The following is a 72089-nucleotide window of genomic DNA, read 5'->3' as shown; positions in this document are numbered from 1 at the left end:
TATCTGATACTGTTCCATGAACATGAGACAGTTGTTTTTTACCCATCATCATACTTGAAATTCATAAAGGAAGAAGGGGTGAGAAAAAGGCAAATCTGTGAGCCATCTAAGGTAGCCTACTCTTTGAGTACCTTCCCCAGAAGTCCTGTCCCGTGACTGTCACTTACTTCCCACTGACCCAAACTGGGTTACTTGGCTATTCCAGCAGCAAAGAAAGCCAGGAAACACAGTTCCTAGACAGGCATGTTGCCTCCCAGAGTGTAAGTACATTCTGTCGTTCTAAAAAGGGGAGGATAACTATTAGGTGGGCAAATAGTGTCTGGTACAACACGTGTTCAATTCAGACTGAACCATATTATTGAACCTTATTGAACCACGGACATCAGCTAAAGTGAGTCACACCACAGATATTGACAGCCAAAGTAGTTTTTTTTAGAACATAATTAATCTATTGTCATTTCATTAATGGAACATGGAAATTACTGTTCTTTTCTGTTGTTCAAATGAAATAATTGGCTCCATTACAGGTTTAGAAGGTGGGTCTTTGGAATGCTTTGAATTGACAAGTTTTAAATTAATTCTGCTTTAGTAGCATTTCACAAAAATGAATATAAATCAGAACAAAACCTGTAGGATATAGCAAGTCTCAAAGTTTCTTTACAGAAATAGCAATGCACCAGTAACCACAGAGCAATAAAGAAAAATTAGAGAGGCATATTTTAAGGGAAGAAATAATGGAAATCATTAGAGACTCAAAGAGTGCAAATGTGCCAAGACAAGATGGATGGCTCTAAGATTTTTATCACAGTTTCCAAAAAATATTACAATAATCTACCAGGTACTGAAGCCATTTAGTGAAATTATTGGTATAGACCAATTATGCCCCCAAAGAAACGACATGGTCATTTCCCTCTTACTGGATTCAAAGACAGTTGTAGAACATAGACACATCCTGCTAGTGAAAACTTTGAATGGTGATTGTAAAATGTTCTTCAGAATGAAATATGAGCTCGATTGAGACTCAATCAATTGAGGTTATACACAATGAAACAAACTTTTTTGACATTGCAGCTGTAGGAAGCTCTGCGGTCACTGTGACACCGGACGTTCTCTGTGCTGTGTTTAAGCAAAAATGGTTGACAGACTGGTGAATTTCTTCTTCCAGATTCTCATGGTTAGGTTTAGGGGCAGAAGAACAGTGCTGCCAAGATTCTGGAGATACGACTGGACAAATTCATGGGATATAATAAAAAGCCCTCATGGTAAAGGAAAGAATGGAGACCAGATGGACTTCTGGGCATGATTGCCTGTTTCTGTATTTATAGTAAAATAACCCAAACAAAGCCCTAATCAGTGGGCCCAATCTGGGGATGAAAAGTGTTGGTGACCTTAGATGGGTGCCCAGGAAAGAGCAGCTCCAAAGCTCTTTCCCTGCGGACAGAGCGTACTTCTGCCCTTCCATCAGGCCAGGCGATTCTCCTACTCTATCCCCATGCCTGGAGCATGGCCCCCTCCACATGAGCCTAAGGAACTTACATGATTCGAAATGTGAGCCAAAATGACATGTGTTGATATGTTGCTCCTGAGAGGAAATATTTCATGACCAGTGAAGCCGACACTATTCTCTTGCTGAGTTGATGTTGGAGTTTAGAGATGGTGTCTCTCTAAGGCTCTCCCACAATAGTACCATGAGCCAGACTCCCTGTGAACAAAGAGGGAGCTGGTTTGTTACTGTAGCATAACCTCCTAGCCTGTCCTGACTGACACACTTCATAGCAAATTAAATTGTTTGTTTACAGTGTAGTTCATAATTTGTAATCTCTTTATGGATTTTTTGCTCTTGAAATGTAACTTCTATGTGGATAGGGACCTCATCTCTCTTATTCATTGATATTTTCATAGAACCTAAGATATTATCTGAAAAACAGTGAAAGGTCAGTAAATATTTGTTCAATTAATAAACATAGTCTTTAAATAAGAAATAAGGATCCCTTTAGCCAAGGAACTAACATTTAATTTTTTTTCCCTAGATGCATCCCTGGGTCAACATTTCTAACAAATTCAGCTGCACGACCTTGGGGAAATTACTTCACTTTTTGTATTTGATGTCTAAGCTCACCTATTAAAGTGGAACTACTCATATAACTATCTCGCAAGGTTGTTGTGAGTATTAAATGTGTTATGAAATAAAACAATGCAGCATACTGTACATTTTCTACTTAAAATGATACAAAATAGGCATTCAGGGCAATGCGCCATGTGCCAGAATGACTAAGTCTAATTTCTATCTTATCACTGAATATAGTTAGGTTATTATGATCTGGCTAATAAGATATAAGTTGAAATATTGAGTGGGATGTTTGGAAGGATGCTTTCAAAGGGAAGATGCAAACTCTTTCTTTTCTTCTTGTCAACTTAAAAAAGACACACGACATCAGAGTCACAAGTTAAGTTTTATCTGGGGCAAAATGTGGACCATGACTCAGGAGATAGCATTTCACATAGCTCTGAGATACTGCTCCAAAGAGTTAGGGAGGGAAGATCAATATATGTAATTTTGGTGAAAGAGGAGTTCATGCAACTAAGCATTTATCTTTACAAAGTTTTCTGCTAATCGTGAAGAGTTAATGTCACCATGAAGTGATTTAGCACCATCTGGGGAGCCCAGACTTTTCTTACTGTATTGTTGTTGAATTAGTTAATTATATAAATTGTGACTGAGAAATTATTAAATACTAGGCTCTCACTGAGCACTAGGGATCAAAACTGAAAATGTTTCCTCATCCTTAAGGATATTAGAACCTAAAGACAAAGACAAGAATAACTGGTTGTTAGTTGTGTATGTAACTAATGTGACCAATGAACTATAATAGCTACTGTGATAATACATAGGAAGAATTTGCCCTAAAGGGTTAAAGATTGGAGTGTATTGTAAAGGATATTATAAAGAAGATGGCATTTTTAAACATTCAATCAAAGGTTGAGAAATGTCAAGGACACAGAGTGAAGAGAGAAGACAGAGTATTCAGAGAGGTGTAAGAAGTTCAGTGGAGCTAGAACATGACATGCAAATTTTCAAGAGATGAAACCAGAGGGGTGAGAAAGTATTAGTAAGGACAATTAAGTATAATCATTTCAGATTTTGTTGTGATGAACCCACTGAAATATTATACAGAGGGAAGGGGAAGAAGTGATTTGATCAAATTTTCACTCTAGAAAGATCAGTTTAATTGCAATGTAGAGGAAATACCAGAAGCAGATAAGGTTAGGGGCAGGGAGATCAGTTTGGAAATAACTGCAAAAATCTACGTCCCTGAGGAAGAGAGTGGGCCTGAAGGAAAGAAATAGAAGTAGGTGATGACAGTGTTGCCAGAGCTGCCCCATCCTTGCTCAGAATCCATCAACCCCACCGTTAGCAGGAGTGTCCTTGCTGAAAACCTGCCAACTCCCAGTTTTCACTTTCATGCATTGGAGAAGGAAATGGCAACCCACTCCAGTATTCTTGCCTGGAGAATCCCAGGGACAGGGGAGCTTGGTGGGCCTCCATTTATGGGGTTGCACAGAGTCGGACACAACTGAGGCGACTTAGCAGCAGCAGCAGCATAAGTCTTAGGGCTTCCCTAGTAGCTCAGATGGTAAACAATCTGCCTGTAATGCAGGAGACCTGGGTTCAGTCCCTGGGTCAGGAAGATCCCCTGGAGAAGGAAATGGCAACCCACTCCAGTATTGTGGCCTGGGAATTCCATGGACAGAGGAGCCTGGTAGGCTACAGTCCATGGGATCACTAAGATTTAGACACTACTGGAGTGACTAACACTTACACTTCAATTTTTCAGCATAAATCTTTAAGTTAAAGAGTCCAGAGACAAGAAAGGAAGCTGTAAACAAAAAGTTCAAATACAGCCAGCTAGGACCAAGATGACAATGACTCTGACCTCCAACCGACCCTGAGTTATACACTGATTTTTACTATCTGCAGCCAGGGCTCAGCCATGTCCGACTCTTATCAACCCCATGGACTGTAGCCCACTAGGATCCTCTGCCCATGGGGTTTTCTGGGCAAGATTATTGGAGTGAGTTGCCATTTCCTCCTCCAGGGGAATCTTCCTGACCCAGGAATCTAGCCCGCGTCTCCTGCATTTCAGATAGATTCTTTACCACTGAACCACCAGGGAAGCCCGTCAGCATATTAAATGACACACCTGCCAGCCTAGACCAGGCATTGAGAATCAAAAATGGATAGAAAGCTGTATCGCTGATCACGCTCAGAGCACCAACTGTCTCGCTGTATCTCCTGGTGCACACTGTTTACTGAACCCACAGTAGACAAGTCACGAGCTAAGAGGCTGGAAGAAAATGCGAGAAGCCATATGAACTGCACATGAGTTTATTCTCTCCTGGCTGGTGTGGCAGCCATAACACAGCATAACCACGCGCAACCCTTCTGGGCTTTTCCAGGTGGAACTTACACGGATGTACTGCACAAAGTAGCCCGTGACCAAGTACCTCATGATGCACACACGCAGTGTTATAAATGGTCTCAGCTGTTACATAGTCATTTTTTAGAAAATGTGGGGCGAGAGAGCCTGAACACGCCATCTTGGCTAACTTGCTCTCCCCACACTCCACCCCTGCAGGGTCTCTCACCTCACATCCTGTGTGCAGTCCTTTTTCTGCGATATTCCCTTGGTGAGTAACACTGACCCATGGATTTACATCTTGCAACAGCAATAGCTATAACACTCACATCCCCAACACATAGCAAAACCCAACACCAGTTATCACCTGGAACTCATGTTGTGGTCCTCGTCTTCATGGGGCTAGAACGGCCGCCCACTGCATGTGGAGTGCCTTTATCTGCCTTGACCAAGTCCACTCTCTGTCCTTGTGAGATTGCAGAAAAGCCTCCACAGAGGCAACTCTACTCCTGCGTGGTTTTATTCAGCACCCGCAAAAGCGCCCAGAGGTGTCAAGTCCACCCCTTCCAGGAGGGGATTTTTGCAGCCTTCACAGCCCACCCACATGGTCACACTTTTCTAAATCTGAGGGCACAGCCTTTACAGGACACTGTTCCAAACCTACACCATAGGACACAGCCTGCATCTACATCCTTTGGCCGCCATAGCCATCAGAGCACGCACTAGGACTGGGAAACGGCTCTGGCTTCCGTAAACAAGGCTGCATCCAGCGCTGGTGTCAGCCAGGGCCCTTCCTCTCTGTGTATCAGCAAGTGACTAGTGAAATGCAGGTTCCGCATGGGCCTCCTGTCCCTGCTTGGGCTCTTCAGGAGGACACCTTGGCCTGCTGCTGCTGCTGCTGCTAAGTCGCTTCGTGTCCGACTCTGTGCGACCCCATAGACGGCAGCCCATCAGGCGCCCCCGTCCCTGGGATTCTCCAGGCAAGAACACTGGAGTGGGTTGCCATTTCCTTCTCCAATGCATGAAGGTGAAAAGTGAAAGTGCGGTCGCTCAGTCATGTCTGACTCCCAGCGACCCCATAGACTGCAGCCTACCAGGCTCCTCCATCCATGGGATTTTCCAGGCAAGAGTACTGGAGTGGGGTGCCATCGCCTTCTCCGCACCTTGGCCTGAGCCCCATTCAAAGCAGAAAAGGGCATCATCTAAAGGAACATCCTTGGGCACCGTGCAATCTTCTCACTGAATCACCCGTACCTCTTGCTGTGGGTGCTTCCCAAGCTTGGTAAACTGCTGCTCTGGTCCCAGTTGCCTCCACCGCTCTAGGAGCAGAGCATTGGGCTGTCTATCAGCTTTATTTCTGCCTACTCTCGCTGCCAGCAAACCAGCCCACATTTGCATTCTCATCACCCAGATGCAGCCTTTACCAGCTCAGGCGCCCTTCAGGGTCTTCACCCTTCTAATGCCTGCCAGCATCCCTCTATTTCTCCCAAGCTAGCCACCATTGAGGTCACCTCATAGATGGGGCGCCCCACATAGGGTGCAAGAATATAAGTCCAGGATCCGAAAGTGGTAGATGGGGCATTGTTCAAACTGGCATCTCAAATGCTGCTAGTAAAACGCTCATCATCTGGGCCTCAGGTATTTGGGTTAAACATGGACGGCTTCATACCCAGTTCCTCACCATGTGGGTCAACTCGGCATAGGCATACCATTTACTCACAGTATCCAGGAGTTCTCCTGTGTTCGCCCACACAGTGCAGATGGCAGAGTTAATCCATTCCGTGAGGGTGTGTGCTTGGTTGGGCGCCCCCTGCAGGAGTCACCTAGCATTCTGCACATTTGTCTCAATGACAAAGGGCTTCCCTGGTGGCTCAGATGATAAAGCATCTGCCTGTAATGCAGGAGACCTGAGTTTGATCCCTGGAGAAGGAAACGGCAACCTACTCCAGTACTCTTGTCTGGAAAATTCCATGGATGAAGGAGCTTGGTAGGCTACAGTCCATGGGATGGCAAAGAGTTGGACACGACTGAGCAACTTCACTGGTTCACTGGTGTCCTAATGAGGGGTAAGTGGTTATCGATGCCAGCCATTCCACCTCTCCCAGCACACAGGATACTGTCTACCCCTGGGTACCAAAGTTGCAAGAGGCATGCTGCCAAGCATTCGCCTTGCTTTTGCTGAAATTGCCTACACAAGTTGACCAACTCTGCTTGAATATATGGTTGATATATCATCAACTCAGTCACATTGGGGGCCCCTTGAAGATGTCCCCCACTGGGCCATAGGCTGGTCATGCTTAACTTTCCACTTCACAACAGGCCTCTCTGCCAAGCGGGGACCCGCAGTCTCATAATGTTCACCACCATCATCTTTGGTCTCATAATGTTCATCATCACCGTCACTTACCGCCTCACTGTCTGAGATGCTGGGTTCTCCAGGGCCATGGGGTTCTTACCCTAATACCAATATATGCTGCTCTAGTTCTTCCAAGCGTCTCTGCGTACTGTGCCCTGGTGCATCGTGTAGGGCACTATCCATATTCGCTTTCAGGGCAATCAGGAAAACCCACCCCATGGTGCCAGAGACAGACCGTGCTGCCTTGTTCGGCAAATGGGAACTCACCACCTGTAATACCTTTTTGGTGCCATCCCGGGATGTGTCCACTGCCTCCCAGTCTTCCACTGGAGCACACACCAAGAGGATCATGGCCGCATGGTACCACATGCTATGAGGTGGCCACTGGCTCCCTCCATCCAGCGGAGCCTCAGGCTCCCCTACCTGCTGGGTATCCTAACGACTCTGCCAATAGTATCGCCGGTCCTGTTCATGATGCCAGGTGTCTCCCCGTGTCTCCCTGTGCGCACTGCTTGCTGAACGCATGGTAGGCAAGGCATGAGCAAAGAGGCTGGGAGAGAACTTGACCAGTCACAGGAACTGCAGACGCGTTTATTCTCTCCTGGTGGGCACAGCAGGCACAATATAACACAACATAACCACATACAACCCTTCCGGGCTTTTCCAGGTGAAGCTTACACAGGTGTACCACACAAAGCAGCCCCTGGCCAAGTGAGTGCCTCGTGAAGCGCATGCTTGCAGTGCTACAAGTGACCTCAGCTATTACATGATCATTATTCACAAAACGTGGGCAGAGAGCCTGGACAGGCCATCTTGGCTAGTTTACTCTCTTCACAAAGCGCTGGAACAAGCCCTGCTCCTTCTCCGGTACATTAATGTGCATGCCTCCCCATCACTAACCCCATTCCTCTTCCCTTTGTCTTTAGTCTTAAAAATAAAGTCCCTCGTGCAAGGTGAGTGAGAAGTTTATCTATAAACTTAGTTACAGCTTCTCCACTCTTTGGCCACTGAATAAAGCTTGTGCTGTGCCAGTTACAGCTTTATTGTTCAGCTGCTTAAATGGAAAGGAAAAAGAACTCTTCCCCACTAAGGCAGAGAGCCTTGGCTGGGTTAGGCTTCGAGAGCAGGGTCCATATGGCTTAATTCAGTTAACAAGAGGAGGCAAAGTATTTAGTGCTCTGCAGAATGTGGCATATACAGGCCTTGGTGGAAGATTTAGTGTGTGGCAGAGATGGCTAGAATAATAGCTTGATTACTTGCTAGGAATAAATGGTGCTATTTACCAAGATGGAGAACGCAAGAAAAGTCCAAATTTATGTGGTTGGGGTAGGATATGAAATTGAGTCTGTTGCTGCAAAAGAAGAATTGCAGCAAAAAATCTATTATCATATCTTCCTTCCCTCTTTCCTTATTTATCGCTCGTGTATTTATTTAGTGATCTAAAATGCAAAACTCAGGCCAAGTCCAAGGACAGGTTAATATCCTCTGCAGGGAACAACGATAAACACATTTACAAACTGTTGTTTACAAGTCAAACTAGGCAATTGTCAGCGGAAGAGATTATGAGCTTATTTTAGGCCACTAGTGTCTATTACTCAGTTAAATTATGTTTATATTCTGTAAATCTTTAATTTTACCAGAGGAAAGAAATTCAGCCTACATTTTCTATCAGAAACTCCCTCAGAAGACAGAGAATGACTTAAAAATTGGAAATAAGAATAAGCAGTGGATTAAGGGATTTATTATTGGCCATTTAAAACTTTGATTATTACCAAGAATTCAGTATTGAGTACGGTAATGGGCTGCCTGATTTGATAGACTTTTTACAATTTAAAAAAAAAAAAAAATAAAGCTTCTATGCAAAAGTTGCCAGCTGCATCATTATCTGGGTGCTGTTTCTAGAGTCCTGGTCAGGGCCCTCTTGTTGAGGCAAATGTGAGATAAATAGGCTCTTGTGTTCCTCACATTCATAAATTCTTAGGCAAATTGATACAGGTCCTGGAAACTTCCTGCCAGAAGTACATTTGAGACTCCCAAGTTCTTTATCTCTGAAATGCTTGAAATCAATGCTATAAGAGAATCTTTTGAGTTTAGAAGCTCCTGGTGAGGTTGAAAGACTGAAAAAAAGGAGCCCCAAGAGGAAACTCTCCCTGGCCTCAGTATCTTGGCTGGGTTGCTAACCAGAAAGGCTTACTTTTAGTATCGGTGACTGGGCTCAGCAGGCCCAGCCATCCTGGAACTGGGGTTCCTTTTGTGAGTTGTATCTGAATATGTAACAGTAAGGATAGAATTTTTGAAGGTTCAATGATCCAGTTTTCACAGAGACAACATGCAAAAGTGGCAGAAGTAAAAGCAGGTGGAAAGAGGCGGCTTAGATCTACATTCTAGCTCCCTGAAGCATTTGCAGATAGAACAGCCTCCTAATAAAGGCAAAATAAAAATTAAGAGGCCAGAGATGAAACACTTAATGGGAAAAATTTTACTGTTGAAGAGTAACTCCAATTCAACACAAAGTCTAGGCGACGGAAGATGAGGTTGGCAGGGTGGAGGGGATTGGGTAGGTCTTCTAAAGTCGAGTCGCCTACCACCTGCCAGGGTTGGTTTGCCCAGGAAGCAGTCTGAGATGGAGATTTGTGTTCAGGGCCATAGAGCAACACAAGCCAACAGGAATGAACAGAGGAAGGTGAACTGTGATGCAGTTCATGCTATCAGGGACTTGAAAACTGAGCTGCCCCTCACAGGTGTCCTGAATTTGGCCCTGAGGGGCTGGATCTTTGCCTATCCTTGCCTAGTCAAAGACTCTTCGAGTGCAAGTTTACTGGAGGGGAAAGTGCCTACGCTAAGAAAGAAGACACGCTTCTCCTGGGCAGGGACTCAGTTGAGAGCCCTCAGCAGACAGCACTCTGGGTAGCAGGAGAAATCGGGGAATTTGGTCAGAATAGGGACATCTAGGCTACACGATAGGCCAGCCACTGCATTCTGTGTCTGATCTTAGAGTACTGATGTCTATGTGGCTGACTGTGTGCTGATAGTTGGGCTTGGACATTAAGTGTTGGGCAGGGGTGGGTGGGGGTCGCTCTGCCCCAGGGGAGGAACACTCAGCTTGGGAACGGGGTCCAGTCACCTTGTCAGCATCCAGGTGTCTAGTGGGTGCTCTGACCTCCAGACCGCCTGTGTTGCTGTCAGCAGGCCAGGTGCCAGGTCAGGGTCTGTCATTCCTGAGGACCAGGTTCCCCTGTGCTGTGCTCAGTCACTCAGTTGTGTCTGATTCTTTGTGACCCCATGGACTGCAGCCCACCAGGCTCCTCTGTCCATGGGGATTCTCCAGGCAAGAATACTGGAGTAGGTTGCTATGCTCTCCTTCAGGGGCTTTTCCCAATGCATGGATTAAACCCAGGTCTCCCACATTGCAGGCAGATTCTTTACTGTCTGAGCCACTAAGGAAGCCTAAGAATATTGGAGTGGGTAGCCTATCCCCTCTGCAGGGAATCTTCCTGACTCAGGAATCGAACTGGGGTCTCATGCATTGCAGACAGATTCTTTACCAGCTGAGCTACCAGGGAAGCCCATCAGTTTCCCATAGTCCTTGCATAATTGCTAAGGGAGATCCTGGATTTTCTGCCAATTTGACCTATGAGGCTTTGATTAGTTGGAATTTGATTAAAAATAATGAAAGATAAGTAAGGTTGAGGGATACCCAAGTTATTCAGTTTTGTGCAACTTATAAATGGCCATAATGCTGACAAAAATAGGGAAATTGAGAGAGCAAGCTGGTTTTAATAGGAAGGAATAGATGATGGATAAAATAAAAATTTGGAAGTGGTTATGAGGCTGTAGGCAGGCTGATGGGTAAAATAAGTGTTGTCCTTGGCTGGACATGAAGTGGGAGAGGGACTGTTCTTTCCTTTGCATCTCCATCACACTTGGATGCATTACCTTTTGTCGTTGGTGTGCTTGACTCTTCTTACTAAACAGTGAACAGCTTAAGGTCAGGTGCGAGGCATTTTTTACACTTGGAACCTGACATCATGGTCAATGTATGGAATAGAGTATGTTCCCACTATTTGTTGAATGAAAATGGAAATGAAAGAATGAGCAAAAGTGAAGGAGAATTGTGTGTATGTGTGCATGAGTGTGTGTGTGTGTGTATTTGTGTGGTGAGTGGGACTGATACAAGCTTTACATATTTGTAACATGTATTTCTAAAAGCTTAAAATGAGTGTTAAGCAGCAGTTCAGCTACTTAACTGATTTAGCAGTTCAAACCCAAATCCTGCTGGGTTTGAAAAGCCTCCAAGTCAGAGTCCTGTCAACATATTCTCATGCTTTTTCCAGGCACAGGGGAACACTGGAGTAGAGAAGCAGAAGAGACTGGCCCATGATATTCTACCGCCCTTTGACTCGTGGCTCCATTGGTAAATTGAAAGGAGGCTAAATATTTGGCATATCCCTCCTTTCCTGCCATGTGGGGATGCTGGGAGGCTTGTTGTGCCATAGTGTCAAGGTGATCCAAAAAGACTCACTGAACTGAGGAGATGTCTGTAAATTAATGTTTGCTTCTTAAAGAATAACCCTAAGCACACCATATAATTTATATTACTATTTGATGTGACTGTGTTAATTCCCTGAGATATTTACTATTTCCTTTTCGATTCCATTATCTTCCCAGGCACTGAAGTCTAATTTACATATTAATAGTTTTACCTAATCACCAGCTTATAGAAACTTCTGAGTATGCGTCCTGTGTTCCAACCTCTTGAAACTTTCAGAGCTTCTTTACTCACCCCACACTCCTACATGTCTCAAACTAAGTAGTTCACAGTTGACAAGATGAATTTATAAATTTTTCTGATTGTAAATTTACATAGCACATTCAAATATGCAGAGAAAGTATAGCTTCTGTACTTTTCATAATTCATCTAATCATCTCAAAAGAGGCCCTTCCTTATTTGGTAGCAGGTGCAAGAGGATACTAAATTTAGTCCAATTCAGTAAACTCAGTTGCTAATTTAAATAACGTCTGATATATAATTTAGTCTCTTTTGGATAAATTTGTTTTTATGTTTCCCCAGTTTCTGCTTCTCTCCAATATGGATCTTGGAATATGAAGGAGGGAGATTAGGTGACCACATCGGGGCAGGGAAGGGGAGAAGTCCCAGAGCTAAGTGCCTAGGTCCTTGGAGCATCTTTGTGGCTCCTCTAGACCCAGGCAATGCCATGTTTCCTCTGTTCAGTGGTGCCTTGTTGGCATCTGATGGTTAAGTTTTCAGCTCAAAAACTTGGGAAATTTTCTTTCTTGGTTGAGTCAGATCCTGGTGAAGTCAGAGACTAAGGATTCAGTTCCCTAGCTTGGTCCTGGATTAAGCTGAGTATCTCATTGGTATTAATATTTTGCTGTAGTTCTCACCTTGGGACCCCTTGTTCCCAGTGTAGTCACATTTCCGTATAAGTTCACCATCCAGCATGATCAACTACTTTCCTTACAGGTTCACCAATCAGCATCATCAATTACTCTCTTTACAGGTTCACTAACCAGCATCATCAGCTACTCTCCAAGTCTGCCCTAAAGCATGCAGAAATTCTGGAAGCCCTTCTACATCACATAGGATTTAAAGATTTTCTAATTATGTCAGACTTCTGTTTCATTCTTCTTTGGCTACTTAACAAAATTTGAGTTCTCAAATTTCTTCTCTTGCCATCCTGTATTCACTCCTTTGGAGATCTTCAGTTCAGTTGAGTTCAGTCGCTCAGTCGTGTCTGACTTTTTGCAACCCCATGAATTGCAGCATGCCAAGCCTCCCCTGTCCATCCCCAACTTCCAGATCTTACTTAGCAACAAAACTGTAAATACCATCTGTGAGCTAATGGTTCCCAAATATGTGTCTACATCCCAGACCTTCTGCTAGATTCTAGATTTGAATAACCAGTTACCTACTCAACATCTCCACTTAGCAGTCTAATAGGTCTTTTAAACTTACATGTCTGAGATGGAACTATTTCTCTTCCTTCCAAACTTACTCCTTTATCAGTCTTCCTCAACTCAGTAAGTAGCATCCTCTCTCTTTCAGATACTCAGCATATTACGTTAGCATTATCCATGATTTTCTCACAACCATACCCAATCCATTGGGACATTCTTTGACTTTCTCTTTAAAATAAACCCAGGCTATCACATCAAAAACTAATAAAATACCCAGGAATAAGCTTAACCAAGGAAATGAAAGAGCTATACTCTGAAAACTATAAGACATTGATTAAAGATTTGAAAATGATACAAAGAAATGAAAATATATCCTGTTTTCTTAGATTTGGAAGAATTAACATTGTTAAAATGTCCATAGCACTCAAAGCAATCTTTGAGCAACTACAGATTTAATGCAATCCCTATCAAAATACCCGAGACATTCTTCATAAAACTAGAACAGCTAGTTTGGTTTTAGAAAACTAAAATTCATGTGAAACCACAAAAAACCCCAAATTGCCAAAGTGATTGTGAGATAAAAAATAAAGCTGGAGGTATCACATGCCCTGGCTTTGATACTACAAAGCTACAGTAATCAAAATAGCATAGTGTTGGCATGAAAGCAGACACACAGAACAGAACAGAGAGCTCGGAGATGAACCCACATGTATATGGGCTGTGAATCTGCAACAAAGGAGACAACAATATACAATGAAGGAAGACAGCTTCTTCAATAAGTGCTGCTGGGAAAACTGGATAGCTACATGTAAAAGAATGAGATTAAAACATTTTCTCATACCAAATACAAAAATAAACTCAAAATGGATTAAAGACCTAAGTGAAAGATCTGAAATCATAAACTCCTAGAGGACAACCTAGGCATAACACTCTTTGACATAAATTTTAGTAATATTTTCTTGGATCAGCTTTCTGAGGCAAAATAAATAAAAGCAAAAATAAGCAAATAGGGTTTAATTAAACTTAAAAGCCTTTGTACAGCAAAGGAAACCAATGGCAAAATGAAAAGACAACCTACAGAATGGGAGAAAATATTTGCAAATGATATGACTGATAAGGGATTAATATCCAAAATATATAAACAATGTATACAATTCAACGTGAAAAAGCAACAGACAACCTAAGTTGGCAGAAGATCTGAATAGACATTTTTCCACATAAGACATACAGATGGCCAACAGTGACATAAAAAGATGTTTAACATTGTTAATAACAGACAAATCAAGTCAAAATCACAATAAGATATTACCTCACACCTGTCAGAATGGCTATCATCAAAAAGAACACAAATAACAGATGTTGGAGGGAGTATGGAGAAAAATAAACCATAACACACTGTTGGTGGGAATGTAAATTGGTGCAATCATTATGGATAAAAGTATTGAATTTTCTCAAAAAGCAGTATATTGATTCGAAAAGATACATGCAGCCCAAAGTTCATAGCAGAATTATTTACAATAAAAACATGGAAGCATCCTATGTTTCCATTGATGGATGAATGAATAAGAGATTATAGATATGCAGTGGAATATTACTCAACTATTAAAATGAATGAAATGCTACAATTTGCAACAATGTGTATGGACCTAGAGGGTCTTATGCTTAGTGAAATAAGTCAAAGACAATTACTGTATGATGTTACTTACACGTAGAATCTAAAAAATTAAACAAAAGAATGTATCTAATAAAATGTAAGCAAACTCACAAATATAGAGAAAAGACTGGTGGTTACATTGGGGAATGGAAAAGTGGGAGGGGAAAGATAGGGGGAGGCAATTAAGACGTACAAACCCCTGTATATCAAATATGAGCAACAAGGATATATTGTACAGCAGAGGAAAATATAGCTAATGTTTTATAATAACTTTAAGTGGTGTATAATCTATAAAAATACTGAATCAGCATATGTACAACTGAAACTAATAATATTGTAAATCAATACTTCAATTAAAAAATGATTACAGACTGTGTACATCTTAACATCTTTCCCACTACTACCTTGGGCCATGATACTGTGTCTCTTTTCCCTTGGATTAGCTTCACAATTGGTCTCCCTGTTTCTGACCTTGATATAAACATCTACTCTCAATATAGCATTTAGAGAGATTTTTAAGACATCATCTAGAAAGCTTTTAAAAACATCGTGTCACACCATTTACTCTTCTGTTCAAAATTTTCCAAAAGCATTTGCTATTTTGCCTGGCACCCTCTTCCCCCAGATGGCTGTTGGCTGTTCCCTCACTTTCTTTAGGTCTCTGCTCAAGTATCATCATTTAGTGAGGCTTTCTCCGTCCGTTTTAAAGGTCATTTGGCAAAACTAATACAATTATGTAAAGTTTAAAAATAAAATAAAATTAAAAAAAAAAAGGGAAAAAAAAAATAAAGGTCATCTTAAAACGGCATGCTCCTTGCTTCCCCTGAAGTGTGCTTCAGTTGCTTCAGCCAACAACTGAAATTCCTTGCTCCATTTTACTTCCCTTTGTAGCACTTACCTTTACAGATCTGTGCATTCTTTGCCTCTTTCCTCAACTGAAGGTCAAGATCTACAGTGTCGAGAACTTAATTCTGTTAATTGCTTTATTTCCAGTGCCTAGAATGGCACCTGACGTGGAGACAGCACTCCACACATTTGTTGATATAATGTCTCTACTACGTTGCTTCCATCGTGATGTGAGAGAAGTCCAATAGCTTTTGCAGCCCAGCTTTCGCTCCTGCTCCCTGTCCTGGGTCCCTCTGTTTGATGGCCCTAGCAGGACTGTCCAGCGTCTTCCAGGCAGCTTCCTCTACATTTCAGTCTGTGGGTTTATTTTGCCATCTGAAAGTGTTAAAGTATTAGTTGTTAAGTCATGTCCAACTCCTTGTGACCCCGTGGACTATAGTCCACCAGACTCTTCTGTCCTTGGAATTCTCCAGGCAAGAATACTGGAGTGGATAGCCATTCCCTTCTCCAGGGGATCTTCCAGACTCGAACCCAGGTTTCTCATGTTGTGGGCAGAGTCTTTATCATCTGAGCCACTGGGGAAGCCCTTTTGCCATGTGAGTTGTGAAGAAAACAGTACTTTAATATTGCAAATTCCAAAGTATATGAAATTTGTTATTACTTGAAAGATTTAACTAAAAGTTAAGGTTAGCAGAATTCCCAGAACTGCTTGTTACAAAGAATGTGACAGAGAACCTGGCTTGTTAGATGTAGGTCTAGATTTGAAGAAAGAAAAGAGGTAATAATCATAATAAAACAAACCATGTTCAGAGTTATTACTTACTTTGTGCTGCCTTTGTCCCCAGACCTGCGTATATTACCTTCACAACAGCCCTAGAAAATAGTACCTCTCTTTCCCAGATGAGAAATCTAGGGCCTGAGTCATTGCTAACATGATTAAAAGTCACAGATTTAATAAGCGGCTGAGCTGGGATTGTTAACTAGATTTTTTCTGCTATAGCACGCTGCATTCACAGTTGTCTTCAAAAGGATGTTGGCAGCCTATGCCTTTTGGAAAACTATCTGCAGTGCTGTTTGAAAATTATCTTAAAAGCCTTTCAAAGAACCATAGTGGGATAGCTTCTTATATTGGGAACTAAAAGAGCCCACCATTTTTGTGACTGTGCATGTCATTAAGCTTATTTGTCTGGGATTATGTGCAGGCTAATGATCAGCAATTACCATGATTACAGAACGATCTTTCATCTGGAACAGTGAGGTGGCCTTTGGCAGCACAGAGAGGGGAGAGTGGACAACACAGGGCATCAGAACGAGAAGCGGGTGACCTGTCTCCACCCGGAGCTTCCAAAGAAGCAGCAGGACGAGGAAGCGAGAGGAAGCTAATTGCCTGTGTATGAGTGATGAGTGTTGAAGGCCGTCCTGCCCGCAGCAGCCGGAGCCTGGGTTTGACGGCCTCTGCGTCAGCAGGGCAGGACCCGACTCTGATAGCGTGAGGGGAAAGCCGCATCCTCCGCCTTGGTGCTGCTGCCTCCGCTGCACTGCTCACAGCCCTGCTGAGTTTCTTAAAGGTCCCATAGGTCTCACCCATCACAGGGGACTGATCCTACCCATTCATAACTAGGCCTGTTACCTCGGGTCATATCACATGGCTTCTCTGAAGTCACATAATAACCTTATCTCTTTTACCGGGTGCTGTTCATCTACTTCGTGATTCCACGCACAATGACGCTGTTGTAAAGGTAGCCTGCTCTTTCCTGAGGTTGTAAGCTCATGCTGGCCAAACCATAAACTGGGAAAAAATAAGCTTCACAGGTCACTCTGTGTGGTGATTTTGAAAATAACATAATAGTGTGACACATTAGTATTCACAGGTGGAAAACAGAACCTGTTTTTGTGTTCAGTTATCAAAGCAGTGCAGAGGTCTTCTGTAAAAAAAGGTGGAGGTGGCCTCCAAAATCATTTTCAGGTGCTACATCCTTCCCTAATTACCATCAATTGTACATTCTACCGTCTATTCCCCCAGCATTGTGGTTGCATTTATTATAATCTTGTTTGAGGAGGAGGGCGGTGATTGACACCAATTCTCTTTACAAATCCCATGTGAAGTATGATTTGGTTTTCTAATTGTGCACGTTTGCACAATCTGCTTCCTATCCCTGCTAGATTACTGTGAGATGAAAGGCTCATCAGTGTAGAATTATGTTTTCTCAACAAGGTCTTGGGTCTGCTGCTGTGTCTCTGGTGATGACAGAATTTGAACATTCTCAGCATTATGGATTTCTCACATATCATAACTGTTTCAGTAGCTGTACCAACAGAGGGCAGTGGAAGCCAGGTGGAAGTCGATAGAAGCTTCTCTGACAACACACTTGAGTTGGGTCCTGAAGGGTGAGCAGGAGTTTGACAAGCCAAGAGGAGGGAGAGAGGCACATGTTTTAAACAGCATGAATGGCAGATGGAAAATGCCATATGGCCCAGCAAGCCCTGTTTAGAAAATGGTGATCAGTTTGCTGTGCTACAGCAGTTAAGTTATCTTTATCGTGTTATTCTCTCTCTAGCCGGAGCTCTTTGTTTCTTGAGTTATGTGGAATTTGATGTGTCGCTTACACCCAGATGATAGCTCTACAGTACTTATGGGAAGGTGTGTACTGGGACTGAGGGAGCCTGAGGCTTACAAAGAGCAAGAAGCGACTTCCATGTGGGGTTTGAGACTGGGGATGAATTCTCTTCTTGCTCTGGGACTCATTTTCCCCACTAATAAACCAAAAGCATCCACCACCCTCTGTCTGAAGGTAGTCACTGAGTTAAATGTGATGGACCCACAGTTGGTAGATTAACCCTCTGACCTGGCAGCTTATCAGTGTTTCTGGGGAAAGAGGAGGCGGAGAGGTGACTGGGAGTCGTTACTGCCGTCTCTCTGAGATGTACACACGATCTATGTGCGCTCTAGAGTGTACACTCACATAAGAACCTCAAGGCTCTGGGAAAACAGACTGTACCTTTCCCCAAAGTGTAGGGAACCCATCCATATGGAAAGTGCTTGGAAACCTTTGGAAGTCTAGTGTGTCTATATTATCCTTTTACATGCAGTCACAGGGGATTTGGTGTCACTAATTTTAGGAAAGAAAACCATCAGGAAAATACACCCACACATCTTCACAGTGTCTTACAAACAGATAATCTATGAGTTAGATGGAGTGAATTTTATGTTAAAGAATAAGTGATTCTCTTGAGGTGAGAGAAGAAGAAAAAGAACAAGGAAAGGAAGCTAGAGACCAAGTGAAATCATGAGCCCTTTCTAACGCTTCTTCCTGCATTTTCTGTGACACTGGCTAGAGGCTGATGTTTTGCACTGTGGTTTCTTTGCTGTAAGTAACTGAAGTATCCCAAAAGGTCTGACAAAGTAACTCATGGAAGAATCCAAGGGTCCTGTTCAATGACAGCTGGTGACGTGGGCTGGAAGGGAGCAGAGAGCCGGGGCCCCTCAATCTGGGCTGTAGGCAGGACGCCGCAGCCCTTCCTTCCTGCTGGCTTCCTTCACACTTCATAGTGTAAGCTCTGCATTTCACATGAGCAGAGGACCTTAGACTCAGCCCTCAAACAGAAGGTCCATTTCTCCCTCTGGCCATCCTGTGTATAGCTTTCAACCTGGAATGAGAGACCCTCGAGTTCAGCACAGAAGCAGCCCCTGGGTGAGGCCAGCCCCTTGGTTTCCACCAGCCTTTTCCATGCACAGAGAAGGCTGGGCCCCTTGATGAGAGGCAACATAAATTGATCAGAAAATCATCTAAGAAGAAAAATTGTAAGAAAAAAATAACTAATTTACCTGATTTATGAAGGTCATTATCAACCTACTAGAATGTTCTGATTCACTTGAGACAGTAAATTTTATGTGACAGAGATGACAATTGGGGAAAAATAAGTGGAGAATGCAAAGGAACAAACCTTTTGTTTTCTCCTTGTCCTCACATTACACCTTCCCTGCTTCTTACGGTGGAAACTCCTACCCTTTCCTATGATGTATGCCTTGACTCTTTTCCAGGTTGAAATTGAGTCATGCTGTCTTGCCCTTCATTTGGACTGAGGGGTGTGATTCAGTTCTCTTAATAGTCTTGTAGTTTCAATTTCCTTGCTGTAGCTATTAATAATAGTCTCTATTATATGCTGGTCAAAGAACTGACTTTGATATTAGAGGAAATCTTCCATACTGGGAGATAAAAGTTTACATGGTTCTGGCTCCTCTAACTGAAAAGGAAGTCATAAAGAGATTGAACAGCTAAAGAGTGCTTATTTCATATTATCCTTTGTTTCTTTCTTTTCTTTTCTTTCAGACATAGCTGAAATCTGTGAATTATAAGGAATTTAAGTGGCCACTGGTCTTCCTCAGTGGCTCAGACAGTAAAGAATCTGCCTGGAATGCAAGAGACCCAGGTTCGATCTGTGAGTCTGGAAGATCCCCTGGAGAAGGGAATGGCTACCCACTCTAGTATTCTTCCCTGGAGAATCCCATGGACAGAGGAGCCTGGTGGGCTATAGTCCATGAGGTCACAGAGAGTCAGACATGACTCAACAACTAACTCAGTGGTCATTTAGTCTAATGTTTCCCAAAGAGTATGCAGTATGATTCTAGCTTGTACAAGAAGAAATTGTTTTTAAATTTTTCACAAATTTTGTTTTAATATACACTAATAAAGTTTTAAATATGCACTAATAAAGTGCAAGGAAACCATGATTTCAAGGATACCATTGTATAGGATGAATATGTATATGGATATGTCAATAACTGTAAGGTTCTTGTGGATGACTAAAGTTTGGGGAACACTGACATGTCTTCTATTCTTTCTTTCAATGGCTGGGGAAACTGAGACACTGAAGACAAGTGACTAGTCTAAGGTTGCACAGCTAATTCCTAGTCGACTCGGGTTTTTTAAAAATTGATTTTTGTTGAAGTATAGTTGTTTTACAGCATTGTATTAGTTTCTGCTGCACAGAAAAGTAACTCAACTGTACTTATACATATATGCCCTGTTTTTTGGATTTCCTTCCCATTTAGGTCACCACCGAACACTGAGTTGAGTTCCCCAGGATATATACTAGATTTTCACTACCTGTCTGTTTTTTTTTTTTTTTTTTAAATTTTATTTTATTTTTAAACTTTACATAACTGTATTAGATTTGCCAAATATCAAAATGAATCCGCCACAGGTATACATGTGTGTTTTATACATAGTATCAATAATGTATGTATGTCAATCACAGTCTCTTAGTCCATCCTACCCATTTCTCCCTCTTGGTGTCCCTACACTCATTCTCTATGTCTGTTAGAGTTGGGGGTTAAACCCCGGATGTGAAACTCTTCATCTTTCACCATTCTCTTCAATTTTATAAATGTGTTCTTTGCTATAACCACAAATTCAGTTTTTTTTTGGTATTACTAAAACATGCATCTAATTTCAATGCATCATACATAAAAATATAATTTGCAAAAATGTTCAATGTAGTATCTAATGAATATTGAAAAGTGATTTTAACACCATGGCTGTGAAGCCCAAGGGCCTTTGCTCCCTTCATGTCTTGTAGCACATATAACCCTCTCTAGCATGCTTGTCAGTCTCTTTGGATTGTAGTCCACAGTTAACTGAGGACAGAACTTTTATCAACTAATTTGGATACTACCATTTTCTATGAGACCATACCTGCCATCCACTATTCTGATTCTGTCTTTTTCTTCCATAATTTTGAACCCCATGTCTCTGTTACCATGGACTGTGAACAACAGTAATCATAGCTCATTAAGCTCTCACTCTGTGCCAGGCCGTCTCCTAAGTGTTTTCTACTCAGGAGTAAAATGTTTTTACTCAGCCCAGACACACAAAGATTAAGCAACTTGCCCTGTATTAGAAAGTGAGTAAAGATTGAAGGCAGGAGACGGGGGTGACAGAGGATGAGATGGCTGGATGGCATCACTGACTCAATGGGCATGAGTTTGAGCAAATGCAGGGAAATAGTGAAGGATTGGAAAGTCTGAAAGAGTACAAGTGAAAGTTGCTCAGGTGTGTCTGACAAGATCTTTGTGACCCCATAGACTATACAGTCCATAGAATTCTCCAGGTCAGAGTACTGGAGTGGGTAGCCCTTCCCTTCTCCAGGGGATCTGCCCAATCCAGGGATCGAATCCAGGTCTCCTGCATTGCAGGAGGATTCTTTACCACCTGAGCCGCAAGGGAAGCCCAAGAATACTGCAGTGGGTAGCCTATCCCTTCTCCAGCAGATAGATCTTCCTGACCCAGAAATCAAACCAGAGTCTCCTGTATTGCAGGTGGATTTTTTACCAACTGAGCTATCAGGGAAGCCCATACGGTGCTGCATTCCATAGGGTTGCAAACAGTCAGACATGACTTAAAGACTGAACAACCAAAGAAGTTTTGTCCTGGGTCACCTGTTCCAGTGTCCCCACTCTTGTTCTTGTATTCACAGCAAACGCAGTAATCTTGCCCCAAATCTTTACATTTTCATTAGCTTTTAAACCATACGACATTGAAAAACTCAGTGTAGTCTGTGTATGATTGAATGATAAAAGGTTTTAAAAACAGCTTTGTTTTCAAACTGTCATGTTGTGTGTAAAAATGGTATCACACATGATTTAACAAAATCCCTCAAAGAGTATAGGGGGCTGGAAATTGGTAAGATAATTAAAATGCATTTTATGCAAACTAATTTCAAAATTATACAAAGCAGGATGGAAGAAGTGAGGAAGTGTAATGAGAAGGATGATTCAGAACGAAAACCACAATAACAATGGTGGATAGTAACTACTGCATCTAAAATGTGCTGAGAACTTAATATGGACTAGCATTATGTTGAATACTTATATATTTAAATGCTCACGACAGTCTCTGAGGTATTTGTCATCATTTTAGTTTTACAAATAAGGCAACAGCCTCCGGGAGGTTGCGCTGCTTCGTGTGTCCCTGTGATCGGCGGGTGATAACAGAGCCATGATTGCCACATTTCCCCTCGTTTTATTCCCAGGAGTTCAAAGAGCATCTTTGCTAGGAGACTCCATGTTCTTTTGTTCTGTCTTGGTTTGAGTCATGAAAGAGGAACGTACTGATTTTTTTTTTCCTTCTGAGTAATAGCTGACCCGTTATTCCCCAAGTTAGTCAGCAGGATTCAGGAGACCTTTGGGGGCCTTAGCAAGAATTAATTTCAGAAATATCCTACATGCCTCCATCTCAAATGTTAAAGTACCACTTTGATTTTGAAATTCTGATTCCTCAAAAGTCTCACACCTGCATTGTTCACTTCATTCGTGGGAGAGATAAGGGTCAGAATACCTTTTGACCAATTCAGGAATCAACAGTGGTGGATTGGCCATCACAAAGACATTTCAGGAGAAAATGGTCCACAGTTCAAAGAGGTGTTCTGATTTCTTCCTGGTCAAGGGCAGCCTCTCTGGAATAACTTTGTAAATTTCCAATGTGTGGTGGATTCATTTTGATATTTGGCAAAACTAATACAGTTATGTAAAGCTTAAAAATAAAATAAAATTAAAAAAAAATTAAAAAAATAAAAGCAACTTATTCAAGAGAATGCTTGATTTATTTGGTAAAAAGTCCTCCAAATCTACAAAGTCAATGCTATAAAGCTTTGCATATAACCAGTAAGAAAATTTCAACTTTTGAAGAACAGATTCCTTTTTTTTAAAATTCCACTTTAGATTGGATTGAGACTTGTCTTCTTGTAATTCTGAGATTCTGACTTATGTTTTCAAACATGACCTTGCACAGCAATGAAGTCAAGTTTGTTCCCTCTTCTAAATGACTGTCTTCACTTATTCAAAAATAGCTCTCTTGTTCTCTCTGAATTGTCTCTTCTTCAGGTTAATCAAAGTTTCTTTAGAGCTTCTTTCCTCCGTGAAAGACTAATAAGAGGATATTTCCTCCATAATGGTTTAGTGTCCTAGATAAAAACAGCCTAGTTCATTTTTGGTGTAAAAAAAATAAGAGATGCACAATGATAGAATGCCACTTGGCCTGTTTCCTCTTTGCAAGGCAGGCTTTAGGATGATGATAAATATTTGTCTAAACTGTGCAGCTGAGCCATATGTAAATTTGCATAATGGCACTCTAGGTGATGTGCTGCCTGATAATTACTTGTTACTTGTAACTTGATAAAGCTGGATTTTAGCAACACAGTCCTGACTGAACGCCCTGTCAGCAAATCAGGAGCCCCCCTCTTGTCTCCTTGTCACCTTAGATGACATTCAGGAAGAAGGGAGATGTGGCAAGAGACAGTGGGAGATTCATCCAAGGCCATCAATATGCGTGATTTCAAGCTATTTGTTTATAGTGCAAATGTTTTGATGCAATCAGTCCAAAATTTCAAAATCCTTGCCAACACTGATTCAGCTGGCCAGCTGGGTGAAGAAGAACGTGCATCAAACACATGTCACAGGTCACGTCCTGCAGTGTTGCGTGAAGTAGACATCGAAGCTCTGGAAACACGCTTCCTGCTCTTGTGAGGAGCATCAGTCTCTCTGGAAAAATACTTCCTGTTAGGCAAGGATTCTGTGCTTTTCTGCAGAGATCTAAGGAAGTCGATCAAATCAAATCAACAGATTCAACAATTCCAGGAAAAAGCATCATGTTAGGTTTTGGGAGAAGGAAATGAATAAGACATTCCCTATTACTGCTCCTTTTGAATAGTCATTTGGATTTTGAAATGGTTTATATTATTATAAGTAAAAACTCCTTTTTTAAGGATAATGATATGGCAATGTTATGTCAGGCATCAAAGGAGCAGATTACAAAGATTTGAGAGGCTGTGTAGATCAGTGGAAGAGAAAACACAGCTTTGGAGTCTGAATTCTTACCCCACCACTTATCTTGGCACATTATATAACTTACCTGAACTCCAGTTCTCTTTTTTCAATGAGAAAAAGAATATAAAGTGCTTCAGAGAACACCTGGCCCATAGTTCAACATATATCAACTATTAGCGTGGTATCTGTACAATAGACAATATATAACATTTAAAGTTAGTAAAATCTTGGAATGAAGCCAAAAAGTCCAATGGCAAATAAATAACTGTTTAATTAATATGAAAGGATTGGAAGGTAATCTTTCAATTTATCTTGAAAGAATGTGATAAGTACAGATTATAAAGTAAAAAATAAAATTACTAAATAAAAATAATTTGAAACACCAACCAAAGACACAGTCTCCACCCTCAGGGACCGTATAACCTGGTGGAAGAGACATAATTATGGGAACAAAATGTAAGTGTAGTTAGTAAAAGCCAGAACCAAAGATGGAAGGATGAACCCTGTTGGAGTAGGAAGGAAATGCCCTAGAACCCATAATGTCTGAGATGTAGTCAGGGGAGCAATAATGGTTGTGGGGTTGCAGCTCAGAGGAGGTCATTGGAGGCAGAAAGTCTCCACGTAACTATGTAGTGAAACCCCATGTACAGGGCTGTGAGGTATGTGTGTGACATTCAGCATGATATATGTTGACACTGGATTGTGGAGAGTCTTAAACATCATATCAGAAGTGAGGGCTTTGCTATTTAGTCTGTGAGTTCATTCATCCAAACACTACTTGGAAAATGTATATGCTGTGAGGATGTATTAGGTATCCTGACATTTTCCTCCAATGATTAGATTCTCAGTATATTTTTAAAAATGAGAATGGCAATGTTTTAAATAAGATGACTGTTGAGATAAAATAACAAGCAAAACTATGCTAATCAGGAATGGTGGTGTTTGAGTAACTAAAAACGTGCCTCTTTACCCATTTTAGAAGGACATGTGACCTTCTGCATCATATGGCCAATAGAAGCCTCACATGGAAATTAGCATGACCAGTCAGCTTTCAAATTTCTGGGTAATGCTGAAAAAAATGAATAACATTTTAAGGCACAGTAAAGTTTATCTTGACATTGTACAGGAGGCAGTGATTGAGACCATCCCCAAGAAAAAGAAATACAAAAAGGCAAAATGAATGTCTGAGGAGGCCTTACAAATAGTTGAGAAAAGAAGAGAAGTGAAAGTTAAAGGAGAAAAGGAAAGACATAACCATCTGAATGCAGAATTCCAAAGAATAGCAAGGAGAGATAAGAAAGCCTTCCTCAGTGATCAGTGCAAAGAAATAGATGAAAATAATAGAATGGGAAAGACTATATGGGAAAGCAATAGAATGGGAAAGATCTCTTCAAAAAAAAAAAAATAGAGCTACCAAGGGAATATTTCATGCAAAGATGGGCACAATAAAGGACAGAAACAGTATGAACCTAACAGAAGCAGAAGATATTAAGAAGAGGTGGCAAGAATACACAGAACTATGCAAAAAAGATTTGATGACCCAGATAACCACCACGGTGTGATTATCATGGAACCAGATATCTTGGAGTGTGAAGTCAAGTGGTCCTTAGGAAGCATCACTATGAACAAAGCTAGTGGAGGTGATGGAATTCCAGTTGAGCTATTTCAAATCCTAAAAGATGATGCTGTGAAAGTGCTGCACTCAATATGCCAGCAAATTTGGAAAACTCAGCAGTGGCCACAGGACTGGAAAAGGTCTGTTTTCATTCCAATGCTAAAGAAAGGCAATGCCAAAGAATGCCTGTACTACCACACAATTGCACTCATCTCACACGCTAGCAAAGTAACGCTCAAAATTCTCCAAGCAAGGCTTCAACAGTATGTGAACCGAGAACTTCCAGATGTTCAAGCTGGATTTAGAAAAGGAAGAGGAACAAGAGATCAAATTGCCAGCATCTGTGATACAAAAAGGAAGAGAGTTCTAGAAAAATATCTACTTCTGCTTTATTGACCATGCCAAAGCCTTTGACTGTGTGGATCACAACAAACTGTGGAAAATACTTAAAAAGATAGGGAATACCAGACCACCTTACCTGCCTTCTGAGAAATCTGTATGCAAGTCAAGAAACAACAGTTAGAACCAGACATGGAACAACAGACTGGTTCCAAATTGGGAAAGGAGTATGCCAAGGCTGTATATTGTCACCCTGCTTATTTAACTTATATGCAGAGTGCATCATGGGAAATGCCAGGCTAGATGAAACACAAGCTAGAATCAAGATTGCTGGGAGAAATATCAATAACCTCAGGTATGCAGATGACACCACCCTTATGGCAGAAAGCAAAAAGGCCTTAAGAGCCTCCTGATGAAAGTGAAAGAGGAGAGTTAAAAAGCTGGCTTAAAGCTCAACATTCAAAAAATGAGGATCATGGCCTCATCACTTCATTGCAACTTGATGTGGAAACAATGGAAACAGTGAGAGACTTTATTTTCTTGGGTTCCAAAATGACTGCAGGTGGTGACTGCAGCATGATATTAAAAGACGCTTGCTCCTTGGAAGAAAAGCTATGACCAACCTAGACAGCATATTAAAAAGCAGAGATATTACTTTTCCAACAAAGGTCTGTCTAGTCAAAGCTATGGTTTTTCCAGTAGTCATGTATGGGTGTGAGTTGGACATAAGAAAGCTGAGTGCTGAAGAATTGATGCTTTTGAACTGTGGTGTTGGAGAAGACTCTTGAGAGTCCCTTGGACTGCAAGGAGATCCAACCAGTCCATCCTAAAGGAGATCAGTCCTGAATATTCATTGGAAGGACTGATGCTGAAGCCGAAACTCCATTACTTTGGCCACATGATGCGAAGAACTGACTCATTGGAAAAGACCCTGATGCTGGGAAAGATTGAAGGTGGGAGGAGAAGGGGACGACAGAGGATGAGATGGTTGGATGGCATCACCGACTTAATGGAGACAAGTTTGAGTAAACTCTGGGAGCTGGTGATGGGCAGGGAGGCCTGGCGTGCTGCAGTCCATGGGGTCGCAAAGAGTTGGACATGACTGAGCAACGGAACTGAACCGAAGTGAAAGTTTATCCTCCCCCCAGAAAAATAAATCACTTCACCTTTAATTACTGACATAAAAATGGACTCAGGAACAAATAGCTTAAAGTACCCTGGGGTTCTTCCACTTCAAGTGAACTAGAGTTCCAGGGACACAGAAAGTACCAAACTTGACTTTAATGCCTTGAATTCATTTTATCAGACATTCCATGGAGGTGGTAGGACTTGAGACTGGGAGGTTTGGTGGGACGAACCCTAGCTTTCGGAGGGAGCAGCCGGTCCGTGTCCTGAGTTTGCCTTCACAGGTCTGTGTTACATTAGGTGGAGTCCTAGGGCAGTCCGAGCCTCAGGCTCCACAGATGTAAAAAGAGGATTAAAACGGTGCTTCTTCAACAGGGTGTTCTTAGAGACTGATGGGGAAACTTCCCCCTGCTCCCTGCTTTTAGAAGTTAAAATCAGGGATCATGCAGTGACATGAGACCACTCCACCTATACTACATTACTAGCAGTCTTCTTATGTTGAACATCACTTAGGAAGATTCCTCAGTTATTTGAAGCAAGATATACCCTTTCATTTTCCATGAAGCACCAGTGGTTCTTGGTCCATTTTTCATTTTCTCACTAATAATGGGAAAGTGACTGTATGGTCGTTGTATGACTTATCGCGTCCATGCCCCATTGCTCAGTCGGGTCTTACTCTTTGTGACTCTTTAGCCCTCCAGGCTCCTCTTGCCTATTTTACAGGCAAAAATACTGGGGCAGGTTGCCATTTCCCTTTTCAGGGAAACGTCCCAATCCAGAGATTGAACCTGCATCCCTGTGTCTTCTGCACTGGCAGGCAATTTTTTTTTTTTTTTTTAACCACTGAGCCACCAGGGAAGGCCCTGACCTAATCTTGTCAGCACAAGTTTTCTGATTTTTTCAACAAAAGCTGGAACTCAAAATTTTAAATGTATTCTATTGATTTTCAGATGCTTCAAACTAACTACAAAATTTTAAGAACTCAAAACAAACTACCAGGGATTCACAGAACAAGTTTGTGGTGTTGGTTGAGAGGCGTTAACTGCATTGTGGTTATAAGAACAGTCTCTGCAGCTAGACTTTGAGTTCAAAACTCATCTCGTTTCTCATGAGGGAATAAGTCATTCATTCGCCTCAGTTTCCTTGCCTGTAAAACCAGGCTTATGACATAAATGAGGATATGTGCCTCAACTTGGGCTTCTGCTGCTGCTGCTAAGTCACTTCAGTCGTGTCTGACTCTGTGTGACTCCATAGACGGCAGCCACCAGGCTCCCCCGTCCCTGGGATTCTCCAGGCAAGAACACTGGAGTGGGTTGCCATTTCCTTCTCCAAGGCAGGAAAGTGAAAAGTGAAAGTGAAGTCGCTCAGTCGTGTCCGACTCTTCGCGACCCCATGGACTGTAGCCTACCAGGCTTCTCCATCCATGGGATTTTCCAGGCAAGAGTACTGGAGTGGGGTGCCATTGCCTTCTCCGACTTGGGCTTCTAGGGAATGCTAGTTATAAAGAACCTGACCGCCAATGCAGGAGATGTAAGAGATGTAGGTTTGTTCCCTAGGTCAGGAAGATCCCCTGCAGGAGGGCAGGGCAACCCACTCCAGTATTCTTGCCTGGAGAATCCCATGGACAGAGGTGCCTGGTGGGTTACAGTCCACAGGGTCACAAAGAGACTGAAGCAACTTAGCACGCATGCTGCTGCTGCTGCTGCTGAGTCGCTTCAGTCGTGTCTGACTCTGTGCGACCCCGTAGACGGCAGCCTACCAGGCTCCCCCGTCCCTGGGATTCTCCAGGCAAGAACACTGGAGTGGGTTGCCATTTCCTTCTCCAATGCATGAAAGTGAAAAGTGAAAGTGAAATCGCTCAGTTATGTCCGACCCTCAGCGACCCCATGGACTGCAGCCTACCAGGCTCCTCCGTCCATGGGATTTTCCAGGTAAGAGTACTGGAGTGGGGTGCCATTGCCTTCTCCAAGCACACATGCACGTGCCTCAATTTATTTGAATGAAGATTGAATGAGTTAATATAAATAAAGCTCCTGAACATGTGCTCCCAGGGCATGGTAAGCACTGGTTGGAACTTATTATTAGTTCTTATTATCAGTCTACCCCATGACATGAAACCAACTATCCACAATGGATGAGAAACTTGCACAGATCTGGGTGGTAAGTGAAGTAGGAAATAAGTTACCCTTCCTTGGAGAAGAATGTTCTATGTGGCCATCAAATGACTAATGTTTAAAAATTACCAAGTTTCATGATGTTTTTACCTCTATTTCACTCCCAATCTAGATTCTACCTCAATTTCCATCAAGGGGAGTCCAGAGAAAATTAAAACAAGTAACTGATTTCTCATTTGGATTTCTTTCTTTCTAGTTTTATCTTTGTTTTAATTACATTTCCTCTTTGTGATTTTCAGGGAATAAAATTAGTAGAAGAAGGAATAACACAAATTGAGTTCCCACAGTGCACAGAGAGAAGTGCTTAATTCTATAGGAAATAATGACATAATTAGATGACTCTTTCTGGAAAGAAAAATAGAAAAAAAGAGAAAGAAAAATAAAAGAAGGAAAAGTTCATCAGTTTCTGAATATGACAGTAATTATACTCTGCTAAATAATTACCAAAAATGGTGTTTTGTACAGATGACATTAGGATATGAATTTCCATCAGATGAGGTCCCTAAGATTTTTGCAGTGGCTGTCAGTCTTTAATGTGCCAAAGAATCATCCAAGAGCTTGTTAAAATGCAAGTTCTTAAACTTCACCCTGGAGAGTCTGCTAATTTAGGTCTGAGTGAGGCCCAGGCATGTGTTTGTATTAATCAGAACACTAGATTTCTGGACTGACCTTGAGGAACACAGTTCTCAAATAAGAGTTTAGGCTATTGGAATACATAGTTACCTATCGAACAACTCCCAGCTGCATTTTTAACTCAAAGATTCTTCAGTGTTATAGGCCCTTTCTCAGTTCAAGGGGATGAATGTTGATTTGATCGAATCAGTAACTGTAATTTCATTCCCTTGACAGGTATAGACATGAGATGTCACTCTGGTCAATATGGTAAAATGGTAAGCCTTTTGGGAAAGACTTTCACTTTGATTGAAGACAGAACTACTCCAATGCTTTTATTTTCTTTGCCTGTGGGATGAAGCTGTGTGGGAGATAGTACTTGGAGCCCCTAAAGCTATGTACTAACATAAGGAGAGTAGCCAGCATACTGAGAATGATGGAGAACTATGAGCTCTTGGTAACATTGCTAATGATTACAATAACCTTTGAAATATCTTGTCTCTGGGTTTGTTGAGATAATATGTCTCATATAATTTTAACTACTTTTAATTAGATACCCTGTTATTTAAAGCTTGGAGCAGATATATGACACAAATTTTGTTTTGCAGTGCTATAAGGAACAGACCATAAAATGTAAAACTTGCAGAGTGAAGTAGACAGAACAAGGACAGTGGTGGCTGGAGCTCTCCCATTTGGGAAGTAGGTAATATCTGTTATGCAGTCACAAAATACTTGATCCAACTACTAGTTTTTTCTTGGGTTTCAGACTATATTCTGATCTAATTTAGAAGAAAGAGAAGGAAAAATTCAGTGCATGGAGATTTATTGGCTGTCTATAGACTCCTTCACTAAGGTTCTATAAGAAAGAGACAAAGTGTCTGCATGTGGCCTCTGTGAGAATAAGGAGAAAGAAAACAGGCTTTGCTAAGAGAGGCATTTTTTGAGCATAGGCTGAAAGTTGAGTTGACTGAGAGTCTTTTAATTTGAAGTCTTGCAGTGCTGGAAAAGTCAGTTTCTGCCCTCCAAGATAAAGCTAGTTTATAAAGCAGCAGGGAAACAGGGGATTTATCAGAAGATAAAATTAATAAGCTGGATGCCTCAGGCCACTTGCAGATATCCCCCATTGTTAATTATTTCTAAGTGAAGGAGAGGCAAGGCTGTATGCAAAGATTGGCAACTTCTCCAACAAAGACTATACTTTTCAAAAGTCTTAAGGTAGCGACCATTAAACTAAGGGAGAGGAAAAAGGTCAGAGGGCAGAGGTCAAACGACAGACCTCTGCACTTGTTCAAATGCAAATTTTGAAATGGTGGGGTTAAAAAGTACAGAATTAAAGACCACATTGAATCAGACATTTTACCTGTAGTTACTAAACCATGAGAATGACTGGACAGGTGTGACAAGTTTGTGCAGCACTGTGTTGCCAAGGAAAATATGATCCTGGCCAAGCACAGCTTCTGGCAGACTAAACCCAAAGGGAAACTGCAGGTTTGTACACCTGGACCAACAAGAATGGGGCGGCTAACTCAGTGCGTACTTCAGAAAAGCTGTTTCACATCGTCCATCTTAGGTGTAGTCAGGGAGGATGAATTACCGGAGAGCAGGACCAGTTTTGTGGAGGACAAGAGACAAAGGAGACCCTCTCAGAGGCAGAACCAGATCTGTGGAGGATAGGGGACAAGGCTGGTCCCCAGGAGCAGAAGCAAGTCAGTCCACTGACAGCGAGCAAGGGCATCTTCCCAGGGGTAGAACCCGGACTTCTAGCTGGCTGTCCTGGGGCTGACCGTGCCACTGGAGCGGAGTCTTCACGCTTCTTGCCCAGCTGAGTAAGGAGGAGTTTGCACCTCTCTGCTTTGCCTCCTTCTCCACTCTGCCCACACACATGCTGCCATGGCACTTACCTTCTTCCCTTTCTTCCAGTGCACGTTGTCATGTTATGGGCAGGTAACTGGTCTTTTAACCATACTTTCGCAAACCTGGACCCAGTGAAGAAAACTGTGCCTCACCCAGATGTCCAAGACCTGGAGCCAGAGACTGGATGATCCTCGAGCGTTGTTTTCTTAAGAAATGAAAGAATGAGTACTGTGTAAGTGTGAGGCTGCTATTTTAGCATAAAGATTGCACATATGGGTGTCGAGTGACCAGAGTGGAAGGTGTGAACTATTGTTAAATACCTAGCAGCTGTCTCTGCCTCCTGGCTCCCACTACACACTGCCTTGTTCAAAGACTTCAATTTCCATCAAGTATTAGGCATGCATTTGGTTCATGAGGCTTCTCTTCAGCCTTCAAGGGGATTGACAAGACAAAGCCAATCAGTCGTTATCAGCCACAGTCATCAGTTGAAGCGTGGGCTGTGTCTACACTATAACCAATTAAACAGCAAGGAAACTCTCCTGAGAAGGACTTTCCTTCCTGTAAAAATGAGAGTGCATGGAGAAACCCTCCACCCTCCTTCTTCGGCGTCTGGAAGGCTCTGTGTGAAGACAGAGTCCACGGCAGCCATCATCTGGCGGCTCCACTGGATGACAAAGCAGAAAGATGGAGCGGGCCCGGACCCCAGATGGCACTGCCAGGTCTTAGAGCCAGCCCAGAGCGGCTTGGTGGGCTACAGGCCACGGGGTTGCAAAAGACCTGAATGTGACCTAGTTACTAAACAACAACAGTGCTTCGCTATTACCTTATTGAAAAGAATATTCTAGTTTCACCCTGGTGTAGAAGCTGTTAGCATAGTAGCACTCTTGATTTGAAGAGTGTTCCTGCATTTTAATTTCATTTAAATTTTTAAATTGAAATATAGTTGATTTATAATATTATGCTTGTTTCAGGTACACTACATAATGATTTGACATTTGCATACATTATGATCACCATGATGTCTAGTTACCATCTGTCCCCATAGAAAGTTATGCCAATATTACTGACCTAGTCTTTGTGCCATATATTACATCCCTATAATTTATTATATAACTGGAGGTTTGTTCCTCATAATCCCTGTCACTTATTTTACTCATCATCCCACCCTGTTTCCTTCCACATTTTAAATAAAACAAAAATGCCACATAGTCCACGCTTCACTGCATCAGAATTAGAATGCTAATAAAAGCAGGAGCAAGTTTGTTTTGCTTCAGTGGAACATTCTTGACCCTGCCTTCTTCTTAGCATCTCTGGTTAAACAAGTGTAGGTGCTTTCCACAGTGATGCAGGTGGCTCCACTGGAATATGTGATTTCTTGCTGATCTGGTAATTGATGGAGAATAGGAGATATCTGAATAGGGATACTTAATTACTTTCACCGTGGGAATAGATAGTGTTGGCATTGCTGTTGCTTAATTTATTTAAGCCACATAATCATTTTTGCCATTCTCTCTGCTCTTAGGAACTGGATGTGTCTCTATCTAGGATGGTATTTCATGCCTTCATGGACCATGCTGGAGATTTAAGTCCAATCAAGGACCAGAGATGAGATGGACATAGGGATGACTGAAGCTGAGAGAGAAAAGAAAGGTGATATTCTCACATATTTTACAGTTCCTAAAAAATTGTATTATGAACTCACAGAGCATATTTTTATGAGGAAAGTTAACATAAATTCAATAAAAACTGCTCATTTGTTCACTATAACTCTCTGAAAGTGTCTTGTATTGATCATGATGACATTTTACTTCAACCAGTATTTCCAGATTTGTTGCAACAGTTGGTCTCTAACTAGTGGAGAATAACTAGCCCCTCATTATAGTACTATAGCTAATACTGGAAACTATAAACCCAATTTCTGCTTCAGCTACTATTTCAGATGTAACCCTAAGCTAAGGGGATCCATTTGAGGATGTTGGTGAAGGGGAGTGGATAACTGAATTCACTCACAAGAATTTCAGGTCATTACTGCCAACACGTTACTTGATCTTCCTGAACTATTGTCTCCCCATCATTTCCTCATTCATAAAATATGGCTGTTAGTACCTTGACCAGGGGATTGTTACTAGGGTCAAAACTGTATAAAGGAAATGAAGCTTGTGTTGGTTGGTTTGTTACCATATCATGTGAAACTGGTTAGGCAGATTATAACCAAAGATGGGGTATATGTTCAGGAAAGTACTCAAAGTATAAACTCTATAGGGTGTGCAAAATTCACTTGGAGGGCCCCACAGAGGTCACCCCAGAGTCAGTTTTATCTCAGACTAGCTGAAACTGAGGTTCAATGAAGACATACTATTTGTACATTGAAGCAGAGTATTGGCTTCAAATAAGAGCTCACCTATCATTCTTGGTGGCTTAGATGGTAAAGCATCTGCCTACAAGGCGGGAGACCTGGGTTCAATCCCTGGGTTGGGAAGATCTCCTGGAGAAGGAAATGGCAACACACTCCAGTATTCTTGCCTGGAAAATCCCATGGACAGAGGAGCCTGATAGACTGCAGTCCATGGGGTCACAAAGAGTCTGACACGACTGAGCGACTTCACTTTCACTTTACAAGTCTTGAGGGCAGGTGCTCCAGGTTACAGGGGTTCATTGCCCATGAGCCATTAGAATCCTTGTGAAGAGTGAGTAGGGGCAGGACCTACCTTTTGCACTACAGTGGCCTTGGTTACGGAAGATAAGGCATGGCATTCTTTCTATCCCTTGTGTCTGGACTGAGTTTCTCTTGGTCCGTAATTAGAAAAAATCTACTTACTTCCTTGGCCAAATTCTGCTCATCTTTCACATCTCAGCATAGGTGACACCCTGAGAAGGTTATCTTGACCCCGCTGTCCACTCCAGTTCTTGGCTAGGTGTTTCCTACTGTGAGAGCCCAGAGCATCCTGAACGTGCCCACCGCTGAACTCTTTATGCTCTTCTGTCATTGCCTGCCCTCTCATCTCCACTCCTGCACAACTGTGAGCTTGTGACATCAAGGGCCTGGGCCAGCCTCTGTTCCCTGGAACAGAGCCTGCCGTGCAGGATGTGTGAGTATCGGCAACAGGAAGTCATGTCTGAATGTATATCTAATTGTTATGACACTCTGAGGTCTCACCTCTGGGAAATACATTCACTTAAAAAATTCACTGTGAGACTTTAGGAAAAATACACAAGATTATAAGGAAATCTCATATAGTCATAACACATATTCGGCAATGATCAAGATCAATATTGTCACCTTTGCTTTATATTTCCTCTTTTGTAGTTTTGTTGCAAATCCCAGAACTCATGACATTTTACCCCTGAATATCTTAGGACACAGTTCTAAAATCACAATTATTTTCCTATGTAAGCACAATGGCATGCTTTCTTTTAGTGTTGATTGCTTAGCCATTATTTGGATTTCCCTGTCTTTATAATTAGTTTATTCCAATTAGGGAAAAAATCCCATGAATCATTGGGTAGTTGTTTTTATTTTATTTATTTATTTTAAATTAATTTATTTATTTTAATTGGAGGCTAATTACTTTATAATATTGTTGTGGTTTTTTGCCGTACATTGACATGAATCAGTCACGGGTGTATATGTGACCCCAATCCCCTCCCACCTCCCTCCCCATCCCATCCCTCTGGATCATCCCAGTGCACCGACTTTGAGTGCCCTGTTTCATGCACTGAACTTGGACTGGTGATCTGTTTCACATATGGTAATATACATGTTTCAAGCTATTCTCTCAAATCATCCCACCCTCGCCTTCTCCCACAGAGTCCAAAAGTCTGTTCTTTATGTCTGTGTCTCTTTTGCTGTCTCGTGTACAGGGTTGTTGTTACCATCTTTCTAAATTCCATATATATACATTAATATACTATATTGGTGTTTTTCTTTCTGACTTACTTCACTCTGTATAATACGTTCCAGTTTCATCCACCTCATTAGAACTGATTCGAATGTATTCTTTTTAATAGCTGAGTAATATTCCATTGTGTATGTGTACCACAGCTTTCTTATCCATTCGTCTACTGATGGACGTCTAGTTTGCTTCCATGTCCTGGCTATTATAAACAGTGCTGCGATGAACATTGGGGTACACGTGTCTCTTTAAATTCTGGTTTCTTCAGTGTGTATGCCCAGCAGTGGGATTGCTGGGTCGTATGGCAGTTCTATTTCCAGTTTTTTAAGGAATCTCCACACTGTTCCCCATAGTGGCTGTACTAGTTTGCATTCCCACCAACAGTGTAAGGGGGTTGACTTTTCTCCACACCCTCTCCAGCATTTATTGTTTGTAGACTTTATGAATAGCAGCCATTCTGACTGGTGTGAAATGGTACCTCATTGTGGTTTCGATTTGTGTTTCTCTGATAATGAGTGATGTTGAGCATCTTTTCATGTGTTTGTTAGCCATCTGTATGTCTTCTTTGGAGAAATGTCTGTTTAGTTCTTTGGCCCATTTTTTGATTGGGTCGTTTATTTTTCTGGTATTGAGCTGCATGAGCTGTTTGTATATTTTTGAGATTCTTTGTCAATTGCTTCATTTGCTATTATTTTCTCCCATTCTGAAGGCTGTCTTTTCACCTTGCTTATAGTTTCCTTCATTGTGCAAAAGCACTGTTTTTAATTTCCTCTTACCACTTTTTTCATTTGATGCCATTGCCTTTTTAAGAGCTGAATTTATTATTGTCCTGGAGGATGTCCCATAGTCTGGATTAGTCTGTTTTCTTGAAGTGTCATTTGTTTGTTCCTGTAGCCCCATATATCCTATAAGTTGGAAGTTAGGGTTAGTACGATTGAGGGTCAACAATTTTTGACAAGGATATTCCACAGGTTGTGCTGTATACTTTGTGTCACATAATATTGAGACGCATACAGTGTCTGGATGCCCCAGAGTAGTGTCTTGTGCAGGCACTGTGCTTTATTCAACTAGTTCTCCATTGGTAGGCATTTTATTTTATTCTCAATTGTTTGCTGTCACAAATCATGTCACAATGAATAACTTCATGCATAAGATATATCTTTCATACAGTGTATCTTTAATAGGGTTTCCTAAGAATGAGCTTATTGCTTCTTTATGCTAATTTATATTTTTACCATGACTCTTTTACAAATTACGTTTCTATTTTTGAGTCTCAGTGCTTTCACCATGATGTACCATGGCAAGTTTAATCCCACTTAGATTTATGCTGCTTGGGGTTAGAATTCTTCTTGAATCTGTAATTTGATGATTTTTGTCAGTTTGGAAAATTCTCAACATCACATTAAGTATTGCTATGCTCATTCTCTCCTATCTGTCTAGAACTCCAAGTGCATTTATGTTAGACTTAACTGTATCCCCTTTACTTTGTGTTCTTTCTGCATTTTACTCACTGATTTCTCTGTGCTTCTGTACTTAATATTTGGGATATTTACATCCTATTCATGTCCCAATTCCCTAAATCTCTATTCAGCTGTGTCTAACAATGCTTTTACACTCATCCATTGTAGCTCAGTTGATAAAGAATCCACTTGCATTGCAGTTTGATTCCTGGGTCAGGAAGAACCTCTGGAGAAGGGATAGGCTACCCACCCCAGTATTCTTGGGCTCCCTTGTGGCTCAGTTGGTTAAGAATCTTCCTGCAATGTGGGAGACCTGGGTTTGATCCTTGGGTTGGGAAGATCCCCTGGAGAAAGGAAAGGCTACCCACTCCAGTATTCTGGCTTGGAGAATTCCATGGACTGTATAGTCCTTGGGGTCACAAAGAGTCAGACAAGACTGAGTAACTTTCACTTTCACTTTTTTTCATTGTATTCTTGGGCTTCCAATATGGTGCAGGAGTAAAGAATTCACCTGCAATGTAGGAGGTGCCAGAGATGCGGGTTTGATCCCTGGGTCAGGAAGATCCCCTGGAGGAGGGCATGGCAACCCACTCTAGTATTCTTACCTATAAAATTCCATGGACAGAGGAGCCTGGTGGGCTACAGTCCATGGGGTCACAAAGAGTCTGACATGATGGAGTGAGCACAAGCTTCCAAGAGCAAGCATTGTATTCTTAATTTCAGTTACTGCATTTTTCTAAGGTCAAAAGCATCCACTTGATTTTTTAAGAAAAGTTCCTGATTTATTTTCCCAATTCTCATTTTTTATTTTTCATTTCCTTGAGGTCATACTTGTTTTAAAAGCTATACTTAGTAACCCTTATTCAGAGTCTCTGAAGTATTTCTCTTGTTTTTGTTTACAATTTCTTACATTTTTGTGTGATTTGTATTTGATAGAGTACCATTCATAATTCAAGATACAATTTAAGGTTCTGAATGATATAATTTTTCTCTATGTAGGATTTACATTTACTTTGGTCAGGTAAGTTGGAGTATTGGAGAAGGAAATGGCAACCCACTCCAGTGTTCTTGCCTGGAGAATCCCAGGGATGGGGGAGCCTGGTGGGATGCCGTCTATGGTGTCACACAGAGTCGAACACGACTGAAGTGACTTAGCAGCAGCAGCAGGAATTTGAGATGGTTCAAACTGGGCTCCAGTCATAGCAGAGGCATATGATTTCCCCTTATTTCTAAGTGATGCCCTTCTGGGTCCCAACCTAAAGCCTGAGGAATGTACCAGCGTCCTTCCTGGATAGTGGACCGGGATATCAAATTTTCCTTGTGCTCTGTTTGACCACAGGTATTACTTAGTTTCTCATCCTCTCAGCCATGTGTTCCAGAATTGAGTCATCTCTGTGGGAAAGCAGTCTCCACCGCAGAGTTTTCCTCTCTCAGTTTCCTTCTTTTTTTTTTTTTTTTTTTTTAAGTTAATCAGGGGATAACTGCTTTACAATATTGTGTTGGTCTCTGACATGAATCAGCCATCAGTCCAGCTGAGTCACTCAGTCGTGTCTGATTTTTTGTGACCCCATGGACTGCAGCACGCCAGGCTTCCCTGTCCATCACCAACTCCCAGAACCAACTCAAACTCATGTCCATCGAGCCGGTGATGCCATCCAACCATCTCAACCTAGTTGTCCGCTTCTCCTCCTGCCCTCAATCTTTCCCAGAATCAGAGTCTTTTCCAGTGAGTCAGTTCTTCACATCAGGTGGCCAAAGTATTGGAGTTTCAGCTTCAGCATCAGTCCTTCCAATGAATATTTAGGACTCATTTCTTTAGGATGGACTGATTGGATCCCCTTGCTGTCCAAGGGACTCTCAAGAATTTTCTCCAACACCACAGTTCAAAAGCATCAATTCTTTGATGCTCAGCTTTCTTTATGGTCTAACTCTCACATTCATAAATGACTACTGGAAAAAATCATAGCTTTGACTAGACGGACATTTGTCAGAAAAGTAATGTCTCTGCTTTTTAATATGCTGTCTAGGTTGGTCATAGCTTTTCTTCCAAGGAGCAAGCATCTTTTAAATTCATGGGTGCAGTCACCATCTGCAGTGATTTTGGAGCCCAAGAAAATAAAGTGTCTCACTGGTTTCACTGTTTCCACATCTATTTGCCATGAAGCTATGGGACTGGGTGCCATGATCTTAGTGTTTTGAATGTTGAGTTTCAAGCCAACATTTTCACTCTCCTCTTTCACTTTCATCAAGATGCTCTTTAATTTGTCTTCTCTTTCTACCATAAGGGTGGTGTCATCTGCATATCTAAGGTTATTGATATTTCTCCTGGCAATCTTGATTTTAGCCTGTGTTTCAGCTAGCCTGACATTTCTTATTATGTACTCTGAATAGAAGTTAAATAAGCAGGGTGACAATATAGAGTCTTGATATACTCCTTTCCCAATTTGAAACCAGTCCATTGTTCCATGTCTTGTTCTAAATATTGCTCCTTGACCTGCATACAGATTTCTCAGGCGGTAAGTAAAGTAGTCTGGTAGTCTCTTGCTTTTTCTGTGATCCAATGGACTTTGGCAATTTGATCTCTGGTCCTTCTGCCTTTTCTAAATCGAGCTTGAACATCTCGAAGTTCTCGGTTCACATACTGTTGAAGTCTTGCTTGGAGAATTTTGAGCGTTACTTTGCTAGCATATGAGATGAGTGCAATTGTGTGATAGTTTGAATATATTTGACATTGCCTTTCTTTGGGATTGGAATGAAAACTGACTTTCCAGTCCTGTGACCACTGCTGAGTCTTCCAAATTTGCTGGCATATTGAGTGCAGCACTTTCACAGCATCATCTTTTAGGACTTGAAATAGGTCAGCTGGAATTCCATCACCTCCACTTGCTTTGTTCATAGTGATGCTTCCTAAGGCCCACTTGCCTTCCATTCCAGGATGTCTGGCTCTAGATGAGTGATCACACCACTGTGGTTATCTGGGTCATTGACATCTTTTTGTGTAGTTTTTCTGTGTATTCTTGCCACCTCTTCTTGATATATTTTGCTTCTGCTAGTTCCATAGCATTTTTATCCTTTATTGTGCCCATCTTTGCATGAAATATTCTCTTGGTATCTCTAATTTTCTTGAAGAGATCTCTAGTCCTTCCTGTTTTATTGTTTTCCTCTATTTCTTTGCATTGATCACTGAGGAAGGCTTTCTTATCTCTCCTTTCTGTTCTTTGGAAGTCTGCATTCAGATGGGTGTATCTTTCCTTAGGTATACATGTCTCCTTCCCCTTGAACCTCCCTACACCTTCCCACCCTATCCCACGCTTAGAGGCTGTCACAGATTACCGGTTTGAGCTCCTGGCATCATACACCAAATTCCCACTAGCTATCTGTTTTACACATAGTAATGTGTGTGTTTAAATGCTGCTCTCTCAGTTCGCCCCAACCTCTCCTTCCTGCACTGTGTCCACAAGTGTGTTCACTATGTTTGAATCTCCACTGCTGCCCTGCAAATAGGTTCCTCCATACCATCTTTCTAGATTCTTCTTTTTTCTAATTTGTCACTGTCAATTTTGTGTGTTTTGTTATTCCCAATGTATTAAAATATTTAAAATGTTTTCTCCATATTTTCCAGTTGTTTTGCTGGCAAAGTTGACTTAAATAGTCTAGCCTGCTATTACTGAAAGAAGAAGTACCCTCATTAATTTTTAAAAGGAAAATTGTTCTAGTATTTGAGATTCTACTTAATGATTTTTTCTAAATTAAGGTATAGTTGCTGTGCAATGTTTTGCTAGTTTCTGCTATACAAAAAAGTGAATCAGCGATATGTGTACACATGTCCCCTCCCTCGTGGGCCTCCCTCCCACCCCACCATCCCATCCCTCTAGGTCACCACAGAGCACTGAGCTGAGCTCCCTCTGCTATATAGCAGGTTGCGGCTAGCTATCTATTTTTTACACATAGTAGTGTATATATGTCAACTACTTACTGATTTGATACCTATTCCTTAAATTTAAAATTTTGATTTCCTATATATCTATGCCATCCTTACTGTGGAATCACTGACTTCTCATACATAGATAATAAGTTCTAGGTGACTATCTCAGTCAAAAGCATTGCTATGGCCCTGAGGAGATGTTGGTTAAAAGTCCTTCTCAGGTCTGTATATTTGGACAATTTTAGAATCCAGTGCCAAGCTGCATAGGCAAAAATTTCTCATCAGTGTAAATAAATCTTCTCATAATCAATTTATTGAAGTTTTCTTCTTCCTTAAAACAAATTGAAATGAATCTATCACTGTGACATCATACTTGATTAATAGCTTTGTGGAGCTTAAAAATTGTGTGTTAAAGTTCCCTAAAGGACATGCGCATTTCACTACTTGTGCTTCTGAGAAGGGAACTATGCCTTTTCCTTCTTCATCAAGTACTCGGTAATTGTTTGGACAGGGGATTTCTGTATCTACTTCTGTGTTATGCCTAAATTATTCATTGTTGCTATGCTTGAAGATATTGTATTGGGCCATGTTTTCATGTAACACAAGAGAATGCTCAGAGCACATGGTAGAGACATGTCAAGTCCTTCAGATTGTAACATGATAGCAAGGCCATGCCTGGAGTGTGCTTCCAACATGGGATTATAACCTCAGTATTCCCATCATCTTACTTCCTGTGTTCTTGGTTTCCTTAAACCTCCACTAATGCCTAGTGGAAAGCTCTTGAACTGTGAAGTCAGCATGGCATGAACTCCTCTCTCTACCTCTAGCAAATTGAAGATAGCGTTGACTAAATCAGTTGTAAAGATTGGGCTGCGCCAGAAAGCAGCTCGTGGTATCTCATCACTGGCTCATCTGTGCAAGCTATAGACACTACGCTGACAGACACTGGTACTATTTGAACAATGGAAGAGACTTGGAGAAAGCTGTCAGAGCAGAAGCAAGGGCCTCAGGGGGTTTGTCTGCTTACCACCTCACCACTTCGTGTGTACACAGAGAACTTGAGGTTCAGTTAGACAGTATAGAATGTGGCTGATGAAGAGTCATTTTGCTTTTCAAGAGAGTCAGCCTTGAGGCAAGTCTTCTTGCCCCAGTGCCAAAAGGTCAATGATATACTCTGGAGGGAGAAGAAGCTTGAAAGAGGTCAGGCTGGAGTCAAATTGTATGCTTTTTTGTGTGTAACAGGGAGTTTGCTGAAGTACTTTTCCATACCTACCCCTTTCCCTAGCCATGCCATTTGCATGCCTGCCACCAAGAGGATATCAACAGTTAGTCAGTACTGCCATGGAAACCAAAGCCAGTCAAAACTAACAGAGAGGACAAAGCCAGTGGCTTTTTTAAATTTTATTTTATTTTTAAACTTTACATAATTGTATTAGTTTTGCCAAATATCAAAATGAATCTGCCACAGGCATACATGTGTTCCCCATCCTGAACCCTCCTCCCTCCTCCCTCCCCATACCATCCCTCTGGGTCATCCCAGTGCACTAGCCCCAAGCATCCAGTATCGTGCATCGAACCTTGACCGGCAACTCGTAAAACCAGTGGCTTTTAAAATGATGGACACCTGCCCCTTTTTTTCAGTCACTGTTAAAATTATTTGTGAGACCAAGGACAAGCCCTGGTATGGATATTTTTTCGAGAGTCCTTGATGATGCTAGTGAGAAACTAGAGTTAATAATGTCCGAAGTCCTTTAGGAGGGGATACAAGAGGTGTTTCAGGAGTAGACCAAAGTCCTTCTTCTACTTCAAGGTGACAGGCAGGAAGAATCAAAAAGCAGACCCACACCCTACTACCAGGTCATGGCCCTCAAACCACATGTCTGGACATACAGGGGAAGGTTTGAATCAGTGGAATTTTAAATTAAGCCTAAAATAATTTGAAAGTTGATGTTTCCACGTAAGACAGGTGGAGAAATTAACAAGATGGCACCAGTCAGTCTCCCTCGCCCCATGCTCTCACGTCCCACGTTCTGTAAACACTGCAGGGTTATGTAAAGGCTGAGGTCACTTACAGCCTTTATGACTTATACATGTCACAAAGCACTCACTTGGTCACGGGCTATTTGTGCGGTATGTCTGTAAGAGCTCCACCACGAGAGCCCTGGCTGCTACTGCACCGGGGATACACTGGAGGGACATTCTGGTTGTGTTATGTGAGGTTATGCCATGGTTATGTTAAGGCTACATTATGACTATGTTGTGGCTGCTGCTATAGCTGCCGCACCAGCCAGGAGACAATGAACCTGTCTGCAGTTCCTTCGGCTGGCTCCTTGAGTCTCCTTCCAGCCTCTTAGCTCGCGCCTTGCCTACTCTGGGTTCAGTGAACAGTGTGAATAGCAAGACAATTGGCCTCACAGACAGGATCAGGGATACAAGACATTGTTGGAAGGTCTACAACCATGACAAGAAAAAAAAATCAGCACAGCATTTGTTGGGACGGTCATTAGAGAAAATAAAACTGCTTCATATTTGTGTACCACTGATAGTATACTAGATATAATAATAATAATCTTGAACAGAGAAGAAAATTCCATAATGAAATTCTGATAAATTGTAATAGTAAAACTTAAGGAACTATATGGCATTCTCTCTGGAGTAATTTCCTCCTGAGTCCCAAATTCTGAGCCAATGAGCCATAGACAAAATTCAGGACTAGAATTCACTTTTTGTTTTGGGTATAATCTGTGTTCAGCTGCCTCTTAAAAATGAGGTTAACTTTGCTGTTAGCTTTTCTTCACCTCTCAGTGCCTCATTTTCCATTTGGAAAATAATTTACACACTATCACCCTTCCTAGTTACACTTCCATTTTCCTTTGTTTTTTGCATTTCAGGTGAAGTATTTATAATTCACAAGTTTCTTTTTCACGTTAAGAACAAAGCATCACCCCCCCCATCCCCACACCTCCAGAGATTCTTTTATCAGCAAAAAAGGTGGTACCCTTTGTCTAAGGCAAACCTATATTCCTGATGAGTAATATTTAATTATCCTTGCTCCAAGTCCTTCACTCTTTTAAGACTACTTCTTAAACCTCAACTGTCTTGTCTTGCATAGCCAATCATATTCAGAATGGACCTTATAACCTCTTGTGAATTTAAATTTCCTTTGCTAAACCTCAATTTATGAAAGCAGATCTTCAGCTTTTACATCATTGTCAGCTTCTCTATAAGTATAATACTTCATTTTAATAAACTTTAATTGCTACATTAATTCAATTCATTATCCATGTGGATTGCCATTTACTGCTCTTTTAAAAATCTTTTCATCTGACTCTGTTTACAAACCTGTAAACAAAGGCAGCTGCTGAATTTCTTCAGCATTACCATTTGGGATGTGCCCTCTACCTTTTGTTCCCAAATTAATTAGGGTAGATGAAACTGCTTGCTTCATAACTGATGGAGCTGGTGTCTATGTAGGAGACATCTTACAGAAAGTTTATCATTTTACTCTCAGAATGGCCCATTTAACTTGACATCATAACTATGTTTTCCAGGTCTGGCAGTGACTAATTATTCAGAGCCTAATGTTTTCAGGTGATGATAGATCAACTCCTGATGATTTTGCTCACATTATAGATTCTCTTTCTCCTCCATAGAGTAACTTTAATCAGACACTAGGGGTGCAGGATGGCAGGCAATTCTACCTGATATGAAATATCAAAACTAAAAGCAGCTACACAGATGCCTACTGAAAGGATTGCAGATGTATATGTCACCAAGGACAAGAAACCCTCTTCAAAAAGATTGTAAATTGAATTTTCGACAGCAATCATTATGGGAATAGTCTGCTTAATGAAATTCATTAAAAATAAAGACATACAGAATGGAGAGGGATAAAAACTCCATATTAATGTTTTTTCTGCAGAGATGTTCAGTGATACCCTTAATCAGAAACAATCAGTATTAGGGTTCAGGTAGCATATTCCCCCTTACAGCCCGATAAATTTCCCCAACCATCATGGAGCACTATTATCACCCAGAGCTTTAGTAAGACGTGAGGGGATTCTAACCATAATGTCTTAAGTTACTCTTAAAATATGCATGAAAATATCATTTTATTGGGTTAGAATTTAGTTTCAGAGATTAAATGCTAATTTTTTTCCTCTTTCCTTCACATCCCTGTTTCTGTGGGACCTATCTTGATGGATGCTGATGTCAGGAAGATTCTGCATTTGTGGGAGGTTGAAAGACAGTAAGAAATGAAATCGTTGTTTAGTCCATAAGTTGTGTAAGACTCTTTTGTGACCCCGTGGACTGTAACCTGCCAGGCTCCTCTGTCCATGGATAAGGGTGATAAAAAGAAACCTCAATCATTTTGCTAGTTTTATTGGACTGGTTGCACCACTCAAAAACGGAAATTTTCTCAGTGGAGAAACACTGACATGTGATGGCCTGTTGGTGGCTGCATGTTAAGCTGGCAAGAAGCTTTCTTCTCTTTTCTCTTTCTAGGCAGTTGGTCACAGCTGCTTGAGTACTCTTTTAGGAAGCATGTTTAGGGGAATCAGGGCTTAGCAGAAAATGATACCATAATATTTTAGTGATGTTTGAGATTAGATCAAGGATTAAAACATGAGCTGCTGCAGCTGCTGACCTTCAATTCCCCCTAATAGGAGTTCAAGGTGGAGATCAGGAATGAGGCCTTCTGTGTTCTGGAAAAACTAGCAGAACAGGTCTTCAGATAGTTAGATATTTTCAAGAGAAGATCTTATGAGCCTAATTCTTGCACCTCCTCATATTTAGTGTGAAATGAAATGTTTTCTGCTCAGCACTCCAGAAAACTGTTCAGTTCAGTCGCTCAGTTGTGTCCGACTCTTTGCAACCCCATGAATTGCACCACTCCAGGCCTCCCTGTACATCAACAGCTCCTGGAGTTCACCCAGACTCACGTCCATCGAGTCAGTGATGCTATCCAGCCATCTCATCCTCTGTTGTCCCCTTCTCCTCCTGCCCCCAATCCCTCCCAGCATCAGAGTCTTTTCCAATGAGTCAACTCTTCACATAAGGTGGCCAAAGTACTGGAGTTTCAGCTTTAGCATCATTCTTTCCAAAAAAATCCCAGGGCTGATCTCCTTCAGAATGGACTGCTTGGATCTCCTTGCAGTCCAAGGGACTCTCAAGAGTCTTCTCCAACACCACAGTTCAAAAGCATCAATTCTTTGGCACTCAGCCTTCTTCACAGTCCAACTCTCACATCCATACATGACCACAGGAAAAACCATAGCCTTGACCAGACGAATCTTTGTTGGCAAGGTAATGTCTCTGCTTTTGGATATTCTATCTAGGTTGGTCATAACTTTCCTTCCAAGGAGTAAGCATCTTTTAATTTCATGGCTGCAGTCACCATCTGCAGTGATTTTTGAGCCCCCCAAAATAAAGTCTGACACTGTTTCCACTGTTTCCCCATCTATTTCCCCTGAAGTGATGGGACCAGATGCCATGATCTTTGTTTTCTGAATGTTGAGCATTAAGCCAACTTTTTCACTCTCCACTTTCACTTTCATCAAGAGGCTTCTTAGTTCCTCTTCACTTTCTGCCATAAGGGTGGTGTCATCTGCATATCTGAGGCTATTGATATTTCTCCCAGCAATCTTGATTCCAGCTTGTGCTTCTTCCAGTCCAGCGTTTCTCATGATGTACTCTGCATATAAGTTAAATAAGCAGGGTGACAATATACAGCCTTGACGTACTCCTTTTCCTATTTGGAGCCAGTGTGTTGTTCCATGTCCAGTTCTAACTGTTGCTTCCTGACCTGCATACAAATTTCTCAAGAGGCAGATCAGGTGTTCTGGTATTCCCATCTCTTCAGAATTTCCCACAGTTTATTGTGATCCACACAGTCAAAGGTTTGGCATAGTCAATAAAGCAGAAATAGATGTTTTTCTGAAACTCTCTTGCTTTTTCCATGATCTGGCGGATGTTGGCAATTTGATCTCTGGTTCCTCTGCCTTTTCTAAAACCAGCTTGAACATCAGGAAGTTCACAGTTCACATATTGCTGAAGCCTGGGTTGGAGAATTTTGAGCATTACTTTACTAGCGTGTGAGATGAGTGCAATTGTGTGGTAGTTTGAGCATTCTTTGGCATTGCCTTTCTTTGGGATTGGATTGAAAACTGACCTTTTCCATCCTGGGGCCACTGCTGAGTTTTCCAAATTTGCCGGCATATTGAGTTCAGCACTTTCACAGCATCATCTTTCAGGATTTGAAATAGTTCAACTGGAATTCCATCACCTCTACTAGCTTTGTTCGTAGTGATGCTTTCTAAGGCCCACTTGACTTCACATTCCAGGATGTCTGGCTCCAGGTCAGTGATCACACCATCGTGATTATCTGGGTCATGAAGATCTTTTTTGTACAGTTCTTCTGTGTATTCTTGCAATCTCTCTGAAACCATACTCACAGAAAACTAGTCCATCTAATCACACTAGGACCACAGCCTTGTCTAACTCAATGAAACTAAGCCATGCCCATGGGGCAACCCAAGATGGGTGGGTCATGGTGGAGAGATCTGACAGGATGTGGTCCACTGGAGAAGGGAATGGCAAACCACTTCAGTATTCTTGCCTTGAGAACCCCATGAACAGTATGAAAAGGCAAAATGATAGGATACTGAAAGAGGAACTCCCCAGGTCAATAGGTGCCCAATATGCTACTGAAGATCAGTGGAGAAAAAACTGCAGAAAGAATGAAGGGATGGAGCCAAAGCAAAAAGAATACTCAGCTGTGGATGTGACTGGTGATAGAAGCAAGGTCCGATGCTGTAAAGAGCAATATTGCATAGGAACCTGGAATGTCAGGTCCATGAATCAAGGCAAATTGGAAGTGGTCAAACAAGAGATGGCAGAGTGAATGTCAACATTCTAGGAATCAGCGAACTACAATGGACTGGAATGGGTGAATTTAACTCAGATGACCAGTATATCTACTACTGCAGGCCGGAATCCCTCAGAAGAAATGGAGTAGCCATCATGGTCAACAAAAGAGTCCGAAATGCAGTACTTGGATGCAATCTCAAAAATGACAGAATGACCTCTGTTCGTTTCCAAGGCAAACCATTCAATATCACAATAATCCAAGTCTATGCCCCAACCAGTAACACTGAAGAAGCTGAAGTTGAATGGTTCTATGAAGACCTACAAGACCTTTTAGAACTAACACCCAAAAAAGATGTCCTTTTCATTACAGGGGACTGGAATGCAAAAGTAGAAAGTCAAGAAACACCTGGAGTAACAGGCAAATTTGGCCTTGGAATATGGAATGATGCAGGGCAAAGACTAATAGAGTTTTGCCAAGAAAATGCACCGGTAATAGCAAACACCCTCTTCCAACAACACCAGAGAAGATTCTATACATGGACATCACCAGATGGTCAACACCGAAATCAGATGGATTATATTCTTTTCAGCCAAAGACGGAGAAGTTCTATACAGTCAGCAAAAACAAGACCAGGAGCTGACTGTGGCTCAGACCATGAACTCCTTATTGCCAAATTCAGACTTAAATTGAAGAAAGTAGGGAAAACCATTAGATCATTCAGGTATGACCTAAATCAAATCCCGTATGATTATACAGTGGAAGTGAAAAATAGATTTAAGGGCCTAGATTTGATAGATAGAGTGCCTGATGAACTATGGACGGAGGTTCGTGACACTGTACAGGAGACAGGGATCAAGACCAGAAAACAAGCCTTTTCCAAATGCAAATTTCTGAGCCCAGGTGAAAGAAAGCCATCAGCTAAGCCCAGTAAGTGGGAGGACTAGGGGAATGGGAGAGGTGGCCATCCAGTACATCTGCCATCTCTTACAGTAAACAAAGAAGTGGGATGTCAACAATAAAGAAAGCAGGATTGGCCCCAGATAGCTAGATGTGTATGAAAGAAATGATTTCAGCAAGCCCAGATGCTTACGTCTTTCCATACATAGAAGATCACTATATCTTTTCATGCGAGAGATTTAGCTTTTCTTAATTAAGAGTAATATTTTAATATTCAGATTACCTGCCCTTGCTACAAAGTTGTGTATAGCCTGGCTCCTCCCCCACCTCCTTGGAGTCAGCTCTCTTGCAATCACCTGAGATACTCCCAGGCTTTAGTCCTAACATCCCCACCAAATAAAAACTAACTCTCAACTTTTGTGCTGAGTGTATATTTTTCAGTCAACACTAGAAAAGCACTAAAATCCTTCATGATGATGTCCAGTCCTCATCACTAGCAGAAACCTCCATGAGATTAGCAGCAAGTTTCTGAAAAAAAAAAAAAAATGTGCTTTATTGTATGTACTCTTCTTTCACCAAAATCATAAATGTACTGACCTTCCCCTCAACCTCTTTGGAGCAGTATCTCAGAGCTATCTGAAATTCTGTCTCCCATACTATAGTCCTCATTTTGCCCCCAATAAAACTTAACTCACAACTTTCGTGTTGTGCTTTTTTTTTTTCCCCATAGTTGACACCATTCACATGGCCTTTTCTTTTATTGTTTACCCTTTACTCTTTGGTGGCTCAGCTGGTAAAGAATCTGCCTGCAGTGTGAGAGACCTGGGTTCAGTCCCTGGGTTGGGAAGATCCCCTGGAGAAGGGAAAGCTACCCACTCCAGTATTCTGGCCTGGAGAATTCCATGGACTGTAGGGGTCACAAAGAGTCAGACATGACTGAGCAACTTTCACTTTACTCTTTAGCCAACTTCATATTTCATATTTCCAGCCCCTAGTGAGAACAGAATGAGTCTCTTAGAGGTCTTAAGTCTCCCTGAAACTCAACAAAGCCTAAACATTTAGAATACTGCAAAGAGGATGTTCTGGAGCATTGATAATAGGATTTGAGAGACAGATCTAGGCTAAATCTTTTTTTTTTTTTTTTTTTTTTTTAAGAAAGATTTCATTTTTTATTTTTTTAATTTTATTTTTTTTTTATTTTTTTTTTAATTTTATTTTATTTTTAAACTTTACATAACTGTATTAGATTTGCCAAATATCAAAATGAATCCGCCACAGGTATACATGTGTTCCCCATCCTGAACCCTCCTCCCTCCTCCCTCCCCATTCCATCCCTCTGGGTCGTCCCAGTAGGCTAAATCTTTTGGACAGGTGTAATCAGTCCAGAGAAATTGCACAACACTTGGGAGATGAGATGAACTGCAGAAGATAGCACCAAGGGGAATGGCATGCAGGAAAGTGGAGCATGGGGGTTAGAAATGGGTAAAGACTTTGACCTAGGATTGACACTGATTAAAGCAAAAAGAGGGAGGGAAAAAAAAAATCTCCAGGCTAAAGTTAGTTTCTGCTGTGAGAGCAGGAAAAAGAATTAAATGGAAATACCTGAAAGATGGTTGGTTTGTTGAAAATTCACAGTTGAGTGTTGGCAAAAAAGATCTTGTCAGGTTGCTGCAGAGCACATTTTTCCCTGGATTCTTCCACATCAGGGGTCAGATAAATCTTGTAGGTTATTTAGTAAATTCTCCTTGGCTTCCATATATCCTACCATTCTATCTTTTTTTTTTTTTTTTTAGAAGATGACAAAAATGCTAGGAGTCTCTAATATTTTTAAAAACATTCAATTTCTTCTATTTTTAAAAATTTAAATCAATTATAGAATGTATTCTCTCACAGTATTAGTTTATACTTTTATATTCATAGCTACATGAATATCTGTATGAACAGTAAGATCACTGCAAAAGGAAAGAATGTGTTCATTCAGAACTATCATTTGTCTAAGGTTTACTCAACTACTTTTGAATGAAAAATGAGTTCTACTGCCCTAAGGTCTCCATTATACGTATCTCAATGCATCTTGAATGGTATTTGTTCTGGTTATCATTGTTATAGGATAAACCACTTGACAATTTTTTGGCTTTAAACAAGGACACGCATTTCACTCACAAATGTTCTGAGTGCTCAGTGGGAACAGTCTGTCCTTACTCCACTCAGCGTCAGCTGGAATAGCTCAAAGTTTGGAATTTGGACCTTCCTAAGCCCTCACATGTCTGGGGCTCAGTGCTGACTATTGGCCAGAATCTCAGCTGGAAACTCAGTTGAGACTATGACCAGAACACCCACCTGTGATCTTTCCATGGTTCCTTGGCTTCCTCACTACATGGTGATTGGGTTCCGAGGGCAAGCTTCCAAGAGGACGGGGAAGTTAGCTGAGAAGGTGAAGAATGGTTTTATGACTTAGCCTTGTCACATTATAAAAAAAATCCATATAGGATAGGATATATTTTTCCATCCCTGGAAAATAAAATAATCTGTTATACTACTAATTATGTACCACCTTTTGGAAGGTGGAAATAATAAGGACTTCAATAATTTTCTGCATTTTGTGGCTTAGATGAGGAATCTACAATAGGAAAGATGAAGGCAAATGCCTTAGACTTAACTAAAGTAATGACACAATGCCTAATATTCAGCAGGTACTCACTAGATTCCTTCTCTGCCAACTGGTTAAGTCCTGTCATTTCTATGGTGTTATCAAGGGCTTTGTTAAATTACAACAAAGAACTAAAATTAAATTTTACTTCTTTTCCAGATTTAAATTACTTAAAAATATCTTTTAAAGTCTGAAAATATTTTATCAGTTATAGAACTTAATTTAATGGAATATGACATAGCACAGAGAGATTTGCTTGTGGTTTTTAACTAACAATAAATTTAATGACTGTAAAATGGTTAAAGCATATAGTATTAGTTGTGTTTCAAAATAGGATAGAGAGATGGATAGTAATTTAAGAAAACTTTCCCAATTTTTCAGAGTTTATCAAGATGGTTTAATTGAGCCTATGGGGTTTATAATCAAAATTACATAGGTTCTAAATTTGACTGACATTTTGTTGTTATGACATTAAAATTAATCACAGTAATGATTGTAATAGCTACCATTTATAGAATATTTATTCTGGGCTAGATATTTTGCTAGGAAATTTGGATGCATACTTTAATTTTTTTTTCCCCAGTGATCTTAAGGTAGACACTATGCTGTTGCTGTTCAGTCTCTCAGTTGTGTCTGATTCTTTGCAACCCCATGGCCTGCAGCACCCCCGGCTTCCTTGTATTTTACTATCTCCAGGAGTTTGCTCAGAATCATATTCATTGAGTTGGTGATGCCATCTAACCATCTCATCCTCTGTTGCCCCTTTTTCTCCTACCTTCAACATAGTAGGCATTAAATCCTAATTTCTCTTTAGGGATCAAGAGCTCAAGTTATAACCTGGATGGCCTAGGCACTAACTATTGCTGCCTGACTTAAGCAATGTCTGTATCTTCAATATTGATGGCCAGGGTTGGAAGGGGCCTTATAGCTAGTTCTCCTCTTTGTTTTGCAGCTGAACAAACCCAAGATTTAGAAGCTTTCCTGGTGGCTCAGATGGTAAAGAATCCGCCTGCAATGCAGGAGATGTGGGTTCAGTCTCTGGGTGAGAAAGATCTCCTGGAGAAGGAAATGGCAACCAACGACAGTATTCTTGCCTAGGAAAATCCCATGGATATAAGAGGCTGGTGGGCTAAAGTGGGGTCACAAAGTCAGACATGGCTGAGTGACTAACATTTAGAAAGTTAAATGATGTACCCAGTGTCATGGACACAGTAAAAGGCAGAGCGAGGGGCAAACTCCAAGACCAGTGCTCTGCTAGTGCATCATGCTGCCTATCATGCCTATCATTTTTTAAAAGTTTTTAATATTTGAAGAACATGAAAAAATAAGCTAATGGCTATATAAAGTTTGCTGATACATCATGGTTTATATTGATAATTTATAGTTAAATTTCAGCTCAATTCAGTTCAGTCACTCAGTTGTGTCCGACTCTTTGTGACCCCATGAATCGTAGCACGCCAGGCCTCCCTGTCCATCACCAACTCCCGGAGTTCACTCAGACTCCCATCCATCGAGTAGTGATGCCATCCAGCCATCTCATCCTCTGTCGTCCCCTTCTCCTCCTGCCCCCAATCCCTCCCAGCATCAGAGTCTTTTCCAATGAGTCAACTCTTCGCATGAGGTGGCCAAAGTACTGGAATTTCAGCTTTAGCATCATTCCTTCCAAAGAAATCCCAGGGCTGATCTCCTTCAGAATGGACTGGCTGGATCTCCTTGCAGTCCAAGGGACTCTCAAGAGTCTTCTCCAACACCACAGTTCAAAAGCATCAATTCTTCAGCGCTCAGCCTTCTTCACAGTCCAACTCTCACATGCATACATGACCACAGGAAAACCATAGCCTTGACTAGACGAACCTTTGTTGGCAAAGTAATGTCTCTGCTTTTGAATATGTTATCTAGGTTGGTCATAAATTTCTTTTAGTGTTTTATTAAATAATTATTAGTAATTCACATTTATATATATTTATGAATGTTTGAAACTGAAATTCAGTGATTGCTAAGTTGCTAGTCAGTACTTCACCCCACTAGGGTTAATTATTACACCTAATAACACTCATGCTGGAAACTTCTTCTTAGACTAATTACTCTCATAAATCTCTTTAGAGAAGTGTAAAATTCTCATTACTTAAATGATAAACCAACTAATCTTTGCTCCTTGTCCCTCTGAGATAATAAGATTGCCAAGACTGCTACAGTTGAATGATGTTTTAAGGTAATTAATAATACGACAAGAACCAAGGTCCTAAAGAACTCACAAAGATGCCTGCAAACAGAGAAGTGGAAATTTTGGAGACAGAGAAGGGACTGTGGAGGATCCATCCTTAATTTTTAAAGGGGTTATTTTGTTCACTTTATTGTAGAGGAATATCCTTGAACTTGTTAAATCTGCTGCTGCTAAGTCACTTCAGTTGTGTCCGACTCTATGCAACCCCATAGATGGCAGCCCACCAGGCTCCCCCATATTGCGCTGTGTCTAATTTCCATCCATTCATTTATTCAGTAAATACACACAAGCACTGGGATAAAACCATGAATGGACAGACACCATGCCTGCCCTCATAAAACCTCATCCCAGAATACAGGCAACTCACTAGACAATTCATCAGCATATGGCTTGGGAAGCTTTTGCCCGGCTTTTTGACTTGACTTCATTTTACCAGGAAATTCTTCAGGTACGGCACTGTTGGTGACTCACAGGCATGACATTGCCTACTAAAATCACCACGTTCATAGCTCCAAAAAGTGTGTCAACAACTTTTGGTGCATCCTGTGTCTCTATTTGTTCATTGTCATAACCACTTCTTAAGTATGCCAGTCAAGAGACAGAAACCGGTTATTAGAATAAGGGAGAAATTAACATAACAAATGGTTAACTAATGTAAAGTAGTTAATGGGCAACTAAAGGAGTGAAAAGGAAACTCGGGTGTCATGGAAATGACAACTGCAAGAAGCAACTACAACCCTTAGCTATGTAGGAATAGAAAGGTTGTAGTTATTAGAACTTAGAAACTTAGAAGTGCGGTTCTATGGACCTGAGTTCCAGATCTGCAGCTTAGCTGGTGTTCTTTTCTCTAGGCAGAGGGAGAGCATGGTGAAGCTGATCCTGAAAATTTGGAAAAACCAAAAACAGATTCAGTTGCTGCTGGGAACTGCTGCTATACTGAAGAACACTCCTGAGGTGACTTTAATTGTGACAGGAAGGCTGCAGAACCTTCAGCAAGAAAGCTGAAAGCAGCATGTCTTCCCTTCCACCAGCACTCGCTGAAGCTATCTAGCAGGGCATCAGATGGAAAAGCAGAAATGTGGCTTTCTGATCCCAGCTCCAGCATCAAAACTGGAGTACTCAAACTGGACAGTTCAGTTCAGTTCAGTTGCTCAGTCGTGTCCGACTCTTTGTGACCCCATGAATCCCAGCATGCCAGGCCTCCCTGTCCATCACCACTCCCGGAGTTCACTCAGACTCATGTCCATCGAGTCGGTGATGCTATCCACCATCTCATCCTCTGTCGTCCCCTTCTCCTCCTGCCCCCAATCCCTCCCAGCATCAGAGTCTTTTCCAATGAGTCAACTCTTCACATGAGGTGACCAAAGTACTGGAGTTTCAGCTTCAGCATCATTCCTTCCAAAGAAATCCCAGGGCTGATCTCCTTCAGAATGGACTGGTTGGATCTCCTTGCAGTCCAAGGGACTCTCAAGAGTCTTCTCCAACACCACAGTTCAAAAGCATCAATTCTTCGGTGCTCAGCCTTCTTCATAGTCCAACTCTCACATCCATACATGACCACAGGAAAAACCATAGCCTTGACTAGACGGACCTTTGTTGGCAAAGTAATGTCTCTGCTTTTGAATATGCTATCTAGGCTGGTCATAACTTTCCTTCCAAGGAGTAAGCGTCTTTCAATTTCATGGCTGCAGTCACCATCTGCAGTGATTTTGGAGCCCAAAAAAATAAAGTCTGACACGGTTTCTACTGTTTCCCCATCTATTTCCTATGAAGTGATGGGACCAAATGCCATGATCTTTGTTTTCTGAATGTTGAGCTTTAAGCCAACTTTTTCACTCCACTTTCACTTTCATCAAGAGGCTTTGTAGTTCCTCTTCACTTTCTGCCATAAGGATGGTGTCATCTGCATATCTGAGGTTATTGATATTTCTCCCGGCAATCTTGATTCCAGCTTGTGTATCTTCCAGTCCAGTGTTTCTCATGATGTACTCTGCATATAAGTTAAATACAATGAAATTAGAACATTTTCTCATGCCACGTATAAAGATAAACTCCGAATGGATTAAAGACCTAAATGCCTAAATATAAGACTGAAAACTATAAGACTCCAAGAAGAAAACATAGGCAGAACACTGTAATATAAATCATAGCAATACCTTTTTGAACCAGTCTCCTAAGGCAGAAGAAACAAAAGCAAAAATAAACAAATATGACCTGATTACATTTGAAAGTTTTGCATAGCAAAGAAAACCATCAAAAAAATAAAAAGACAACTGACTGAATGGGAGAAAATATTTGCAAATAATGTGACCAATAAGAGGTTAATACCCCAAATATTTAATCACTTCATGCAACTCAATGTAAAATCTCTCCCACAAAACAAACAAAAAAGTGGATTGGAAAAAAAAAAAAAGTGGATAGAAAAACTGAACAGACATTTTTCTAAAGAGAAAATGCAGATGGCCAAGGGACACATGAAAAGATACTTGATATCACTAATCATCAGAGAAATGCAAATAAAAGCCACAATGAAATATCGCCTCACGCTTGTCAGAATCAGTTCAGTTCAGTCGCTCAGTCATGTCTGACTCTTTGTGACCCCATGAACTGCAGCACGCCAGGCCTCCCTGTCTATCACCAACTTCCGGGGCTTACTCAGACTTAGTCCTTTGAGCCAGTGATGCCATCCAACCATCTCATCCTTTGTCATCCCCATCTCCTCATGCCTTCAATATTTCCCAGCATCAGGGTTTTTTCAAATGAGTCAGTTCTTTGCATCAGGTGGCCGAAGTACTGGAGTTTCAGCTTTAACATCAGACCTTCCAATGAACACCCAGGACTGATCTCTTTTAGCACGGACTGGTTGGATCTCCTTGCAGTCCAAGGGACTCTCAAGAGTCTTCTCCAACACCACAGTTCAAAAGCATTAATTCTTCAGTGCTCAGCTTTCTTTATAGTCCAACTCTCACATCCATACATGACCACAGGAAAAACCATAGCCTTGACTAGACGGACCTTTGTTGGCAAAGCAATGTTTCTGCTTTTTAATATCCTATCTAGGTTAGTTATAACTTTCCTTCCAAGGAGCAAGCGTCTTTTAATTTCATGGCTGAAATCACCATCTGCAGTGATTTTGGAGCCCAGAAAAATAAAGTCTCGCACTGTTTCCACTGTTTCCCCATCTATTTCCCATGAAGTATTGGGACCAGATGCCATGATCTTCATTTTCTGAATCCTGAGCTTTAAGCCAACTTTTTCACTCTCCTCATTCATTTTCATCAAGAGGTTCTTTGGTTCTTCTTCATTTTCTGCCATAAGGGTGGTGTCATCTGCATATCTGAGGTTATTGATATTTCTCCCGGCAATCTCGATTCCAGCTTGTGCTTCTTCCAGCCCAGCGTTTCTCATGATGTACTCTGCATAGAAGTTAAATAAGCAGGGTGACAATATACAGCCTTGGCATACTCCTTTTCCTATTTGGAACCAGTCTGTTGTTCCATGTCCAGTTCTAACTGCTGCTTCCTGACCTGAATGCAGGTTTCTCAAGAGGTAGGTCAGGTGGTCTGGTATGCCCATCTCTTTTAGAATTTCCCACAGTTTATTGTGATCCACATAGTCAAAGGCTTTGGCATGGTCAATAAAGCAGAAATAGATGTTTTTCTGGAACTCTCTTGCTTTTTCGATGACCCAGCAGATGTTGACAACTTGATCTCTGGTTCCTCTGATTTTCTAAAAGCAGCTTGAACATCTGGAAGTTCACAGTTCATGTATTGCTTAAGCCTGGCTTGGAGAATTTTGAGCTTTACTTTACTAGTGTGAGATGAGTGCAATTGTGTGGTAGTTTGAGCATTCTTTGGCATTGCCTTTCTTTGGGATTGGAATGAAAACTGACATTTTCCAGTCCCATGGCCACTGCTGAGTTTTCCAAGTTTGCTGGCATACTGAGTGTAGCACTTTCACAGCTTCATCTTTCAGGATTTGAAATAGCTCAACTGGAATTCCATCACCTCCACTAGCTTTGTTTGTAGTGATGCCTCCTAAAGCCTACTTGACTTCACATTCCAGGATGTCTGACTGTAGGTGAGTGATCACACCATCATGATTACTGGGTCGTGAAGATCTTTTTGTACAGTTCTTCTGTGTATTCTTGCCACCTCTTCTTAATATCTTCTGCTTATGTTAGGTCCGTACCATTTCTGTCCTTTATCGAGCCCATCTTTTCATGATGTTCTTGAAGAGATCTCTAGTCTTTCCCATTCTGTTGTTTTCCTCTATTTCTTTGCATTGATCTCTGAGAAATTCTTTCTTATCTCTCCTTGCTATTCTTTGCAACACTGCATTCAGATGCTTATATCTTTCCTTTTCTCCTCTGCTTTTCACTTCTTTTCACAGCTATTTGGAAGGCCTCCTCAGACAGCCATTTTGCTTTTTGGCATTTCTTTTCCATGGGCATGGTCTCGATCCCTGTCTCCTCTACAATGTCACACACCTCCATCCATAGTTCATCAGGCACTCCATCTATCAGATCTAGTCCCTTAAATCTATTTCTCACTTCCACTGTATAATCATAAGGAACTTGATCTAGGTCATACCTGAGTGGTTTAGTGGTTTTTTCCATTTTCTTCAATTTAAGTCTGAATTTGGCAATAAGGAGTTCATGATCTGTACAGTCAGCTCCCCGTCTTGTTTTTGCTGACTGTATAGAGCTTCTCCATCTTTGGCTGCAAAGAATATAATCAATCTGATTTCAGTGTTGGCCATCAGGTGATTTCCATGTGTAAAGTCTTCCCTTGTGTCGTTGGAAGAGAGTGTTTTCTATGACCAGTGCGTTCTTTTGGCAAAACTCTATTAGCCTTTTCCCTGCTTCATTCTGTACTCCATGGCCAAATTTTCCTGTTACTCCAGGTATTTCCTGACTTTCTACTTTTGCATTCCAGTCCCCTATAATGAAAAGGACATCCTTTTGGGTGTTAGTTCTAGAGGGTCTTGTAAGTCTTCATAGGACCATTCAACTTCAGCTTCTTTAGCATTACTGGTCAGGGCATAGACTTGGATTACCATGATATTGAATGTTTTGCCTTAGAAACGAACAGAGGTCATTCTGTCATTTTTGAGATTGCATTCAAGTACTGCATTTCAGACTCTTTTATTGACCATGATGGCTACTCCATTTCTTCTAAGGGATTCCTGCCCACTATATCCACTATAGTAGATATACTATATCCACGTAGTAGATATACTGGTCATCTGAGTTAAATTCACACATTCCAGTCCCTTTTAGTTCTCTGATTCCTAGAATGTCGATGTTCACTCTTGCCGTCTCCTGTTTGACCACTTCCAATTTGCCTTGATTCATGGACCTAACCTCCAGGTTCCTATGCAATATTGCTCTTTACAGCTTCGTATCACCAGTCAAATTGACAAACGGGTATTGTTTTTCTTTGGCACTATCACTTAATTCTTTCTTATTTCTCCACTGATATCCAGTATCATATTGGGCACCTACCAACCTGGGGAGTTCATCTTTCAGTGTCCTATCTTTTTGCCTTTTCATAGTGTTCATGGGGTTCTCAAGGCAAGAATGCTGAAGTGGTTTGCCATTCCCTTCTCCAGTGGACCACGTTGTGTCAGACCTCTCCACCATGACCCATCGTCTTGAGTGCCCCACATGGCATGGCTTAGTTTCACTGAGTTAGACAAGGCTGTGGTCCATGTGATCAGACTGGCTAGTTTTCTGTGATTGTGCTTTTAGTCTGTCTGCCCTCTGATGCCCTCTCTCAGCGCCTACTGTCTTACTTGGGTTTCATCTGCATACATACCTTTTTAAATGCTAGAATTTTAGTGGATGTGCTCAAGAAATCAAAATATTAAAATATTCCAGTCAAACACAAGTGGTGTCAGTAATCACAACTCTGCTGCAGTATAACAGTGTCTCACAAAAGGATCTATAGTAAACCCACTAGTCACTAATCTGCCGCTGGGCACACCATGTAAGTGTTTAAGTTCACTACCCTGAGGACCGTATTTTCTCTCATGCTTCAGCTGACCATCGTCCTTCTTGGTGCCAGCCTGATGCTGTGGCGCAGCTCTGATGTCCTAGTCATGTCAGCTTGTGTTTTGCTCCCCCATACCTCATGAGATACCCAGTCTAATGCTCCAGCTCACAGGTATCACCACAATAGGCAGTTTCCTCAGTTGTAGTTTCCTCAAATGTAATAAAATATACATTTTGCATATCAAAAAAAATTCAGTGCATTTTTGTGTGTTCACTTTAACAGTGTGATGATGGGTAGCTAAGGCATTTGTCCTAAAATAGTGCCTGACCTTGTAAGCACTATATATGTGTCAATTTAAGAAAATATTAAGATAGTGAGTTATGGTTAGGAAACAACAGCGGCAGTTGTTGTGTATCAAGAAAAGGGTGAAGGGTAAGGGCAAGAATTTACTTTTCCAATTGTCACTTGGACCCAGTGATTTAAGTATACCTTACTTCTACCAGCAAACACTCTCATATGAAAGTGAAAATGAAACTTAATTCTAGTAAGTTTGATTCTGAAATATTGATATTGATGTCAAATCTTGTAAACATGGCAAAATGACATGATCTTGTTTGGGATATTTCTGCTTAGAAATGTGGTGGTTGTATTGAACAATAACCATGTTTTGTCTGTTAAACCTTGAGGTCTAGAGCAATTTAATAGATAAAAGTAGAAGCAATACATGAATTCTTTCCCAGCATCAGTAGTCTTTCTTTGCTTTAGGGTTTCAGTCTTCAAGGCAAACCTCATCTACAGTGCAGACCCAGACTGTCCAATAGAGTAGACACCAATTACACATGGCTAGTAGCTACCACACGGGACAGCAGAGATATTAGAACAGTCCATCACTGCAAGAAATTCGATTATACTTGTAGTCAAGAACACCATTCATTAAGGCTCAATGCTGGGTGGATCTAATTATTTCTAGAATTTCTCTAACAGAGGCATTATAAAGATCAAAGAAAATAAGGAAAAGTAGTGATTTTAATTTATTTTCATTGCCTAATGTCACATTTAAAAGAAGAACATTCACAATGATGTATCTGTTTCTCTATTATTTTTATTTACAGTTTGACTGCATGACAGTAAGTTGTTGGAGGAGGTCATCGAGAGGACATGACTGTTGCTTGACCTGTAAGCTGGACCTGGGCAGTCAGAGCCTTCTCTCTCCTCTGACCTTGAAATATTCTGCCCTTTGCTCCCACAGCTGAGCTGATTTCAAGGGTGCATCACTGATAGAACAGTGAGTTGAGACTATGGAAACTGAATGTGTGGCTGAACCCAGTTAAGACTTGTGTCCAGACTTAAGATTTTGGCAGCAGTTACAGAGAGCTCCTCATCTTGTACAGCCAACACAAGCATTGTGGTAAGTTCCCGTGCTTGTTAGAACTGCCACCTGCTGATCTGGAGTGGTCTCCTCTTTCTTCTCTCTCTCCTTAACATCTCTTTATGGGGCCAGTTTTGGATTTCACCCGGGGAACTCCCAAGATTGGACACCAACCAAAGTTTCATCCTGAGGTACCTCTAGAGTACCTAGGACAAGACAATGGTGGATCCCAAGATTCACGTAGAACCTCCTCTGAAGATGAATACAGTTTCAAAGAAGGGTACAGAGAATGAGTTACAAAGATTTTCCAGGATTCATGATGCATAACATCTACTCAGGTAACTCTCATCTCGCAGGAGTTAAATATTCATTAGGTCAATAATCAGTGTTGCATTTCCAGGCCCCTGGGGAAGAGTTAGCTTGCCCTGCTCCAGAAGGACTAGACAGAACGACCAGCAGGTGCCTCTTTTTCCACATACACTGCAGGGATTTCTCAAGAGCTGATTATTTGGTACTGATGGTATATGGGACAAGAAGAAGGCAACAATTACTTTCAGCATCTATCAAATGTTACAACATCCTAGAAAAGTAACTCATTTTATTTCCATTTTACACATTGGAAACAGGTTCATCAGGTTCAGATGACTTGCCTGAGGTCTCATAACTAGTAAATAAATCTAAGATTTGTTAAAAAAAAAAAGGAGGAGGTGGGTACTTTTTCTCTCCATACCACACAACCTCCCAAACAGCCCAAGCAATTCTTCCAGTAGGGATTCAGACCTCACTGTTCTGCTGCCAGTTATGTTATTTTGAGACATCTTGCATCAGTAGATTAGGATAAGTACCTTTTATGAGCTGAAGAGATCATACACGGGAGAACTGTTTTCCTGCACCATCCTGCTCCCACCAGTGCTTAGTTCTAAGTCACAGGGAGTGCCAAGAGAGGCAGCTGTGTCACTGATATTTGGTATGTTAACAGACACCTGCATAAAAAGAGAACTCAGAGAAGCTCTGTTAGTTCTCAGTCTATCTGCCATTCCTAACTCACCTTTCTTTTCTAGGTTGCATATGAGTCATCCAAGTCCAGTGCTCAGAAAGCAGCCTTGCTGCCCTTCCCTGGAGGTGACAGACCACATCTACGGCTGAGTTGGAGCAACAGCAAAGTAGGACAGCACAAAATCATGGAGATGTAGCAAACCAAGGTCATGTGGCTCTCACGTGTCGGGCTCACAAGCTTCACGAATGCTCACTTAGCGCAGAGTGGCTACAGACATCACAGGGGTGGAAGCTGCCTCCTCTTTGAAGCTTGTTTTTGACTCTGCTGTGGTGAGGACAACTTGGCAGGCCTAACAGCAAGCACCAGCTCCCTGGAGCACTGTTGCAGTCCTTTGTAGCTCACATTCTGGTTTCGCACACTGAAATCATTTTATCTGAACCAGAATAAGACACCAATTTTTTTAAGGCATGAGAATGTCATAATCATCAGAGTAAGTTAAAGATCCTTGGAAAATTTTCTTACAAGCCTAAGATTCAGGTTTTATTTTTTTTTCCCTTCTTAGATTTTGAGCCCAGAACTCTACATGTATATTTCATAAAACATGATTTTCCTTTCTGACTGCTTCTGAAAGTTTGACTTCAATGAACTCCTGTAAAATTGCATACTCAGTATTACCCATGCAGCATGTGTCTGAAGAATCTCTACTGAGTTGTAACAAGAGAAGATGTTGTATTATTCAGCAGCCACTAGTTATAAATCATGTGGCTTTGTGCAGTTAAAGAGAAAGAGACAGAGAGGGTATGAAGTGCATAAGTAAAACAAAAACTTATAATGTGTGTGAAAGCTAATTTGCTATATAGTAAATGGAATATGTTTTGATTCTATTGAAGCCAATTATGCAGTGTTTTGTGAAATCTTATTTGCAAAATGAATTTAAATTGTCTTAAAAGAGGGCTGACTGGAGGGCTGTAAGCAGGGGTAACAATACTTGACAGAATTCCAAGAAGCAGCCTGCAGTCAGCAAGGGTGAAAGCCACTGGTCCTGGCAGACTGGAGAAGGCAGTGGTTCAAGAAAAAATGAAGGGAGGCAGGGTGCTTGACTTATTTAAAGGTCAGAACGAAGCTGATGGTAGAACCGATTCTCAATATTTCATTCTCTCCCATCCCTAACCATGACCGGCATCATTTTTGTTTGCTCTTTGGAATAGAGAAAGGAAGCCATTCTCTCTGCCTTGTCACAGCCTGCAGTGGAATTCTCCCACACTCTTCAGATATCCTCCTAAGAGGCAAGGACCCCAGATCTCTCCTACCTGTCCTGACCTAGTGGTCACATATGTGACAGTCTAGCACTGCTGAGTCTGTCAAAGGACATCAGTGACATATGCTGGAGCTCCAAGCATAGGGAAATAAGAAATTTCAGACGTCTGAAAAACATACAAATTGAGAGCACATTTGTATTAACCACTATTCAGTTTCATCAGAAAATGACTATTTCCAGCATACTCTATTCCAGTCATTTTGTGTCTCATCAGAGCCTCACATGTTGTGAAAGTTTTCCCAAGAGAAACATTCCACTGGACACAATTTTAAATTAAAGTACTAGAGGTCACAGAGCTCTGATTCATCATAAACCATATGCCCTCCTTGCAAGAATTTAGATGATAAGGATTTATGTTTACCATTTACAATAACAGTTTATGGATTTTTACCCAGTTGACATATTCAGGCTCAGCTATGCTGTAATCTGCATTTTAACTTTCTGTGATTAAAGCTAGTAAACAACTCAAATACCCAAGGTCAGGTTACGAAAGTATATAACTAAATCCATCACTTTCCTAGCAAGTGCTTAATGAGCTTTAGCTGAAAGTGAAAGTGAAAGTCGCTCAGTCATGTGCAGCTCTTTGCAACCCCATGGATTATACAGTCCACGGAATTCTCCAGGCCAGAATACTGGAGTGGGTAGTCTATCCCTTTTCCAGGGGATCTTCCCAACCCAGGGATCGAACCCAGGTCTCCCGCATTGCAGGTGGATTCTCTACCAACTGAGCTATCAAGTAGTTCACATAGCACCTCCTTCAAGAGATGCTCCTTCAAGGACTTGTCCAAGTAATAGGACCCAGTGCTCTTCTGGTTCCTCATTGGTGATCTGAAAGGTAGAGGCTTTCTTTAAAGGTTTGCCTAATGAATGTATTGGGATTCCCAGGTGGCTCAGTGGTAAAGAATCTGCCTGCCAATATAGGAGATGCAGGAAACACGGGTTTGATCCTTGGATTGGGAAGATCCCCTGGAGGAGGAAACGGCAACCCAGTCCAGTATTTTTGCCTAGAAAATGCCATGGACAGAACAGCCTGTCCTTGGGGTTGCAAAGATCTAGACATGATTGAGTGACTGAACACACACACGATGAGTGTATTTCCCAGCTTTGGCCTGAGAACTCAGCAGCTACTAAACCACCAATACTTACAACCAGGATTTCCTGAAGGGAGAGGCTTGAGGTGGTTACTTCCTGAACCAGAATCTCCATCAGTGTTCTCGCTCTGGCATCACCTCTCCCAAACACCTCCTTACCTAGGACACAGCCCCAGAGGAACCTGCCCAACCTGGAGAACAGGCATCTCCGTGGTTAAAGTGGTGACTGCTCTGCTTCTGCACTTGCTGAGCAAGAAGCTGAGCTCGGAACTCTTCCATTTCCCACCAAACCAGTGAGGGAATATTTCTGACCCCCTCCAGCTTTTGTGCCTCACAGAAGGAGGTTGGGAGAGCTTCGTGGAGACACAGTCAAAAGAGGCACATCTTCGAGGAAGTCGTCTGGGAACCCTGCAGACAAGGAGGGTAGTAGATAGATGGGTGGGGAGAGCTGTTCCACCGGACAAGGATGAAAAATGCTTTGGAGGCCACAGCTCAGAGACGGGCCCACTGGAAAGCTGAGACTTACTCAAAAGCTGATAGAACACTCCCTCTCCTTCATACTGTACCATCATACCATGTTGATTCCCGTATAATAACAGCGGATTTAAGCTGAAAGGGCTGCAGGACAGAGTTCCTCTGAGTGGAGAGCACAGGAAGGACCAAGAACCTAGGCATGAAACAAAAAGAAGGCCACTGGAGGGATCTAAAGCTTTCAATATTTATAGCAAATATCAAACACAGACACACTCCTCATCAGATTAACACAAATTCTCGTGCTAGGTCTATTTTCCTCAGCCTCTGTTACATAAATAGCATGTCTAGCTTACAATCATGACAAGTCATGTCAAAGGCCAAAAAAGGAAGTCTGAAAAGACAAAACATTCATCAGAACCAGAAGCAGATGTGACTGCAATTACCAGATTTATGAGATATTTATTAGCAGTATTAGATGTTAATGTTATGAGACCATTTACAATATTGAATTTAAAATAATTATGATTACTATGCTAAAGATTCTAATGGAAAAAATAACATGCAAAAACTGGTGTATAATATAAGCAGATGGCACCCCACTCCAGTACTCTTGCCTGGAAAATCCCATGGACAGAGGGGCCTGGTGGGCTGCAGTCCATGGGGTCTCGAAGAGTCAGAAAGGACTGAGCGACTTCACTTTCACTTTTCACTTTCATGCATTGGAGAAGGAAATGGCAACCCACTCCAGTGTTCTTGCCTGGAGAATCCCAGGGATGGGGGAGCCTATGGGGTTGCACAGAGTTGGACACGACTGAAGCAACTTAGCAGCAGCAGCAATATAAGCAGAGAGATGGAAACACTAAGATACAATTAAAAGGAAATGCTAGGAATAAAAAGAACAGTAACAGAAGCAAAGAATGCCTTTGATGGGCTCTTCAGTGGACCTGAGATTGCTGAGGAAAGAACGAGTCAACTTGAAATGGGTCAATAGAAATACCCCTAATTGTAATGCAAAGAGAAAAAATAATGAAAATACAGAGCACTAAGAGCTGTGAAACATCATCAAAAGGTGGGCCATACATGCAATTTTAATATTAAGAGGAAAAAAAGAACAAAACAGGAGAGACAGTTGAAGTAATAGTGGCCAGAAACCTTCCAAAATTAATAACAGACAACACAAGAGTGACCTGGGAAGCTCAGGACAAATACCCCAAACAAAACAGGAACACCTACAAAAATAACCAAATAACCGAACAAAAACAAGCCCACACTTAGGTACATCATATTCAAACTGCAGAAAATCAGACAAAGAAAAAAACAAACTGCAGAAAATCAGACAAAGAAAAAACCTTAAGAGAAGTAGGAGTGGGTGGTGGGGAGGAATAAAACACGTATAGACAAAGATGAGAATTACAGTATAACTTTTTCATCATGCAAATAAGGAGTGTGTTGAAAGGATGTTTGGACTACCAGATTCTATGCTCATTTCCCCAGAACTCAAACTTCATGTACAGCTACTTTTTATTTAATTTTTTAACTTTACAATATTGTATTGGTTTTGCCATATATCAACTACTTTTAAGAAATATTTCTCATACTAAAAGGTCTTGGTCAATAATTTGAAAACCTAAAATTTGCTGTTACTATTAGTTTGTGACAGTCATGGATGCTATTTGTTGTCTATAATGTGAAAATAAAAATAATCCTTCTCATTCACAGAAAGTTGCTACTTTCTGTGAAATAAAGTAATAACACATATGAACCCATTGTCATTTGCTTAAATGGAACCTGCCATTTGTGATGGCCATAATTAACTGAAGTGTTTTTCTTATGAAGAGCATGTGCTTTTGGTTGCAAGTAAAATGCATTTTTTAAAACTAACAAAATTTTTGAGACGGGATATACTAGTTCATAAAAGAAAAAAAATCAGATTTAATTTAGGCATCAGGCATGGTTTGGTACCAGCTCTATTTGCCTGTGGTGATTCTCTCAGCTCTGCTCGCCTCAGTATATTATGATCATTCTCAGGCCAGTTCTCCTCAAGATGGCAAAGTAGCTGCTGTAGTTTCAGGATTCGCATTCCTATCCTATATAAATCAGAAGGAGAGGGGGTATCTCCTCTACTGATATTCTCAGAAGAGGAAGGCGTTTGCTTTCTCATAATCCCCTCAGAAAACTTCCCTTAAGTTTTATGGAATAAATTGGTGATATGCCCTTTTGTGAATCAATTATTCTACCCCGAGGGATGCCATACACTGATTTACTTAAGTCTGGGCTTCTGGTGACAAGGAGAATAGATCACCTTCATTAGGTTACAACTATCAAGGCCATTCCTAAAGCTGGATAAGGAGTCAACTACATGTCAAGTATATTGTATTTTGTGTGTGTGTGTGTGTGCTCAGTCTCACAGTCATGTCCAGCTTTTTGTAGCCCATCAGACTCCTCTGTTCATGGGATTTTCCAGCAAGAATACAAGAGTGGGTTGCCATTTCCTCCTCCAGGGGATCTTCCTGTCCCACGGATTGAACCACATCTCTTGTGTTTCTTGCATTGCAGGCAGATTTTTTACTGCTGAGTCACTGTATATTGAGGCATATCGAAATAAAGATCTCAGTGGTCTTACGAAATGAGATGAGCAAAACGGATGGAGGAAAGTTCAGTCCAGTTCAGTCACTCAGTTGTGCCTGCCCCTTTGCGACCCCATGGATTGCAGGACTCCAGGGTTCCCTGTCCATCACCAACTCTCAGAGCTTGTTCAAACTCATGTCCATCAAGCTGGTAATGCCATCCAACTATCTCATCCTCTGTCATCCCCTTCTCCTCCCGCCTTCAATCTTTCCCAGCAGCAGGGTCTTTTTTGATGAGTTAGTTCTTCACATCAGGTGGCCAAAGTATTGGAGTTTCAGCTTCCACATCAGTCTTTCCAAAAATATTCAGGATTGATTTCCTTTAGGATTGACTGGTTGATCTCCTCATAGTCCAAGGGACTCTCAAGAGTCTTCTCCAGCACCACAGTTTAAAAGCATCAATTCTTCAGCACTCAGCTTTCTTTATGGGCCAACTCTCACATCCACACATGATCACTGGAAAAATCTTACCTTTGACTAGAGGGAACTTTGTCAGCAAAGTAACATCTCTGCTTTTTAATGCTCTGTCTAGGTTTTTCATAGCTGTTCTTCCAAGGAGTAAGCATCTTTCAATTTCATGGCTGCAGTCACCATCTGTAGTGACTTTGGAGGCCAAGAAAATAAAGTCTGTCACTGTTTCCATTGTTTCCCATCCATTTGCCATGAAGGGATGGGACTGAATACCATGATGTTCATTTTTTGAATGTTGAGTTTTAAGTCAGCTTTTTCCCTCTCCTCTTTCATCTTCATAAAGAGGCTCTTTTGTTCTTCACTTTCTGCCATAAGGGTGGTGTCATCTGCATATCTGAGGTTATTGATATTTCTGTCAGCAATCTTGACTCCAGCTTGTGGTTCCTCCAGCCCAGCATTTCTCATGATGTACTCTGCATAGAAGTTAAATAAGCAGGGTGACAATATGCAGCCTTGATGTACTTCTTTCCCAATTTTGAACCAGTTTGTTGTTCCATGTTTGGTTCTAACTTTGGCTTCTTGACCTGCATATAGATTTCTCATGAGGCAGGTCAGGTGGTCTGGTATTCCCATCTCTTGAAGAATTTCCCACAGTTTGTTGTGATCCACACAGTCAAGGGATGGAGGAAAGCAAACCAAGAAATGTCCACTACACTCATAACAACACAGTTTAGTATTTTAAAAATTCTGCCACAGATTACACTGGATATGAGTATATATTAAGTTACTTTAGATGAGCCCAACTTCAGAACAAATGACTCAACGGAATTTCAAGATCAGATCAGATTAGATCAGTCACTCAGTCGTGTCCGACTCTTTGCGACCCCATGAATCGCAGCACGCCAGGCCTCCCTGTCCATCACCAACTCCCGGAGTTCACTCAGACTCACGTCCATCAAGTCAGTGATACCATCCAGCCACCTCACCCTCTGTCGTCCCCTTCTCCTCCTGCCCCCAATCCCTCCCAGCATCAGATCTTTTCCAATGAGTCAACTCTTCTCATGAGGTGACCAAAGTACTGGAGTTTCAGCTTTAGCATCATTCCTTCCAAAGAAATCCCAGGGCTGATCTCCTTCAGAATGGACTGGCTGGATCTCCTTACAGTCCAAGGGACTCTCAAGAGTCTTCTCCAACACCACAGTTCAAAAGCATCAATTCTTCGGCGCTCAGCCTTCTTCACAGTCCAACTCTCACACCCATACATGACCACTGGAAAAACCATAGACTTGACTATACGCATCTTTGTTGGCAAAGTAATGTCTCTGCTTTTGAATATGCTATCTAGGTTGGTCATAACTTTCCATCCAAGGAGTAAGCGTCTTTTAATTTCATGGCAGCAGTCGCCATCTGCAGTGATTTTGGAGCCCAGAAAAATAAAGTCTGACACTGTTTCCAGTGTTTCCCCATCTATTTCCCGTGAAGTGATGGGACCAGATGCCATGATCTTCGTTTTCTGAATGTTGAGCTTTAAAGCCAACTTTTTCACTCTCCTCTTTCACTTTCATCAAGAGGCTTTTTAGTTCCTCTTCACTTTCTGCCATAAGGGTGGTGTCATCTGCATATCTGAGGTTATTGATATTTTTCCCGGCAATCTTGATTCCAGCTTGTGTTTCTTCCTGTCCAGCGTTTCTCATGATGTACTCTGCATATAAGTTAAATAAACAGAGTGACAATATACAGCCTTGATGTACTCCTTTTCCTATTTGGAACCAGTCTGTTGTTCCATGTCCTGTTCTAACTGTTACTTTCTGACCTGCATGCAAATTTCTCAAGAGGCAGGTCAGGTGACCTGGTATTCCCATCTCTTTCAGAATTTTCCACAGTTGATTGTGATCCACATAGTCAAAGGCTTTGGCATAGTCAATAAAGCAGAAATAGATGTTTTTCTGGAACTCTCTTGGTTTTTCCAGGATCCAGTGGATGTTGGCAATTTGATCTCTGGTTCCTCTGCCTTTTCTAAAACCAGCTTGAACATCTGGAAGTTCACGGTTCACATATTGCTGAAGCCTGGCTTGGAGAATTTTGATCATTACTTTACTAGCATGTGAGATGAGTGCAATTGTGCGGTAGTTTGAGCATTCTTTGGCATTGCCTTTCTTTGGGATTGGAATTTCAAGAATTCAGTCTCAAACGTTACATTCCATAGAGAATAGATGTACATATAAAGACTTACGGACCAATGAAGAGAATTATGAATTTTGTTGTTGAAAATATATAAGCACCTAAAGATCCTCGGATAATTAGTACCAGAATTAAGGTTTCTATTGCAGACACAAGTCCCTCAGGAAAGAAATGCGAAGCCATTGCTGCAACCCTAAAGAGCGCTCACACAGTTAGAGCAGACCAAGTATGCAGATTCCAATTACAAAAAAATCTCTCTGAAGGATTTTAATGTATATGCAATAGAAAAAGTCCAGAAACACCTTATACAGAAATTTGCTTTCTTCCATAATTGATTTAGACAAAGATTGCATGGAGCAGTGAAGGAGAGGATGGGAAGAGGACAAAATAAGAGAAAATATGCAAAGCTGTATTTTCTCCATGCTCAAATGGGAATAACTCCCAAACAAGCTCATTCCCTTGCTTTTTTTTTTTTTTTTTTCCCCTCCTTCCCTTCTTTATAAGAGCTTTGGGTATAGTGCAAGATCAGCAGGCACCCGAGCCTGTGGCAGATCAGGTATTGCTACAGAACACTTTGCATCACAGAGCTTGGTGGCCTTTGCTTGGAGTCTGTTCTCTCTACCCTGAAGGAAACCCGCCCCACCAGTGTTGCCACTTCCCAGCTCTCCTTGGCTCCATCAACACGGGCTCAAAGTTTTGGCTCAGGAATAAGGTTCTTCAGGGAGATCTCCAGAGGCCCAGGACCTTTCATCTGTCCTTTCTCCTTCCAGTCCCATCATCACAGGACTCGCCAGAGTGCCATTTGGTCTATTCATTCCTTTCCCTTTCTGGAGACTGAGATTCTCTGTGCTCCCAAATCAGCAGTACTTATTCACTTAATAATGCTCAATTAGCATTTGTTGAAGTGAATTGGTGAAATGAAACAACTTTAGTTTTAATGGCTGCTGCTTAGCTTGAGGCTTCTTATTGTGTCCGATAGGAAGCAGCTTTTTGGAACAATTATGTTGTGATTATGAATCTTCTTTGTTCTCTCTTTCCTCCCTTTCACTTCCCCTTCCTCCTCTATTACACACAATGACCATCAGAAAATTTCAAGTATACCTGAATACTGATATTTCACGTGATTCGACCTTAGAGTTTTGGAAATAGATTGTTTCATTTGAGGCTCATATTAACTTAAAGCCTGAGAATTTTTGGCTGCATATTTTGGGGCTGGCACCTACTCATTAACTGCTGTGCATTTTCTGAAGCACTTGAAATTTCTTAATGAATACATGATTCACATGTATTTGAATCGCAACTAGTGCCTAAGAGCCCAGTCTGCTTTGATTCAACTCCCAACTCAGCCTCTAACCAGTTGTATGACCTTGAGCAATTTACTTAATCTCTTGATGCTATTTCCTCACTTGAAACAGAGTTGTTGTGAAGATTTAATGAGATAATAAATACAGAGAATTTGGAATGCTATGTGTGATAAGTGCTCAATAAACATGAGCTTATATTTCTATTATAAAGTAAAATAACTGACTCTACATAACACTCAAAGTGTCACAATTTTGAAATGATGCTTGCATATTATATTGTTATTTTTGCTGAAACTTGAGTCATTTGCATCTTCAGGCTTTTTCATATTCATATCTATTTCATCTTGTTCTTTCCTCTATGCATGCCCTTATTAGATGGTTGATTAATTTTATTCATTCTTTCATGGCAAGGCTACATATCAAAATCTTTGTTGTAAGTTTTCTTTAGAGTGTAATCTCTCCCATATCTGTTTTCTCACTAGTACTTTGAGAGGTATTTTTACTAGCACTTTCCAAGCCCCTACCAAAACACAGATAAAGATTCAAAGAAGCCCTTGGTCAGAGAGTGAGAAAGAAGGATTTGAAGGCATGCCAGCAAGGTCAGTCTGTGTTAGTCACTCAGTCATGTCTGACTCTTTGCAACCCCATGGACTGTAGCCTACCAG

General features: G+C 41.3%; 2 long non-coding RNA genes across 2 annotated transcripts; one reads left to right on the top strand and one right to left on the bottom strand.

Annotated features, from left to right (window-relative positions):
- Positions 1-22846: 22846 nt before the first annotated feature.
- On the bottom strand, positions 22847-34718 carry LOC129628372 (uncharacterized). The gene is made up of 5 exons (XR_008702799.1): positions 34445-34718; positions 32057-32165; positions 31784-31941; positions 24103-24202; positions 22847-23732 (listed from the first exon to the last, which is right to left on the bottom strand). It is a non-coding gene; the product is annotated as an uncharacterized LOC129628372 (long non-coding RNA).
- LOC129628373 (uncharacterized) lies at positions 28856-33311 on the top strand. Its single transcript, XR_008702800.1, has 3 exons — positions 28856-29027; positions 31803-31968; positions 33259-33311. It is a non-coding gene; the product is annotated as an uncharacterized LOC129628373 (long non-coding RNA).
- Positions 34719-72089: the final 37371 nt, after the last annotated feature.

This window comes from Bubalus kerabau, chromosome 15 (genome assembly GCF_029407905.1).
Source record: "Bubalus kerabau isolate K-KA32 ecotype Philippines breed swamp buffalo chromosome 15, PCC_UOA_SB_1v2, whole genome shotgun sequence".
NCBI classification, from domain to species: domain Eukaryota; kingdom Metazoa; phylum Chordata; class Mammalia; order Artiodactyla; family Bovidae; genus Bubalus; species Bubalus kerabau.
The sequence above is the reverse complement of the archived record's forward strand: the minus strand, read 5'-3'. Positions and strand labels throughout refer to the sequence as shown.